This window comes from Syngnathus scovelli, chromosome 15 (genome assembly GCF_024217435.2).
Source record: "Syngnathus scovelli strain Florida chromosome 15, RoL_Ssco_1.2, whole genome shotgun sequence".
NCBI classification, from domain to species: domain Eukaryota; kingdom Metazoa; phylum Chordata; class Actinopteri; order Syngnathiformes; family Syngnathidae; genus Syngnathus; species Syngnathus scovelli.
In genome coordinates this window covers 1,562,050-1,627,120 of record NC_090861.1, presented here as the reverse complement: position 1 = coordinate 1,627,120, position 65,071 = coordinate 1,562,050, and the positions used below count along the sequence as shown (strand labels likewise).

Genomic DNA, 65,071 nt, shown 5'->3' with positions numbered 1-65,071 from the left:
AGCGGATTCTCCTTACTTGTGCACACAAAAGTCATCCCTGTGAAGTGGCTGCCAGCAACTAACCTATCCTCTGAGCTCAGAGTGGAAATGAAGCCGGGCCGCTTTATGTTGAATTTGCTCTGCTTGATGTGAAGCACGTATAATCTCCCATCCCAAAGGTAGATTTACAGCCAGTTTTGCTTTCAGCTTCAATGTTTTTTTTTTTTTTTTTCTATTGTTGCCGCTCTCGTCGGAGTCACGGCTTTATCCGAAATAAACCAAAGTCACTGATACATAGGGATGCCAAATAACAATGGTGGTCATTCGGGGTAAGAGACCTCCAGCTATGCCCTCTACCAACAGAAAATGGATGGGCAAAGTTTTTGAAAACTTCATCATGAAAGTCAAACTTCTCAATGTGCACTGAGGAAAAACAAAAAGCTTGATTTTCATTCAAGAAGGCACCACTTCCTCATCAATGCAGTAGACAGCAATCCCCGTCCGTTCTCCTCGGACAAGTATTGAGCAATGCCGACCTACACAATTACCTTAGTGCAGATAAAAGCTTTGTAGCCAAATGTTTTCATCCCAGCTACAAAAGGGGACTATCACAAGGGGCAATCTTCAAACAACATTTTACTGACGCACTGACTATCAAGCTCTTGTTGCTGTGATTGAAAGCCTTTTAAAGCACGGCACCGGGAAACAAGTCATTTAATTTATTTACCCAGCCGCCATTAGGATGCCATTCAACGTCCCTTTCAGACCACAACTGCGTCATTCTGGGTCATAAAGAAAAGAGTTTTTCAGGTGAATTGGAAGTTTTTAATGGCCAAGCAGGATGTTGTGACAGAGAAGGCCGAGCAGTAATATTTCTTTGTTGTTTTTGGAAACACATTACTGTTGTTGAACGCAATAGCGTGGTTGGTGCGCACAGAAGTCTGTGTGGAAAAAAAAAAAAATGCTGGTTGATATTTAATTTCACATTGTGACAGTGCCACATTTTTATTTCCATCACCCATAAACAAGACGGGTGCATAAACCAAATCCATCCAATGGGTAAAATCCATAACCCCAAATTCTGTATTAATTTATTGACCTGTTACAAACACCCAGTTGTTTCCTGTTGGAGTGCAACATTAACTTTTGAATTTATACAAGAAAGTGGAGCTATAAATTTTCGCCATTCTTATCACTATTTTTCAAAAGCAGACATAATGTGTGACTGAGTTACCTCTTGCTAGAAAAAAAGACATTGTGCACTTTTTGATTGGGAGTGTGTACTCAATATGTGGGCGGTGAGTCTGATTGTTTATCATTAAAACAATCTCCTTGTCAACTCGGGCTGGAAAATGGATTGCCGTGTCGATGAATTGCATGCGGTCGGCACAATGACTAAGTGCTTAGTGGCGCTGTGAAGACTCAGGGGATAAAGATGAAGACACTATGTAATGCCACTTGGATGCATGATTTGATGTAGTGCATTTTCGAGGCGTCAGCTCCTTGTGAGGTTTTTGCTTGCTAACTCTTGATGGTTTTTCTGGCCGGCGTTCAAATCTCTCATCCGCCCTGTCTTGTTCCACACCTTGGGTCTCGTCCTGCATATCTCTCTGTCCCGGTCTCGCTCCCTAACCGCGGGCTGTGAAGGTTGCCCGCAGCGGACGCTATGAAAGGGGGCTCGGGCTACGGAGGAGTCACTGGAGAGGTAGAGTGAGAAAGGGTAAAGGCAAGATAGCGCTGGGCCCCATGTGCCCCGGCGGAGTCGTATCTGATGGCCTGTCAATCACAGGCTAACCTAGCGTGGCCTTGTACTTGAGGCTCGGAGCATGCTTTGCCTTCACAAACTAGAAAAGACATGTCCTGGTGGTTCGCAGGTCTGCCACTGTTCTGGTGTTCTGGGTTCGAATCTCCGCCATTTTCTTCTCCCATATTTCAAAACAACCATGTTTGCTTTTTCTCAAACACTTTGCCTAGACTATTCTGAGTGGAACTTGACCATCCTAACGAGATTCTGTCATCAGATTTTTTTTTTCTTCTCAGGCCTCACTTATCGAATTGCTTCCAAGTAAGAGCGAGCTTTTTGCCTTCTCCACAAAACACAAACTTCAGAGTGTAGACTTTTACGAGTTTCATTTCCAGCAATAATATGGAACTGAAAGTGCAGCACATGCATTGAGAGATTAGGACACATGCAAGTATGCAAGTGACAAACATGCCAGGTAGCAGTGACGCACGAGCTCTGCTTTATCTTCGCACTGCGCATGCATATATTGAAATGAGATCAAATGCCTAATAAGTACGCTTTGCCTGTGATCATCCAAACATTGCAACACCCCCCCCTGCTGGATTGACTGCAGTGAGATGAGCCGATGAATAATAAAGCCACTGCCTCCCTAGCTCATCCTTTCATTCTCAAGAGCGTTTCCTCTGCAGCATCCCATTAATAATACTTTGAGCGTTTCAAAGCGGCCGGCCAGAAACGTATTGATCTATCGCGCCGTCTTTGCTCCATGCTGGGAAGGCTCACAGCACAAGATGACACAATCTGGATGACGACCAAATAATAACGGTAATAATAACACGGATGGGGAAATGGAAAATGAATTGCTTCGAGGGTGTGTTGCAAATGTCAACAACTGCAAATTAGACTACATCAGCATTAGCAGCGCAAATGTGGAGGTGTAACGCCAACACACACATACGCAGTAAATAAAGAGCGTGTCTTTCACTAAGTGTTATTTAAGGAAGTGGAAATACTTGGCAATGATGGATATTGAATGCATTTGTCCTCTAGTTGGCCCCCGTGTACTTGAATCACCCGAAATTTTTAAGTGAGTCATGTCAAATCAAACAGACCTTGAATAATTGTCAACAAACGCTGGCAACATTTGCTAAGAAGAGGCAGCTGGAGACGCCTCCTTGCCCAGCAATTTGTGATTTTTCAACTTCATTGCCCCCTCTAATTTGAATAAAATATGTTGGGTGCAACTAAAAGTTTGAAATATTATCAGAGACTTCAGTTCAGTGGGCAACAAAGGATTAACCCGATTTGCAAGAGGCTGATTTGCGCGTTCTCAATGGTCCGTTTCTTTTTACAATTGTCCGATCGTTTGGGAATCATAATTGCATTCGAGTTAAAATGGGATCTTTTAAAGATTTACTCCTTTTTACTTTTGTATGGATATTAAAAGTTTCAATATGAGATTGCGTTTCACTTTCGCTATTAAATACTTGTTAGTTTTATGGTTTTTACATCTTTCCATTAGGAGTCTTTAAGTTAAGTGTGCACTTAGGCAGTTGTAAATTGGAATGCAGGTTTTACGACAGAAAAACTTTGACCTATGGGACAAATTGCTTGAAAATCCAAGCAAATTAGAGCACGTTGCTTTCCGCTTTACATTTGCCGCCGTCTCGAACATCAGCAACAGACAAAAATGCTTTCTTCGCAATCTTATGTTTTTATTTTCATATTTGATTCGAAAAGAACGAGTGTGTACAAAAAGAGGCTTACGGCACAGATTTTGCCCTGTTGACTGTACGGTCGTCAATTAGTCATCAATGATTGCGCAAGACCTAGTGACAAAGATTTAAAGCCGCATATGTTAACCCGCGCCACAGTATATTTCTTTGTAAGCACGACTGCTGTTGGCTCCCCTCGGAGGAGGGGGACCCATATGTTTTCATTTGCCAACGTTCCGCTCAGGATCCATTTGCTCTCTTTGGTGTTTGCATTTGTCTGTTGATGGATGCCGTTAGCATCCCGTGCATCCCCCGGTAAACGGGTGCGAGATGCGTGTCAAGTCGCGGCCCGCGCGGTCGATCGGGCCTTGATTTACCATTTGGCGTGTGCACTTTGCGTGTTACCCGCCATTCCACGCCAAGAGCAAGATTGAGAGCCGAAGCGTGCATGCGGGGAACACAAGGTGGCTTAATGGAAGAATGGAAAAAGCATGTCCTACCCCAATCTGTTTTCTTCTTGGGTAGAAGCACCATGTCTGTCACCTCCACGTCCAATTAATGTCGCACGCCGTGCTTCAGCCTCGGCCACAAAGTTATAAGTTCTTTATTGATTGATGCTATTGTGAGCCGGTCCCATGACGATGATATTGTGTAGCTTCTGCAGCCGAGCCATTTATCAGAATTACGACTGACACGGCGTTGTGTAGTCAAGAAGTCACTTCTGCAAAGTAGAAAAATAGGGTGAATGTTGTTTTTGTTAAATCTGCTCTAAGTATTAATTGGCAAACTTGAAAAGTGAAATCACCGCCCCAACCTTCTCCCAAAATACGTTCTGCTCTTTTAATTCAATTGGATACAATTTGTGCCCTTTCACTGGCTTCTTTTTCCCTCTCAGAGCAGAAGCTTTGAACGGGGCATATCACGGTAACAGGATATGATTGAATGACAATGTGTGGCTGAGCAGAAAGGAGCTTGCTAGCCTTTTGAACCTCCGAGCTTGTTAGATCACACGCATGCCAGCGATTGGTTTCGACAAAGGACATCCGCAAGGCCTGCGAGAACTTTGGAGAAGGGGAATGAAAAAAAGGCAAAAAAAACCCATTTTATGAGCGGAAAATGAATACAAGCTTCAACTTTTAGAATCCCTGCGGGGTGAAACTATGGTCAAAGTGAACACAGAAGACCGATGACCAGGTGAAACTCGAGTAGACTATTAAATAGGACACCATAAAGCGGGACAAATTTGAGCTATTAATTTTTCAATTTCAACTATTGTTCTCCAGAAAAAACACAATTTGTTCCACATCATTTCAGTTGTACCACTACAAGAAGTGCTTTGTGTGCTACAGCACTGTCAGCAATGTTCATGTTTCGCAAATTTTTCTCGAGTAACGACAAAAAAAGTCTTTATTACAACCTAATCTACTTTACAAACAAACACCATTGAAGTTAAAAATATGTACGTGTTGTCCCGAACCCATTTGCACAATCACAGCTAGTGAAAATGGATGCATTAGACATTGGCTGAGTGCTCAAAATGCACACGACCAATAGGGTTACAAATCACTTAGGCCCTTTTTGGAAATGATCAAAAATGTCTAAAAATCCAAATAAAAGCAAGCACTATAAATGCAAAACATCCCCTGGGCACATATTTGTTAAGCTCCACTTTTGGAATTACTAAGTGTGAATCCCCACCGAGTGATTATATTGAGATGAGAATTGACAAAAACAGGAATAATGTGGCTATTGTGTGCGCGTACGCTTGTCAGATGCAAGGCAGATAATACATTGTTTCTTTGTTCTGCCGTTGTGTAGTCAACGTGCATGCACACACACTTGGACCACGACAAAGAGAAATTGGTCAAGTTGGAGAATTGAATGTGTGGTGGTGGTGGTGATGATGCCAAGATTTGGGGACACAATGGTGAGAGATTAGGAACAAAGACAAACCCACGCAAGCAGGGGAGTGCATATTAAAACTTCATACACGAATCATCATCATTGTTGTATGTTATTATAGTACTATTGCTGTATTTTCTTTCCCTGATTGGTTCATATCACGACTTAGAAATATTTAAAATATTTTTGTATTTGAGTCACTCATTTTACTGACTGTCTTGGTGAAGCCGTAGGGTTCCACTGCTTTAATAAGAATCTATTGTAAGGGTTAAAAATGTAATTTCCGAGTTTTTTTAAGTCAAACAAAAGACAAAAAAAATAACAACCCGGTCCTAGACCACACACGAAAAAAATCTGTTTATTGGGTTTGCTGCCTCAAGCAATTATCTTGTACTACTATTGCCCCTTGCTTGACTGTTTGCATTTATTTATTCATTCCCATTTAGACACAAATCACATATGCTGATGTCCCCTGAAGGAAAAATGGCAAAGGAGGAAAGAAAAAAAAAAATAGCAGAATTGAAAGAACAAGGAATAAAAAGCACAGGGGAGGATTTGAAGCCTGATGGAGAAAGCAAAAGTCAAATTATTTGGAAAATTGCTACTATTCTGTTCAAATGTATGTGCAGTGAAGCCTAAGTTGAATAAATAAAAATGACAGACCACCTCTTCACGAGGTCTGCAGGCTGTGTGACTGACACGGCGTTCTGCAAGGAACCATCTTAGAACCATTACACATTCGGCTCATGACTTTGTGATTCCAACAAATTCAATGAACTGATCCACAAGCAAGCAGGCCAGCGCTGACTCAGATTACCGAGAAGGTCCTTTGGCAGACAAGAGGACCTCCTGAGGACTTTTTATGACTCAATAGAGGCAACTACTCACCGAGAATGGTCTGCTGGGGCAATTTTTACAGAATGGGGCTGGAAGGTCAGCTGTTTTGACATCATTGCAGGAGGTGGGTGCGTATTGCAGATCCTTTCTGCTGCTGCCAGTCCTAGCAACCAACACGGCTCTCAATCGTCCGTACACAGATGATTTATTTATGTTTGGTTGTGACTCCGTTGCTTGTTAAGTGCCCATTGCTGATCCATCGTCGCCGCATGCAACGCCGCTCGCTGTTGTTACTTTGAGTTTATATTCACAGCTGATTGCACGGTATGCATGGGGATTGTTTTGTTCATGTATTATTTATTCTCAGTGCTCTGCTGATTTATTGATACATGTATGGCTTTACCTTGCTGCATATGATGCCGTTAACTATTCTGCAGCTCTTCAAATACTCTTTTGTATCGCTATTTATTATTTGTTTGCCATATGCTGCTCTGAATGTGCCCAGTGTTTTGCAGCTCCCCTGAAATTTGAAAAGAAAATGGGAGGATGGATTTTCTTTTAAGGAAAGTGAAAGATCAATAAGAATGATCTGGGTTTTGCTCCAAGTTGCTTTGGCATGACCTTGACCGTCTACTGGTGTATTTTTCTCGAGACAAATATTTGCTGCTGCTGCACGTGAGCATGGGCGTAAAAGAAACTCCAAATTATTTAGCAACAAAGTTTGCTAGTTTGAGTATTGTCAGGGAAAGTTTCTGCTCGCAAAAGACCATATGGGATTACAATACCTGCTTGTTATGAGCCCGAGTCCAAATTTGTGCTTGTGGTTTGGAGAAAAAGCGATGAAGTGGAAGCAGAAAAGAAGGAGAAGGCCGACAGAGTGAGAGAAAAATCTCCTCTGGTGCTCTTCTGCCAGTAAGAAGCAGTTTTATTACATAATGCTCTCAGAGCTCACATGCTTCTCGGCAAGGAGCGCACGTTCCTCTGCACCTGAAGTCTCACGGCGCCGCGGCTTCATGGTGGGAGAAGAAAGGGATGAGGCGCACACTTGAGAGCAGAGGCGGAGAGGGAAGAAAAGTGCGAAAAGAATAATATCCTCTCATTGCCGCGATAGGCAAATTACTGCTCTTGTGTAAATTTCAATTGCACTGAATATATATTCCAGGCGACAAATAATAATATGATGATTCTAAAATCTCATTTTGATTATATATACAAATAAAGACAGCGGTACTCAGTTGTTTCCTTTTTATTTAAAGACTAATGCAGTGAATCAGAATCTACAGGGCCATATCATAACCAAAAGAAAGAAACGAAAACATTTACAGGAGGTTCACCACTTGATCCACACCCACCCCAAACCTGTCCACAACACATCCCAGTGGAGTCTATATGTAGTGTCCTTTCTTTGTCCGTACTCTCCATATATCCACATCGTTTGTGCTTTAGAAAAAGTTTTTTTTCCCCATTGTTAGTTTTTCAGTGAAAATTAGAACACAAGAAAAAAAAAAAAACGCCAGTAGATATTTAGTAAGAACCAAAAAAAAAAACAAAAAAACAAGTGCTGATGTTCATTGGCTTCAAATTAAAGCAACCAAGCAAAGATTGTGACAAGTAACACATGTGATATATATACATGAAAGCTCTGCAAATGAGTGAAAGTCGGAAGCTCATGATTGCACTGTTTCACATTCTCTCCGTGGCGCATAACAATGGAGCGAAACTTGACCCGCCTTGAAAATATCACTAGACTTTCATTCATCTCGACTTAGTTACTTTTCAGTCCAAGGCTAGCAAAAGAATGGAGTTCCTCAACTTTTTGAATGGAAGATTTTCTTACAGATTTACTCTTTTCTTTTTCTTTTTCTTTTTTTTTTTGTCTTGCGCCTTTTATTGCACGACCCTGGAGAAAAAGTGCAATCAACAACGAAAGCCATTTTCTCTTGGAGCACTGGCAAATCCGAAGCACAAACAAAAGAGATAATCTGCGGTTTTTCTTTGATGTCACCCTGTATAGCCATGGTTTCATAAAAAAAAAAAAAAAAAAAAAAAAATCATGGGTGCACAGCTGATAAAAAAAAAAAAAAGCTAAGCTTCTTTTTCTTATATTCCACCCCGCTCTCTAATAGCTTGTAAATCTGAAACACAATGGAGACAAGGTCGATGATAGGTGGTTCAAAGCTGTCCTTGCATAGCACGAAGCCGACTACATACAAGTAATGTTATTGTTCATCTAAATGTGCAAAATGCATAACAATAGGTTGAAAATACAAACAATATTCATCGTTTTAGCTAATATCTTCAATAATATAATCAAATACTGTATGCATGTATTTTACATATGTATATATATTTATATAGACAGAGAATTTTCTTCATGATAATCAACATACATACAATAATTTATATCTGTCTTTATACAACTCTTCACCCTGAACTTCTTTTCACCCCTCAGCTTGTAAGTGGCATGTTGATGATCGTGACAATGCAAATCGTAAGAAAAGCATAATAGATTTTAACCTCATCCCCGTTTTGACAGGTTAAAACAAAAAATATAAATAACCACATTTTCCATTTGGGGTTTCAAATGAATAGAAATAATGAATAAAATTACATATTTTGAAATAGATACAGAAGCAGAGGGTGAAAAAACAAATGGAAATTACTTTTTAATTCAATTCAATTAATAATGGGTAGAAACGGTCGTAGTTTGGAGGAGGTGACAAATGCGTTTTATCTCAGTGTGGACAAAAAATAAGAAAACTTTGATCTGCAGCATACAAATAAAAATATGATTTGAAGTAAAGCTACGCTGGCAAGCATCCCCTCGCTAAGTTTCAAGTTGAGGTCCTCAGAAAAGCCCTTGCTAAGTAATATTGCTACATTAACACAATTAAAACTGGGCTGTTCCGAAACCTTGCCGTGCCACGGCTGAGAGAATGTTTGGATTAGGAAGAACAACAAAAACAAGCGCAAGCAGTGTTCAAAAAAAAAAAAAAGCTATCCTGTCACCTTTCACCGTTTTTTTTTTTCTCCAGAAGAGGGGCGAACATCATGCTACAAAAATATAATCATTTTCATAGAACGACTCAACAAGTCCTCTGTGCCGAGATTACGACATCACACCTCAAGGTCTTCTCCTGCCCCCACCCATCCTCACCCACCCACACACACAGCAGCAACAAATCTATCTAAAAGGGCATGTGATACTGAAGGCAGTGTAGCTGGTACTTTCTGAGTGTTGACAATTTTCAACTCAAAACACCAATAGAGGAACACAGAAAAAACAAAAGCAAAGCAAAAAGATTTTGGGGGTCACAGAATGTGAAAAAGATGTGCCATCAGTCAGCAAAGCCATCATCACTTAATAAATGGAAAAGGCACTTCCTTCCGCAATGTGCCTCGCCCCTCGTTGACTTTTCGCCCCAACTTGACTTTTCGTTATTTATTTTTTTGGGAAAAAATCAGCCCCGCCCCGCCACCTAATGACAACCGAATGAAATAATGAATTAAAATGTTGCTTAGGTTTGAAGACAATTCATTACATTCTTACTTTTTACACCGTTTTTACATCAGTGCGAACCAAGACAAAAAGTCAAATCAATTAGACACAAACCTGGCAAAAAAAAAAATCCCAACAGCACAAAATAGACCATGTGTGTCTTACAAAATAAAATGACTCCTCCAAGTATTCTTTAAACATACTCTTTAGTTACTCCAACATAATATTGACATCTCTAACATCTGAGAATATTTACAAAGACCGCAATAAGGAAAATACCACATGTCAACATTTTTAAGCAGAGATGATTGATTTGCTTTCTGACTCTATTTTTGGAGATAAATGAATGGCGTGTCCACTGAGACGTGTTTTATTGCTATTGCACAAACCCCAACTTATTTTCAACGATGGCAAATGGAAGTCTTTTGAATCAAGAAATGAAAGCCTGCGGTCGATGCGATGGTGATGTTCTTTTAAGGATGCCCTGCCCATGCATATACACGTGCTGTTTTTCATCTCTGTGCTTAAAAAAATCGTAAATAAGATACAAGCAGGGTTTGATTTAGTATGTTCGAACAATTGGAAGCCTCAGGACCGGAGCTTTTAAAGTAATGAAAAAATCGTGTGCCAATAGGAATGGCCATTATTAGCATCAATACACTAATAAGATAATGCATTCTTTAATAGGACGATGGATGCAAGCTGCTGACCTGACTGAGCAATGTGAAAGCCTTTTAAGCTCTTCTCACCAATCAAAAAATTGCTAAGCCCAAAATGGTTTGTAACCTGGCCACATTTTGAATTTAAGTGACGTTTTATTTCACAAATGGGACTTATTGATATTATAAGTGTACTACCAAGATTATTTTCTTTCTTTTTTATTTTTCAAAACTTCAACAACAAAAAAATCACTTTGCTTTAAAACCTGACTGACAGCTAGTTTGTAGATTATGATAAGAAAAGTAAAACCATTTTATTTCTCCACTATTGGGCATTTTGGCACAAACCACTCAAATATAATATTTTGGCAGTACTCTTCATATTATACAGACCATCTTCTCTCCAAATGGTCAGGTTGGGCAGGATACATGTGTTTGATTAGACAGCATCAACGTTTGTAACTTATTTCCTCAAATAGTGACCCTAATAGACAGATTTTTTTAAAAAAAGTCAACTGCTGAGCTTGTCGGAACTTAGTTGTGAACCAAAACAGCAGTACCTACTGCAAACATGATCTCAGATTATTTACAGTGGCGTCTTACTGAATGTTGTAAACGGGTTCCCTGCGCCGTATTTCATGATCAGCGTTTCTCCATCATAACATGAAATGTAAGATATTGATTACCATGTTGGAAAATCAACAGAACTCCCCCCGTAAGCAGTTAAATAGATGAGCCTCGGATACTATTTGTGGAAATACAGTGATACTGCAGTAATGCTCGAAGGAACATCATGAGAAATGGCCTTGACTGTTTCTAACGGACAGCACATTTTGCGTTTTGTATTTGTCACTTTGTCCTTTGCCAAGCCTCCAGTATGTTACTTAGATGAGCAGTTGTTGCAATATTGCAAATATCTTGGGCAGTTAGTTACACGTCGTTGCAACGGACGCAATAAATAGTTGCACTGTCTCCCTCATCAAAAGCACATTTGTTGTATTTATTTATCTATCCCTACCTCAAATGGTAATAACTCTCGGGACTCCCGCGGCAAAGATTAGAACTGGAGCCCTGCAAAATAAGAAAATATACAATGTACAAAGGATAAAGCCCAAGACAAGATTGGGCTCGGTGTATTTGTGGAATAGCATTCTCCTCTCGGCTAAATATTTACGCTAGCATTTTCTTAAAAGCATCATCCCACACCTGAACAACAACCCCTTTAAAAGTGTCTCTATCTCGCTTCCTTTTTTTTTTTTTTTTTCCTTTTTAGTTATTGTTTGTTCTCTAAGTTATTTTCTCCAAATCTTCAAACTGTAGTAGATAAACAGAAGCAACGCAACGACTGGGAATTCAAACCAGCATGGACATCATGTTTGTCTGAAAATAAACACGTTTGTTTTTCTTTTTTTCTTTTGAGGAATACCAAAGAAAATGAAAGTTAGATAGGTAGAATTGAAAAGGAGCCAACAAGGGATTAGTGTGAAGTCATCCCCTGCAGTTTGGGCTTCTTATTCAAGTAGGTGGCCCAGTAGACCAAGTTAAAGGTTCCAAAGAGCAGAGGGAAGGCTATTCTGGCGATCCTGTCGATCTTGCTCACGCTGTTAAAGGTTTTCTTGGCCTCTGGGGGCTTGGGCTTGGGCTCCTCCTTGGGCTCAGTTGGAGGCGGAGGGGCGCTTTTGGCAATGGTGGCCAAACCAGGGTCCCTGGCAATGTTGGGAGCGAAGGCTGTAGCAGTGGCGGCCGGGTACGCTGTTGTGTTGTTCTTTTTCAGCATGGACTCCTTCTTCTTCTTTTGCTGAGTTGGTTTGATGAGGAAAGAAAAACAAAGAGAGGGATCAGCGTATGGCCGCCATCCAATGGGCCAATATTTAATAACATCCATTCCTTAACAATGTTATCATGAAAAAAAATGCCTGGACAGTTAACGAGGGTTTTTCAATCTCCGGTCATAAAATGGCTTTTGGAATAAGACCAAATTAGAAGTCAGACAGTGTCACAGAATGGATTGTTGATTGTCTTTTCTTTTTTTAGTAGTTTGCCTCTAAACACTATAATTGGTCCTACATCCAAATTTGGCGAAAATGACACATTTCCATAATAATGTGTCATTGTTAAAATGTCAATTTGATTAAAGAGCAAATCACCAACAAAGGCTTGCATCATGCTGTAATTCTTACAAGATGAATAATGCTCAAAGCTGACATTGCGTCATCAGCAACCTAATGATTCATATAAATCAATAAGTCTGAGGAAAAAAAAAAAAAAAACAGTCCTCGGAAGCAGCGTTGCGCCGCTAAATGCTGCTCACGGACAAGTGGAGCAGAAAGCACGAGATGAACACTAAACTATTAATGTTCACGTCATGTTACACAAATTGAATTTTCTATGCGATGACAACTGAATGCTTCCCAGCCTGCTGCTGCTGCTCCTGCCGCCGCCGCCGCCGCTCCCACAGCAGTTAAGCGCTAACTGCCCCCCGTGTGCGAAAAAGTCTGAAGCGTCCTTTCTCATCTGACACCATTTTGCAAACCAATCGAAACCCGCTCCACAAATCTTGTTGAAATAGACATTAAGACTCGGGAAATGAGGACAATTTATAATGCCATTACCTCGCAGACTCTCCCCTGTGATTCAAGCAGTTTAGAAAGAAAGTAAGATCACAAATACCTTCTCTGGCACCACGCTTTTTCCATCCCAGGCGTAACCTCTCTTGGTAAAATAGTTGACGGTGGCAAACTCAATTAGGGCCGAGAAGACGAAGGCGTAGCACACGGCGATGAACCAATCCATAGCCGTGGCGTAGGCCACTTTGGGGAGCGAATTCCTGGCGCTGATACTGAGGGTAGTCATGGTCAGGACAGTCGTCACTCCTGTAGACCACAGCACAAACGCAAATGAATATGTCTCCATGGTAACCTCCATGTCGGCCTAATCAGTGACCTGTACAAACAATCAAAAAATGACCTGGAAAGCTCTGATTAACACTTCTCCATACATCTAAATAATTCATGAACAAAGATGTGGGAGTCGTAGCTTTTCTACTCGAGCGTGGACTCGCGATACATTTGTATGAATGTATCGGAGCAGCTGTGCGCCCGTGCAGCTCGTTCTTTTAATAGACTCGCAAAAGGTGGAGATGTCCCCAGATGCAGCCGCAACATGCGCTTGTCCTCAGGGATACTGCGGCTGACGAATTGGAGAACATCCCGCATAGCTGTGCAAAATGCACCAGAAGAAAAATAAGAGGAAAATGCAAAAGCTATGCAAAATAATAGCTGCCGCATGTTGTCGACACTGCCCAATCAGTCACTGACTACATTAGCAACCGTGCAGAGAATCAGAGGAAGTGGGTCGAAGGCACTTCTAGTTAGGCTTCCGTACAGAATGGAATATTGCAGATGTTTACACAGCAAACATGAGCCATCAAGCAATTTCAGGATGTGAACAGATGGCTTGTACAGGTAGAAATATGAAACATGACATAATGACAACTCCCATATGCATATTGTACACGTATGTGTGCACGCTACATACATGGCGTGCACACAAAGGGACATTCTACAATCATATCTGAACAGGGTTAAGCCGTTCAGTGTGATGCATTCCAGATAATATGGCTTTCAACAGTGCACCTTAGGTGACATTTGAAGTTAAAAAATAATATTTGACTTTGATTTGCTGTACTGGTTGGTTTCCCCTAATGTGCAGTTTATTATTATTATTATTATCATTATTATTATTATTATTATTATTATACATTGACAAAACCATGTAATTTAAAAAAAAAACATGGCCAATAATGTTTAAAGGTGAGCACAGATTATCTATAATAATTATTAATTTATTCACATTGGACCAAAAAAAAAAAAAGAAACATGGCTGTTCTCTAGTCTCATTTTGAACTTTCTGTTTTATTATACTCAAAATGGCTAATGGTTCATTTTCAGGCTATCAATTCATTCATGCATCTTTCAACTAACGCAATAGCATTAATGCTGCGCCATTTTAATTGGAACTAGATTTATTATTACTCATACGATTGCCCTAATTGTCATTTATAAATGCATATTTACAATTCATGAATTTGTTTAATATCAGCGGGGTACGGTGGGCCCATTGCGACAAAATACATCTGTCTAAATATCAGTTTGCTTTACAGTACGTTTATTTGGAAAGCATTTGGAGGATGTTTCATCTGCATCCATTCTGATGACACGAGCGGTAAAAGCATGAATCACGCGCTCCTCATCCTCCCACGCTGGTTTTCACATGCTTTTGGATTTGCTTGCGACATGAAGCATAAAGTATGATTACCATGTTCTCATTAATCAGAGCCAAATAAGTGATTAGTCACTTAACCAGAACCAAGCAGGGACCCCTCTGATGGATTTGCGACATTTGCATAGCTGGTGCACGGGTGCGTGGTCATGCATTTCTCACATTTGTTATGAATCAAAGGGATAAGTAGGTCGTCATTATTTATTTAGCTTTCTGCAGTCTCTTCTGCATGTTTGATATTTTTTTACATCCAAAACAGATTCTAAATTGATTGAAAAAGTACATTGTACTGCTCTAACCATACAATCAATATGTATCCCTTCCCTCAAGGAACTTGAACACTTTAGTGCTCTTTCCTAATGAAGGGAAGTAAAATAAAAAAGTGACATTAAAATTCCCGACTCGGCACTCATTCCCGCATTTTCTCTGCTTCCTCAGGGCCTTCAGTCATGTGAGACCGAACAATTATTTCCCTCTTTTCTTTTCTAATTACCATTGTAGGCTAACAAAGGCGACTGCCTAACAAGGACGAATGTAACTTTTGCCAATTTGTTTGTGGTAGAAGATGAGGAATGACTGAGGGAGGGGCGGGGCCTCATTGTTTCACGAAAAACCCAATATGTAATACGTGTGCAATGTGAGTAAAAGCAGCAGCTTGCTTTGTCACAATTTCTTAAGAGTCACCGTGGTGCCAGAGCTCATGTAGATAGAGTGCCAAAGCGTTTCCCGCTGGCGCGCATCCAGCGCTGAGCTCCTGTGCCAGCAATCATGTGTGCTCACGGTCGTGCCAGGTACAACACAGCGCCACCTCTCATATTGTTTCTCCACACATTAAATAGATGGATGGCTAATGTATTTAAACTTGGACATGAGTGGATTTGGAGATGAATGCATGTGCCAGGGTGGAGGTGGATAAAGGCCTGCCGTGCATGCATATTAGGAAGTGCGCATGGGAGGCGAGTGCACGCATCAGTAGGAGTCCTCGGAATGTTGTCAATCCCTCCGTTTGCAGAGTAAATCATTTAATTTTGTGGGGGAGGATGCAGGCTGAACCCTCCCTGTGTATTACGCAAGTCGTCATAAAAAAAGCCAATCATATATATTTTACTAGTTCTGTCACCATGGAAACAAACACTCCTCCATCGTCTTATTTCAGACTGACAATCGGAGAAGCATTTTTGTGGAAAATTACAAAATAAGCTAAGCCTTGCGTATTCTTTTTTGTTTTTTTAAAATAGAAATGGGTTAAGATGTTAAATATATCATGTGTGGCCCTTCTTAGACCTTGAGATTATGACGAAACGCTATATTCCTTCATTGGCACATTTAACAATCCTCATCCCACATGTAAACTCGCAGTGGAAACGCTAGTAAGGGATTTATTGTACCAAATTATTTGGCTTAGTGTCATCATTGCGAAAAGGGGTGCCATCTTTAAATTCATTTCATTTTCACAATGTAAATTGTGATTAGTTACACTAGACAATATTAGAGCTGTAGCATCATTTCAGGCTAAACGCTTTCCAAGTATTTTCAACACAGATGGGAACAAGACAAATTTGAGGTGATAAGTTCAAGCGACTATTTTACAGCTGCTGCAGGCAAGGACATGTTTGACTACAGGCAAGCAAAAATCAAATGTGGTGCAGATAGCGTGCACTCATTTAAACACTTTCTGACACAATCTTGCTAAGCTTGACAAGTTGGATTTTTTTATCTTCGTTTGTTTGTGTGAATAAATTGCAGATTAAAAATAATAATCAATCAGTCATTGTCTTTGTTCCTGTGCATTAATGGCCATTCTGGATTTCCTAATATGTACCAATAAGTTTGATTGTAGTTGAGATCTCAACTCCAATGCTATGACCTGCATTCTGTACACAAAGTGTGATGCATTGCTTTCGATGTTGCGTGTTAATTACTGATCTGACTGATATTTGCTTCCCCGCTTGGGTTCTCCCCCCTGAGCACTTGATTGCGTTACCCTTGAAATGACAACGTTCAGTTAATCCCCACTCAGCTACTGGATCGCAGCCACACAGAACAAATCTCTGTGGGTGAGAGTGGACCTTCAGAGAAAAATGGCTGTACTCGCTACTGCTCTCTGCCTCGCCGGTTCTGGCCAAATATTTGCCACTGACGGTGATTTGACTGAGTGTGTTACCAATTAAACATGACAAGCAAAATGTGGAATGAGGTCAAAAGAACAGTTAGAAGTAGGACAGGTATACTACTCACTGGCGGAACAGTCCATTTTATCTTACCAGACTGAACCTCTCTCTGAAGGAACATTTCCTGAGCTATTATAGTGGCCTAAATGAAAAATAGTTTCTCACCAAAGTGGAAAAGTTTGTTTGGAACATTTGTGCTAATCCGATGTTTATCAGCACAATGATACAGTAAATAAGGCTACCTACTGCTGTGTTTGGAAATTGCCTCAGGCTTGATTTGGTGAGACTGAGCTTTCTTGTCACATGATTTAAACAATGTTTTTTTTTTCTTTCCCTCGTTGCTGCATTTGCTCACGTTAATGAGTCTGGATGCATTCGTGTCGGACACGTCTGATCACAGAGCACAAATTAAGCTTAACAGCGGTGCATACTTTGATTTGTGGTGTAAAATAAAGGCAGGGTGTGCTTTGAATAAGAATGATGTATACCTAAGCGAGTAATGTGGAACTGCTCTTCTCTAGAATAAAAGCTTTATTTTAATTTTATTTTTTTGGGTGATCCAAAGAACTTATGTTTTAGACCCTGACTTGGCAAAAGTCATTCCGTTTTAAAAGTGAAGATGTGAAGGTAGTGGATGTTCTAAGCACCCTCATCAGTAATGGACATGAAAAGTTAATGCTTTTGAAATCTTAATCAATAGCCAAATGCATGTTAGCGCGAGTGATGCTTGCACTCAATTCATTTTTCAATCGCTTTCGTCTTTTATCAGAAAGAAGCGGGAGTCGTGCTCGACTACGCTTGTATGTCAACAAGAAGACATGACATTCAAACCGCGACTCCTCATAAGTACTTCTGTTCCTCTTCATGTTTAACACGGTTTTTCTTTTTACATTTCACATGATTAATGCAAACATCCATGCGAGTTACTCAAATGCAAATTGAATATACATTAGCAGAGCACTTATAATTAGCTTCATTCTTATTTCAACTCTCATAAAAAAATTATATCCTAAATAAGACCTTGTGCGTAACAAGGCAACATTTTAGCTAGTATCTTAGTTTATGGTTACATTTTAATAAACCAGAGTTGTCTTTTTAATGATTCATTCATTTTTCTACTGACTTCTTTGAGCGTGGCATTCATTATTCTGCCATCTCAGAATAATACATATTAATTACATGAATGACCTACCTCGTGTGCTGCGGTAAAAATGTGTGTGTGTGCGTGTGTCCATATGCTGCGTTACCCCCTTTGCTATCCCGCTGTGCAAAAAACCAGCAGTGATTGCATGCAGAAACACATACATGACCTAGATACTTTGGATGTTTAAATCCAATCTGGGCCACCCTCGCTCGCTCAACACACGAGCGGGACAGGTAGCTGCGATACACCCTGACAAATAATTTCACACCCCGGAATATTGCAGAAAATGAAAAAAAAAAATAGCTGCAAACTCAGATGCCTGTGCAAATGTTTCAGTGAAAGTGGGCCAAGGGAAACACTGACATCCATGAGAGAAAGAGGAAAAAAAGAAAGGAATGAAAGAAAAAGAGGAAAATGAGTGTCGCGTGAGGTAACTCAAGGACATTCCGCCTGCTGCTGTGCTACAGAGCATGCTGCAGACTAGCAAGCAAGAGCTTTCCTTTTGGCCACTGTTATGTAAGAACTGAATGTGACAGACAGATACACACATACTAATGACTACACACACACGCACACACACATAGGCACAAATACACACTCAGAGCTTAAACACCATTTTTGCCTGAAATTTCACCGCAGCCCCGACTGATTTAAAGCTCCTCCGCCTTCATCGGTGCAGAATGGAATAGAATAGAAATATCTTGTCGCATTGTGGCTTTAATAGGCAATTCAAAGATAAGCTTAAATATGTCACGTAGGCTCCAAGGCAATGGTTCGGGGACACGTGTGATATGCCGGGAATATGCTGATTAGCTTCGGTGCAGTGTGTCAGATGAGGAAGATCGATACAAGTGAGTTGCCAGGCAACCAGCGGAGACTCCAGGAAGTCGCCACGCACCAGCCATTTGTGAGCAACTAGTTCTTGCTAATCTCCATGCTTTGTTTTTGGAATCATTTCCAACCCATGAATGAATGAAAATAAAGAAAGAAGGTACGAGAGGACTCACCAAAGACAGTCCTGGCAGGGACGGACTCTCTGTTGAGCCAGAAGGACACCTGCGAGAGAATGACTGTCATGATGCAGGGCAGATATGTCTGAATCACAAAGTAGCCAATTTTCCTCTTCAGGTGGAAGTGGGTCGTCATCACCACGTACTCGCCTGCGGAGCAAACGGGAAAATGTCAAGGATCGTCTTTTAGTGCAACGTATATGACTTTGACTTTTAATCTGTCTTCCGAATGATACGCCTTGAGAATCGGATGGCTTGTTAACTGTCTTTGGGTGGTTCTCAGAAAGTGTGGTCCAACCAGATAGTCAAATGCTGACTCAGTCTGAAAATAATTAGAAGAACCATGTCTAAACAAGTCAGACATTTGTGTTGTCAGAGATTGATTGACCAGCCGTTGTTGTGTGACCTTTTAATGGGATTCAAAAACCAAAATCATTGTTGACAGCCTCGGAATGATCTGGCTTATTTCATTATTCGTTTTTGAAAGATGCTTGGCCCTTGCAACTTGGGTGCTTGTCACCCCCTCCAAAACTGAATGATTTGGGGTAGTCCGGTCTTAATCGCTCCATTCAGCCCATCCAAAATTGGTGACCAGATGACCCATTTTGCACACTAACTCATGTTTGCCAGTATGAGTAGACCCAAAAAAGAGGTGGTGGAAAAAGCAACTCGAATGGCCTGTAAGGGAATTCCAAATCTAGGGCATGCCCTGTCATTTCTCTAAAATGAAAAATGGATGCTTGTGACAGAGACAAAGACATCAAATTGTTTCATTTTGAGTACATCCTAAAACAGCATTTGTGCGGTCGGTGATGACAAATAAGTAAGACAAATGTTTCCGTGTCAGAATAGGGCAATGTAAAATTGGTCACTTTTATACTGATTTATACACACTATAGTTATATATAATGCATATATTTTCTTGCATAACATTTACGTTGCCAGTTTTACCATCGGACCAGAGAAAAAAGTCACACATGATCCAATACATAATTTCTGACTGCGGCATTTGACTGTGCTACTGCACCATTTTAAATTTTAACCAAAATGCGACATACCTGTGCTGGATTGCACCACTCCAGAATCCACGCTTTGTCCCATCAGATCGTACTGGTTTAACCTTGAACCGTCATCTGCCACCACCACAGACTGGTCGGCCCCTTTGGTCCACACATACACCACTTCTGCTCGAGTGTAAGCATCTAACAAGAGACGAGAAAAAATATCTATTATCTAGTATGTGTAGATGTAGCCCCGCAAAACTAGCCTCATTTTTTGGGGATTTGGTGTTATGTCACATCAAGTCGTTCTCCAACTTTATAAGGACCACAAACGCACACCATCCCAACAGCATGGCCTGACCTCAAAAGAGCCAAGTCAGTGTTTTCTTGCCTACGGCCAGCCAACCTGTCAAAACTGCAGTGTGGCTCGACCACTGCTGAGGAAAGGATGGTCTCGCTGCAGACTGCAGCAGAAGGCAAAGAGCTAAACACTGAAATATTTAGGGACTGGATTCAATTTAGAGACAAGTCGGGGGTTGGTGGGTCCACGGGTGTCGGCCGAAGAAGGGTCCTCTCGCTCGTGTTGCTCGGATGTCCGACAATTGCCAAGAGGAGCGTGCAGCCTTTTTGCTCATTGGCTATTCTTGTTTCCATCCTCCATCATTCTTGTTAGGGCGTCTTCAACCACAAGGCGTAGGTAGCTGTTAGCAGTGAGCAGCTGCTGAGCTGCTCTGGAAATTTTTCAAAGCGCGCTGCCTTGGATAAACACAAGGTCCACACGTTGCTTGCCTGCCAGCGTCTGGCAGAGACTTCCATGGCCTGGCAGGGTCAAAGAAGACCGAGGGGGGGCTTTGCGGACACTTCCTCCGGGAGAACATCTGCTCTCATGTTGTCGTTCCTTATCGCTCATGCTTCCAGATCATGATTCATCATCCATCTATCTGTTTTCTATACCAGTTATCCAACACAAGCTCAAGACATGAGCTGTAATCTGACCTTCACGGAGATTTCCAGTCAAGTTAGGTCATGGAGAAAAGCCGAAAAGTAGGAACGCGATCGTCTTCTTCTTAGATATCATCTTTAATCCAAAAGACTTCCTCCTCTGTTCTAAATTAGGGGAGGAGAGCCTCTATATTTATAGTCTCTATCAAAGGCAGTTTCCAAAGAAGCCGGTGCTTCCAAGCTGCTTAAAACACCCGATATTTATCAGTATGTGCCTTTCACACAAAATCGTGTGAAGTTGGATCTTGGAGTGACTGTGTGCATTCTGAAATGGGACGAGTGACGTCAAAATGGAATGAATCACTTTTTGTTTCTCCTAAAACGTATGTAGATGTTGTGTGGTCTCCAGAGAGTACTTACAGCTGCCAAACTTGAGTGGGCAGGCATGGGCGTCCATTGGGAAGTCTTCAAGGTGCATGGGGCATTCAGCTCTCACAGTCAGCCTAAAGCACGAGAAGATGATTAGACATGCAAACAGGAACATGTGGTGTACTGTTTTTGTTTGCTTCCAGTTTATCGGAGGCTGTCAAACTGCGTCTCTTCCTCTGAACTGCAGAAAGGTTCTTTTTTTTTTTCCCCCTCTGAGCTTCTCTTTTGTGACAGCTTGCAGAAAAACAGCATGTCAGGCCAGTCGTGACACACTAATCTTTCATCCATCCCCTCATCTCCCTCATCTGTGACAGCACCCCCCCCCCCTCCCCCCCTCCAGTAAACATGCTAAATGTCCTGCAATCCTTGCTTAGTGCATCATACTGTGTGTTGTGGACATTTTCACCGTTTTCCGAAACGGACATGTATCATGGCAACGTACCTCATAGTGTAGAGCAGAGTTCCTTCTTCTGTGATGCGCAGCAATTTGTTGGGCATGGTCATGTTGTGGGCCACAGACTTTTTGCCGTTATGAAAAAACGTGTCGGGCGTCCAGATTTTACTGGCCATCAGGTTGTTGAGACGCAGCACGGCCATGGGACCTTTGAACTTTAACCTCTCATCCTTCCAGCTCTGTCTGAAGAATACATCAATGGTGTACTCCTGCGATGGGATAAAAGGACAGACGCAGTGTTGACACCAGTCCCTGTAAATTTAAACCTAGAGTAGTTTTTTTTTTTTTTTTTTTACCCCCACGTCTTTACCCTTTGACAAGCTCTCAGTTTGACTCTGACTTTCATACGCTGGCCTCGGCCTACTTTCCCTGCTGGTAGCTGTCTCTTCATGTTAACGGCTTTAGCCACGGATTTTGTATGTGGAGGTGCTCCGCCTTGTAGGAACGAAATACAATGCCTTCCTAGTTCAAGCGTATAATCACTGACTCTTTACAAAAAAAACCCAAAAACATTCTTTAGTTTTTCTTCATAGGCGCGATGTGTCCAATTGCATATGGTGGCTTGACAAATTAAGCATTATTCCGTTTCCGGTCATTGGGTACATTGGTAGGTTAGCAAATTGTCACGAGAGATGATTTTCCAAGCAAGCCAAATTGGAATGGTACCAAAAAGAAAGTGCCTGAGCAGATTTTGAAGCACGCTCGTGACTCGAGTTGAGAAACAATCTGAATGGTTCTACAAAGCTACTCAGCACAGTAAAGTGAGCCTGTTAAAATTATAGGGCAGCCACTAAGCCTCAGTGAGATAATTACTAAGAATTGAAAAAGAGAAGGTAATGGTGGAAGGAAATTGTGTGGAATTGTCCCTCAGATGTTTCATCTGGCCTGCATGTCAATTGATGCCAAAGATGATGCCAAAAGTAATGCATGCATGCTCTTAGCAGATGAGTAGTGGTTGGTTAAGGTTAATTGGTTATAAGCAGGTGAGGGCTCACTGAAAAATATTTTTTTTCTGTTATCAAATCTTGCCTTTGATTACATTTACATTTTTGCAGACAAAAATAGAGCCTGCCATGTTTGTGTTACTGGGATTTGCGCATGGCTTGTTTGGCAAGCTCACATAGCTCGTAAATCCTCCAGTTCAATTGGAATATAGTATCATGTATGATTTTTCAACAAAATTCTCAAGAGACTGTGTTAAGCTGATGTGGAGTTTGGTCTAAAGTCACTTGAATGTAATATTGGGACTCCTGCAAGCTAACAAATCACACAGTGAACATTAGTGGTCACGATCATCGCATGCAGAGGGGGCGGCGCTGGCATTTATGCCGGCTAGGATTAGTTACTGTAGGCAAGCAAATACATATCACATGAGACAGTTTTATTAATACAGCACCAGTTAGTGAAATGAATCATGGCATGAAGACATCTCTCTTAAGGCTAGGAGGAGACCACTCCCGGGTCCCCAAATAGCAATGAAGAGGATAGAGTGGAGGAAGGGAAACTGGTGACATTTAAACAGGCAAGAGGGGAAAAAAAAAAAAAAAAGAAGCTTACCATGTCATGGTCCGAAACTGGCCCGATACTAGTCACGAAAATGTCAGTCTTGACTTCAGTTACACGCTCTGTTGAAGCAGGAAATTGGCAGGGTGAGTGGCATTCATTAGCCCCCTAGACTACCTGTTAATGCAAGACCACCTGGCTTGGGCCCCGGATCCATTCAACACACGCAAACAGCATCATAAAAATGGCCCATTTTGGATGTCAATAAGCATTTTTGCTAGTATTGGCTTCAGTGTCAGCTCCATTATGTGCACTGTTCAATCTCCTCATAAATTTGCACAGTGCTGCAAATAAAGCCACTGTGCTCGCATAACATTTGATGGGCTTTACTTTGCGAATATCCCTCAACCCCACATCCCTTCTGATTTCAAAGTCATCTTTGAACGGTATGAACTTCATACCCATCATTTGAATGTCTGCTGTAGAGCATCAACACAAACCTCTGTCCTTCGCGCAACACTTCACACTTAATAGTTCCCTAGTTTCAGGGCAATAAAGTGTACAATAAAATGGCTTCTTTTGGGATTGCAAGCACTGGCGGAGCTAGGTTTCTTTTTACTTGGAGGTGAGGGACCCCCTTGCCCCCTCTAAATTCTTAAAAAAAAAAAAACATTGATAGAGATTCTTTATATGTTGTCTACGGTGGACAAATTGGAAAAAAGGACCCAAAAAGATTTTTCTGTCACTTAGGGCTATTTTCATATCAGTCACAAGAAGCCAACATTGCGTATGGTGCATTGTTTTGGTTACTGACCTCCTAGTCCCGGCCTCAGGCGGTTGTCATAGCCATCCAGAAGGCTGTCTAGGATCTTGGTGAACACTGTAGTGTTGTGCTCGCTGTCCTGCCCAGTGCTGCCAAAAGCGGGAAAGAGCATGTCAAGTCATGGCCAGAAAGAGCGCAACCAAAAAAAAAGCTCAAAAGATGACTCATGTTTGACAACAATGAGAAGGATTTCTGTAGTCACGGAGGCCGTTATGATCGAAGAAGTGCACAATAGATGATGACGCACGTTAAGAAGACTCAACAATGGTGAAAGATGAGTATGAAAGCCATCGGTCCAATTGCTATTCGGTGCTGTGTTTATATTTCCAAAGTGCAAGGGCATTTGACATTCATCAAGGACTGCAAGACTCGTTAAGGGTTTTCTATCCAAAAATAAAATTTAAGGTCACAGCAAGGCGAGCTTTCTGAAGGTAAAACTGAAAGACTGCTATTAAAAAAAAAATAATAACTTAGACCTTGGATACTTTCTAGGGAAAAATATTTTCGTTATAACAACGAATGTTTAGTCCACTACTTCCTTTACCTCAATGAGTTCTTCCATCTTACCCCTGTGCGGTATAATAGACGCTTTTGCAGGCATTAAAGCCATTTTTATGTCGAGTGTATAAAGCGGAATGCACAGTCCATGCCCACGTAGGCACAATCATGGAGAAATTGCAATCCATTATTAATACCTTAATATGGTCTTTCAGACCACCGAGGCCCTGTGCAGGACTTGAACATAAAACAAAATGCTTCAAGCCAAAACACTCACCGGTGACAATGGGGTATGAATATTTCAGATATTTACTCGTCGCGGCCGGAAGCACCTGGAATGTTTGTGTGCCTGCATTTGCATATCTATGGATATACCATACCTGAATCAATCCATATGTGCATATGTTTGCACTGATAACCAGGAGCACATCTCCCGCAATGCAGCCGAGCAATCATAAGCTCCCCATTTTTTTTTTTTTTCCCCTTCATTCTCACGCCAATGGCAAAAGGCTGGCTCCCCCGCTAAATAAACAGCCAGTGTTTGGAAACAAGCTCTTCTCGCCCAACAGCTCCAAGGAGAGGGAGAGGTCATTGAGATGAGTTAGCGGGCGGACCCGACGCAACAGAAGGGAAGTGGGAAAGCATGGTGGCTGTGGGCGGGAAAAGTGGCAAGCAGAGGGGCATATGAGGATGAAAAAAATAAATAAATAAAGAAACCTTTCATAGAGGACAAAACATAAATGAAGGCAAGAGATGAGGCGGGAAAGGGTCACGGAAAGGTGAGCGAGACAGAGGGGAGAAACGACATGAGGCTCACCGTCAAAGCGAGGGGATTGAGGCTGATTGAGTGCGAGCTGCGGGACATTTTGTTTTCTAAATACAGATACTGCCGCCCTGTCACACATGGATTTTTGTAACAGGGTTAAAGCACTGCGTGGCAGCCATCAATTCCCCATCATTTGTCATCATTCTCTTCTAGAATAACAAAACAATGATGATAATAACGGCGATATTTTATATAAGGTGAAATTAGGTGCTGGCTACAATACACCTCAAGCCCTCACCTCTATTTAATATTCCTGAAATGACGCCAGCATGATCCCATAACGCCGACAGCCTGAATAGTTCTACTGGGGCTTTTCCATTCTATTTCCATTAAGACATTTTACATGAGACACTCAATAGAATGCTAAGAAATTCGACTAGACACAATTTCTAACTTGCCGTTCACCTTCATGGTGTTTTGATTACTGCGATTTAATATATGAGTGTTAATGTCAGCATTGGTCGAAATGTTATGACGGATTATGTTGGTATTCGTGATTACGTTCTCACATCTTTTCGTGTACACAAACATTCCAATGTTGCATTTATAATGTTGGCTAGGAAAAGATGAACTTACATTTCCGCTATTTATATTTGTTCATTTGTATGACATACTTTCGTGTAAAAGTGGAAATTTAATATATGCGGTCATCTATATAGATATTGTAGCGTAGTCAGCTGCATGATGCATGGTGGAATTATTTGTTGCCCGTCTTCCACCATGCTAGTTGGGGTACATCATATTTCATTTGACAGAATAAGATGCATATATTCTTATAAATTATAGTCATTAGCAGCCGGTATGTAGAGGACTCCTCTATAAATTACTTAGACAGCCATCCCACTATCAGATGCAGATTTACACGCTTTGCAATGCAGCTCTTGCGTTTACGTGCCAAAGTCATGGTGATGAAAATAAATAAAGCAGGCGGAAAAAGGCGCTCAGGGAGGACTACATGTTTAGCAGCCAGGGGGGGCTTTCTTCTTCATAAAACATTGTGCACCATCCCCATCTACAGGTCAGCAACAGTGCCGCTCAACATTGATGTCTCGCTCGCTCCCCTTTTCTCCAAGCTACTGTACATCCCATCTAGATTGTTCTAATTAATGATATTTTTTTTCCAGGGAACTCAAAATTTTGTACGAGACATCAAAAAAGCAGATTGGATTACGCTGCCAGTCAATAATTATGCTGCAGTGGAAGGCTTTATATTAGATGTCCTCTAATGTAGAAACAAAGGGAATTGGACTTGTGACGTCAATGCCTGGCAATCATTCACATCAACATGTTTTTTTTTTTTTTTTTTAATTTGGCGCTGATGTAAATTGTTCAGCCAGGCCTCAGCTTCTCCACATGAATCGACGTTGGAGTCGACTGTGACACTTTTGGTGAATAATTCACGGCGAGCCCTGATTGATCCTCAACAAGGCGCGCATCTCCTGCAGTTCAAGCAGCTGAAGAATTCCAACTGTAGCTTTGCCTAACTGGCAAATGTCTCATTGAGCCACTGTTGGTGTTTCATGGCACAATTACGCATAATAATCCAAGCAGTTGAGTCAGATTAAGATATAATCTCACACAAATGTGTCTTGTTATTATCGCATCCAAATATGAGCACAACTACGTCACACTGTACCCGATAAAGTCACCTGTGAGATTCAGCATGATTTTTTAAAATGTAACACCATTATGACACGCCTCGTGGCTATTTTAGCTCCTTATCTCACCGTCTCGGAATAACAAGCATGGAGGTGTCTTGTGGGAATGCCCCACTTTACAACCCCAGCAGCTCTGCTCCAAGCCATCAAGAAATAAGAGCACAAAATATTTGACTGCGCACTTTGCCATACAACAACCAATACAGCCATTCATGCGTATTTTTTTTTTTTAAAGAAAAGAGCATTATATTCATGATTACCTTTTGGCTCCCAGGACGATGTGAGCTATGAGCAAGCAAGCCCCCAGGCACAGCGAGGCCACGCTGCCCCGTTCACACATTGTTGAATATGAGGACCTTTCACTGCTGGAGGTCAGAGCAGAAAGACACGCACAATCAGAGTGAGGTTAGGAATCATTACCACGCACACACACGTACAATTAGTCACAATCCGACAATCTTAAGCAATTAGGTTGCGGTGGTAGCACTTGTGCACCGCCTCTTTCCTTTTTCCCCAACCTGCAATGTGAACGAGCGCCGTACCGCAATATCAAACCCTCAATACCACCCCCCCCCCCCCTCTCTCTTTTCCTCCCGTCTCTAAATAAAATAAGAGCATTTGCTTCCTCCTCAGTCAATAAGACGGGATGTTGCTCCTCATGATGCAAGCATGCACACGCACACACAAAAACACAACATTTCATGGATGTGCTCTCATGAGTGTGCCTGAATTACTTACAAATCAGATCCAATGGAAACCACAAAATTATTTGTTATAAAAAATGAAGTAAATCCTCTGACTGACAAGGATTTACAGACTGATGCAGATTATATAAAAGGGAGAAAATCCCCCCCCACCCTAAAATAAAAAAGACAGAGAGCACACTTTCTAAGTTATCCCATGCACAATATAACACCCCCTCCTCTGGAAACGCCACAATGTTATGTGGCATGAATCTAAGTAGGTGCCGGGCTTGAAGATTTAGCATGCAACTGGCATCACTACAAGGCTGCTCCGTGCATGCTGATCCGGTTTGTGCGTAATGAAGCGACGCGCGCTGTTCCGGGCGCTGGCCGTGGTGCTGAATTCTCTCCAGCCACCTCTCGCTTCTATCTTTCCATCTATCTCGACGCCTTACCTCCGAAGTCCTCATTTTCCTCCAGAATGAGAACATCTCCTTCCACCACAACCCCCCCAGCCCCAAAAGCCTCAACTCACATCGTCTAGCATCCAAAACGGAGGTAATAAATGAGACACTTACAGCAGATGGGCTCGGAATAGACGCTTGTATCCCCCTTCTCAAACTTTGAATATCTTCCTTAAGCCAGACTGGTAATTAAAAAAAATGATAAGGGGGGTGGGGGGTAGAAAGTAAATCCTGTGTGATCTCACATCTGACGAATTCTAGCTGGAGGCTGCTGGAGACGATATGTATGCAGGTCTCTCTCTCTTCTCCCTCCCTCTCTCTCTCTCCCTCTCTTTCTCTCTCGCTCTTGCTGTCTCGCTCGCGCTCTTCCTCTCTTTCAGTCAACTCTCATCACAAAAATAAAGGAATAATAATTTCCCCCACTCCAAACTATAAATGCGCTCCACCTTGCAAGGGGTGCGCGCTCAACACGTCCATAGGAGGGTGAATGTTAGGATTTTATGTCAGATTACGCGAGACCGCCCCTTTCATACTGTATGCAGCACTATTTAACTTCCGCTGCTGTAATCTCTTTGCAAGTGTAGCTAAATATAACGCAAATGAATCGGATTCATTATTTTTTTGGACTGCATTATACTGCCCACCCTCGCGCCCTCAAGGAGGTGACATGCATGCACGCGCCTCTAAAAAGACACGGTGACACCCCTCCTAAGAACACCCAGTGCAATTTAAATAAGAGTGTCGAAAGAGACAGCGGCTCACCAGCTTGCGCCGACGTGACGTGCCTCCGCTGTTTTCTTTCTTCTCGCAATCAAAATTAAATCCTGCACGAATCTCTCTGCGTGGCGTTAAAAAAAAATGTAAATGGAGAGAGTGAATAGGCGTGAAAATAGAAGTGTGTGAGAGGGGATGGAGTGAATGTGCCGCTGCAGTCGCGCCACTCCACACTGAGCGCGCCGAGCTGCGTGCATCTGCAAGGGAGGGAGAGGGAAAAAACGGGCTCGTCGACCAACCAGCCAGCCTATAATTTTTGTAGTCGTCAAGTTAAACTACAAATCAGAAGACATTTTCATTCCCCCAACGCACACCCCTCCACTACCCCCGCTGCATCCCACCACCGCGATCATCAGCCTCCTCCCTTAATGCGCGCCACATGAGCATAAAAACAACGACATTATGGTTAATATTATGATCGTGTGTGCGCGCGTGTGAGTGTTTATTTATTTATTTATTTATTTATTTGCAACAGGGGGTTTAATCATAAGCGTCCCGGCTTCAGTGACTCACGCGTTGCCTTCCGTTTATTTGCATCCCAGCAGGGGACGCGTGCTGCACGTCAGTCGTGCATGCATCGTCTCCACTGCATCGCCCCCCCCCCCCCCTTTCCCTCCCACCCTGCTTTCACGCGTGGTTGAAGTGGAATGTGAATGATTAGTTATGAAGCGACACGGCGGCCGCGCTCCATCCAACCCCACGCCGCCCCCTCAGCCATTCTTCATAAAAATAATAATAGAATATAAATAATGATAATCAGCCACCAAATCTGCGCTTGTCTTCTTAAGGCGCCCCCTTCCCTCCACCAAAACCCTTCGTCTTCTCTATCTGATCTGCATGTGACGCGATTCGCCGCTGAGCGCGTGCACGTGCGTGGAGCGTGTATAACACGTGCCCGAGTCTTGCTAGGGCGCGTGCATGTGTCGTCAACGTGCAACAGTGAGGAAACCAAATATTTTCATTTAATCAGATTTCAGATATATATGCATTTTTTATTTATTATTATTTTTTTAGGTCGTGTCACATGGTGGCTTACTGTATGTCAGTCCAGCGACCTTGGCTGAATGAAACAATTTAGGAATGACATAGACAGCTCTCCTGGATTGAGAGTCAGGAAGCTTCCAAAAACAGCACTCTAAATATTATGAGACATGTTTATTCACCCATCCATCCAGTTTCTATATACAGCAGGTCTTCATTTGTGTCCTGAGTGAACTGGAGCTTAACCCGACTGAGAGCCGGGGATACAAATTCTGTAGACAAATAAGCACATTCATGCCTATGAACAATTTGATTAAATTCAATAAACCCAACATGCATGTTTTTTTTATGTTGGTTGGAAGCCAAATTAGCCGCTAGCATGGGGAGAACATGCAAACTCCTCTCAACTGTGAGTCAGAACCTCTAGTCCAGCATGCATCATGTAAATAAGTTGCGACTGAAATGCAATATTAGAAAGTGCCAACACAAATCATGTGCGACGTATTGTTTAACGGAGCCTGAAATTATTTAACTAGCTATCAAGCAGGCACAGAAGAGTTCATCACATATTTGTACGAGCCTGTTTTGAAGCAGCACATTGGGTTCTGAGTGCAACAGAGTTCAGAGTTTGAATCTCCGCTTTGGCCTTCTTCTTCTGTATTAAATATAAATATAGGCAAGCGCCATCTATTGGGGCACTTCCTTCCATCTTCTACACAGTGAGGCTTCGGGAACAAGACAATCCCGCCCAACTTAGGCCAGGTGATGAAGAAGTGAAGAGAGAGGGACTAAACAGAGCAAGATTGATGGCTGTAATTTGCCTGAGAGATGTGCACGTTATGAGCAAATAATCACTTGCGGTGAACAGGCGTTTTGATTTTTTCTTTTTTTTTTTTTTGCCCGAATAAGTGCAAGGGGATGAGGGGCACCCTCTCTCCTGTGCGTTGCTCATCCATCACGCCGCGCTGTATACGTGCGGATAATGTGTTTGGTGTCACACAATCTTACAGTAGGCTACACACTAAATTGACATTCCTCAGCTGTATGTGGCAGCCAGCCTTGTGTCATTTATATGAAGTGGGGAGGGAGATGGAGAGGAAAAAAAAAGTGGCCTGCAGCCATATAAGTGCTGAGCAGAGATGTGTGCTTTTTCCCGGTGTGCTCAGTGGTTTGTGTCAAGTATTGTATGTGTGAGTCACATGCATGGTTAGCTTTATTAAATAACACAATTGTGCACAATGTTAGTTTACTTTGCTGTACCACAGTCTGAAACATATCGATCCATCCATTTGTTGGCCGGACTGGAATTCAGAGTCTATCACAGCTGACTGGAGTGGTCACCTGTCAATCACAGACTGGAACCCATTGTGGGAAATTTTGCAGATGAGTGCAGGGCTGCGCCGAAGTGGGAGTGGTCACTGATGACTTTGAGCTTGACAGAAGCCTTGAAGTGGACGCTTAAATGAATGTTTTTGAGTCAAACATTTGACTGATATGGTATGTTGTGGTTTGAGCAGGTGGAAGGATTAATGTACCGGCAAACCTTTCACTCGGCAAGACACTCCACTTATTTGTCTTATCAAGTTGGTGGCTATGGTTGGAATGTCAGTTTCTTAACAGGATGGCATCTGCACCTTCTTGCTCAACCTTGACGCCAGGTATCTTTTCATCTTTTATCGATTCAGTCTGGGAAGGAGGCTGTCTTTGTGAGGGTGGTTGAATTTCAGCGAGTGCTTATCTGCATTGCTTGGAGTCAATTAAATAATACTTGCAAGTTGTTTGGCTACCTCGGTATGCATTCTGCCTGTTGAGGTCCCACAACATAAGCCTCCATCCAGCAGATGGCATTGTGCTTAAAAAAAAAAAGATATATTTGGATATTTTCCGTGTAATCTCATGAATCATATTTTGTTTACTTTCCAAGTCCCCATCTTCTATTTTATCGGGCAGCCCAAATTGTCATAGAAGTTAATATTAATCAATTATCACGATTTCAACATTGATCACGACTTCCTTCATTCAGCCAGTAGATGAACTAAAAGCTCAAAGTGGAAGAGAAAATACAGAACGGCACTTTGCAATGATCATACAACGTCTCGTAATGTGCAAGGCCAAGCACGCACTTAAGCGCAAACAAATATCTGTCGCAATTGTCTTCAAGTCCTTGCAGCTTGCTTAAAAGAGATCTCACAATCATTTAGTACATACTTGAAATAGCTAGACAGTCTCACTTCAATGTCTAAGTTGTTCGTGATGTCCTATTGAATATTATTCTTTCAAGATAAATATTGTCCTCGCTTTTGTTCTTCTGGTTAACTCATTTGTGAAATCTCACCGTACGTGACGGGCCCAAACGTCAGAGCAGACGGAGGCGGGCTTCTCCTCACTCTCACTTGTCAGTTTACATAACAAGTGGTTATAAGCTTGCAATTCAGCCAACCAACACGCGTAACCATTTAGGTTGTCCCGAGCATTCAAATCCTTGCTGACCATCTGTTCCGTCGCTCAGTCGCTCCACTTCAAATACTTCCTCTATTCAGTACAACTTGTTTATTCATATCGTCTATAATTGCTCCCATTGCGAACTTGACGCTTTATCACACAAATGTAACACAAGCCTCGAACCCGAATGGAGCGAGAGGCGTTCCGAGATTGTTGTCGGAAGTTAATGAAACACCAGGGCAAGGTGACATTATCAACATGTGGGTTGACAAAAAAAAAAAAAAAATTGCAAAGACTGTTGCTACCTCTATTTCTGGAAGTGTGGGAGTGTTTGTGTGCTTTTTTGTCAGCAAGTGTGAAAAAGAGACAGGCACTGAATAAAAATTGCTGTAAAAATCGATAATAACGTTCCTGAATCTGTGATAATGTATGATGCTTTTATTTCAATCCGTCCATTAGTCCTCATTGGAGACGAAGAGGATTTTCTTGCTGACTTTGAGCAAAAGCCCAGATACTCAATTGCAGTATCGACAAATGACAACTATCGACAACTTAGAGTATGAATTGTGTTTTTTTTGGAATGTCCAGAGAAGCAGGAGTATTGATCGAAACCACACCCAAATAATTAGGAACTCTTGAGGCAGACATGCAAACCCCACAGCTTGCTTTTTATTGGTTTTGGATAAAACACCATCATAAAATTGAAGTCATATAACACAATGTCAAATGTTGCCATGCTGCTTGTGTTCTTCAAGCAACTGTAGGTTATTGTGGAATGTTCTCGTGCCGCGGGAAGTGCGAGAAAAACGCTTACAGCAATCAATAACGCACTTACCCTCTTTTCACCTCATAGTCAGAGACACTAAATGATTGTATGAATTAGTTTGTTGGCAAGTCAGTAAGAGAGACAATCATGACCTCAATCCAATCCCATTACATCGAAATCAGCTCTATTATCATAAATAGAAGGAATTAGGTAACGTGTAGCAGAAAAGTTACATCATTCATGACACTTTTTAATTTATGAACACGTGTGAATCGAATTATATTCAAATCGTTCTTGGAATAATAATAGTTTGATTGTTTTCTTTTCAACTATTTGTACTCTTTAAACAAGCTGACCAGCATCCCTGCTTTTGTGTAACCTTTGGAGGTTTCACTGTAGTGCTTTACTATATAAAAAGGATTACCTTCATATACTCTACTTAGAAGCACCCTTTAAGGAATATTCTTAATTATTGTTCCCAAGTCCCCAGACAGTGTAGGGAGATGATATGTTGAGCTGGCAAAGCTGTTGCTGACCTGCTGGCGACCCCCCGGGAGACGCTTAGAATCCGTATATATACCATAAACATGAACACACACACACGCAGTGTAAGTCTTTACTTCTGTGTTGCATTGCTGCAGATTCGGAAAGCCTACTAACACACATTCCAAGTGCACGATGGATCTCTAGATTGGCGCTATCTCATATCATCTATGCTTCAACGGACACATCCAAGGTTAAGTGCCTAATGAAGATGGATGCCGGTGCGATGTTGTGTATGACTTTGTGTAGCCATGCAGGCTCCAGAACTGCTCAAAGACTGCGTAGAACATATCTTAAGTAAACCTTTACCCAGCTGGGATCGCCTCTCAACATTGTGTTGGTATACCATAGAGGCCGAAAACATTTTTTAGGCTACATTAGCTCGTCATAAATCGGTGGCGTAGCTTCGCATTGGGGCTCCACAGCTGCTTGAGCATGATTGATGGAAGCCACTCGAGCTTACCGATGAGTGAGATGTGCTCACTGGAGCATACAGGGGTAATAAGGTGTGATGGCGGCTGAGGTGGCCGTGCTGAATGTACTGTAATTGTGCCGCAAACAATAGATGTAGCTTCGTGTTCTGTAAAGTGTCAGTCCCCCTTGTGAATTCCCCGACCTGGACTAGTGTCGTCTATCGGACCTAATGTGTGCTGAGGGCTTCATCGCTGGTGGCTAAGTGTAAAAACTGGTTAGTACTGATGACAAGTTAATATTGGGAATAGGCATCGCCATAGCAATAATGTGCTCCTTATTGTACCACAGATTGGGATTTTTTTTTTTTGTGGGGGATCCTAATTGACTCCGGGCAAAAGGCAATCGGCCAATCAATTACAGGGCACAAAGAGACAAACAACTGTGAACACTCACATTCACACCTATCGACAATTTAGACACGTCAATTAACCCAACACCATCGCACCGTCACTCGGTGGGAATTGAACCCATGCATTTCTGATTTAAAAAATATATATATATATAATAATAAGACCAACACTGGTATAATTTCCATTGGAAAAAATATGGTCACTTGATGGGGGGGAAAAAAAAATTGGACTCAGAGGGTGATTGATTCGTCATTTATCACAGTGAACCCGAGGCCAAGAACATTGTCGTGTCCAACAGTTCTGTCCCCTCGTGTGCTTTCATCGCACTTCCTCCACCTGTGGCATTTCTCCGACTGTGATTGGGACTGGTCATATTAATGGCTTGAGTGACCTGCGGGGTCCGTGCCCATCAAAACTAGGCGGAAGAAGGAAGATTTGTGTTGGACACCTCAGGCCCTTTCGCCTTGTTATGCTGCCCAATTTAAGATGCTCCACGTTAAAGGAATGATTTTTTTTGTGTGTGTAATAATTTGTCACGGGATATTTTGGCCTGTAAATGCCCCAAAAGCTTCTTTTGTTAGCATGCAAATGATGCTCTCAGCCCGAGCTCTTTAAGATTTTCAGGTAATGCTTCAGTGTCTACCTCAATGACACGTACAACACATCAACTGCTGAGACGGCAGATTGGACTCCTTTTTAACAATGCGCCGACCGTCCAAACTGTTCCGGGTGTTAAAAGCATCACTAGGCCCAAGCCAAATAATTAAAGTTTTCTATGCATGTCTTGATTTTTAATTACATTTTAATTGTGGAAGAAAATGAGTCCGCATACATTCGCCAGACCACAGCATTAGCTACAAAAAATATTAAGATTCACTTTTTTTGTGACATTCCATGTTTAATATTGCGTTTGGGGGGGATAGAATTGCACTAAATGACTATTCTGTTCATGCAGATATGATAATTCAAGAATTGACTTTCCTATGTTTTGACTTTGCAAGACACACACAAAGTCGTTTCCATATACAGTAAGTTTTTTCTGTGATCGATATATCCAGATGAAAAGTAAAATTGCCTCGTCATGCCAAAAATGTCAAATGTGATGCTGTTTATTTTCTATGATTTGCTTAGTTTAAATTGCCTGGAAATCATTTCCACGGGGGCCTATTTTTACGACCAACGGATTTGCGAGATGAGCGCTTCCTGCACTTTGCATGGCAAAAAGAAATGCTTTGTTTGGGTTGAGTGTCAGGCCTACAATGATCTATGCTGATGTGAAATATGTCAAGTCAACACTGGCGTGAAAGTTCCCCTCGGAGCGAGTATTCACCCTAGCACCGTCAGCACATTGGCGGAAATTGGTTGATGCGGAATACGGCTGCACGGGGTCCTCGCATGCATTCCTGTGGTAATTCCTAATGTGCAAAGCATGATGGGTAGAAAGAGTAGATTTGCTTTTATGAAGAACAGCGCTGTGGCTGTTTCTGATTGCATATGAAAGCGCACGGTGGTGTTTTCAAGAAAGATAATTCGATTGCAGAACAGTATGAGGTCACCAGTGACCAGTTCAATATTGATGTCCTCTTGACAAACTAGGGGCTCACGCCACATTGACCCTGAGCCGACATGAACTAAATCATGATTCAGCTTTAAATGTAAAAAACTATCTGCTTGACCTTGACGAATGCAAAGCCACCATCTTATGCTAGTCTTTGCTTTTAACAAATGCAGACTCACATATCATTCACTTTCTTCGCTTAGCCACTCTCACTTATCTTGTTGGCACAATGACCTTGTAGCCATTCTTTCCCTGTAATTCACATTCCCTGACTGATGCATCCATCAGCCCATCCGTCCATCCATCTATCAGTCCGTCCGTCCGAGCCTTCCCTCGTCATCACCGCTTCACACGTGCTTATGAAAAATTATAACATTTGCTAATTGGATTTGTGTCTCAATGGATTTAAGAACAACTGATATGGCTCCCGAGGCTTGTCTGCAGGATTCTCTTTACCCCAAAAGGATTGTTCGGGAACTTTATTTTTCTCAACTTTCCAATATCACTCCCACATTTGGCTCTCATTCACAGTTTGTCTTTCAGTATTTAACATATTGTATAAGCATGTAGAAGCCAGCAGTGTCACATTTATTTTTCTATAAATGACGATAAAGTAGTTAGTGCACGTCCTTATGGAAATGAGCGGAAGAAAAAAAATTGTTCTGCCTGTATTTCATGCCACATTTTGCTCCCTCTTGTGTTTCACCGGAGAAAGGGATTATGATAGTCAGTATGTCACCATGAAAAATGCTGTTTAATTAATATCGGGGGTGGGGGGGTGGGGGGGGGGGGGGGGTTCAATCCTCATCGTACTGTGAGCACAAAAGGGATTATTAAGATGTTGCTTTCAATTTGGTCATGCAAATCCACCCACTGCTGCACTTTTGTTGTATACACAAAGTCCACCCTGTGACCTCCAGCAACAAAAATGTCCGATTGAGTTCTCTTTAAACGCGTTCACTGTTGTCTTCCTTAGTCATCTTAAACTCACTGAGTGTTAAATTACAAATTGGTTTTCATATTTGATAAAGGAGACATTTTAGGATACGGTTGCTAGGGAAATCAAGGAATTCACTTTCTAATTTGGTATTTTCATCACGGTTTCAGAACCAAGCAATTACGTTCTGAATTTAAAAAAGGATTGGGTTTTATTGTAATATAAAACCTTATGATGAGGTTTTATTTTTGTCTTAGTTCCTCCATCAAGAAGCTTTTTTTGTTGTTGTTTTGAAGATGCCACTAAAACAGAACAACGTGACCCTTTAGCACTTGAAATTAGTTTTAGTTCTGAGCAAATGCTAATGCACTTATGAATCCTGGATCGGATATTAATATTTTTAATTTCACAATAATGAAAGATGAAATATTTTCATGGATGCATAATCCTGTATTTTTATTTGATATATTTTTATATTTATATTTTTGTTGAGTAAGAATGTTCTCCAAAGCTTTTCTGGGGTTCAGACTATGCATTTTCCAATTACGTCAATAAACGCCTTATTATAAAGGATTAATGGAATGTATATGTGGGAGGGCTATTATCGATGGGGGTGTTCAATTTATATTAACCTGCCTTTAGCCAAGGTTTGCGCATTACTGAATGTCATTACAGTTTTGGGTATTGTATGAGATTACTCATTCATACGCATTCACTATCTCATTTAATTAAAGTGTGGGACTGGGGAAAAAAAAAAAGACTAATTCATTTCAACTTTGCGTAAATCCTTTAAGAACTACCTAAGAGCATCATTTTCGGTTGTCTTTGTGTCAATGGCTGGCTGTTGACTGCAGCAGGATGAGGTGTCACGAGGACACGAGGGACTCCGATTAATCGTCAAAGTCGTCAGCTTCAACATGGATAGCAACATGTATCGTCACGCCTAAGCGACTCACTGCTGAGCCCTCAGCTGGAAAAGCAACACATTTACTTGAAGTGTAGCCGGAATTACGGCTCTCCGCTGGGAGTTTCCGCGAGGGTGGGCCCTCTGACTGGGATTTAAATAACACATCTGCGTTGTGTTGGCTAACGCTCCATTAAGAAAAATAATTAAGTATTGATATTTGGTGTGTGACCGATGACGTAATCTGTGATGCGGTAGGGACATTTTTTTTTCCCTTTCTAACAGGATATAGTGACGCAAAAGTACCACAACCAATTAAATTTACAAAATGAATAGCCTCAGGTCATTTTTGTAAATGATTTCCAAACAGGTTATGAAGTCGTTTAACATAATATAATATCTTATAATAATATTTTTTCCCTCCGTCATATTAGTCATTTTTATTTCAGTTTTAAATGGAGGCAAAGTGACTCATCACCCTTTTATAAGGTTTTCACTCATATCCACATCAATCATTTTGAAAACTATTGTCGTTGTTATTTTAGTTTTGCCATATCTGATCTAAAAGTGTTTGAGTCATCCAAGACTTCAGGAAGGCATCAATCCACTCAGCCAAATAGCCACTTTTAGCCAACCATCTGTTATTGTTCCTTCTACTTTTTGCTAATTCAGTTCTTTCTCTCCATGAGATGAAGAACGTGCTCCACTGAACACTGAGCTTTACCCGCTTTTAACCAGACTAATGATGTCATTAAATACCTTTTTGTACAAGGCATTTTTTTCAGTCACATTATTACACAGCATAAAATTAATCGTTAAGTAATCAAATGACTTGTCTCATTTGAATGATGTTTTTATGGGATGTTTTATTGTGTGAGCTTTTAATATATTTTTGATAACTTTCAAAGCAATTCTCAGATGGTTTGAGGAGGATCTCAACTCAAAGTTGGCGAAGGAACAGATGGAACGGCTAAACTCTTCGGCTAGGTTACCATGGAGATTTAGAGTTCACCATCTTCAGGTCGAATATTTATGCCACCCTCCCACCCCCAGTTTAAATTCCAACGGAACCATGTTTACTACCGACTCATCACGCATGTAGTTTGTCAACGAACCCCAGTGAGTTCTTCATTAACGTATATTATAGTCACTCAATAAACCATTAAGCATATCATTAATCTTCTTAGCAGTGTTGAATGGAAATTTAAAGGCGCATTTTTATTAGGTTAAGTGTAGACTCTAAATTTACATAGGTCGTCGTCCTATATGTGCTTTGACATTGGATGACATAACTTATCCAGCCAAGCGCTTTAGAGGGCTTCTTCCCTGACTGCTTTACAATATTCCGAAATACCAAGATTTAATTGGAAAAGCATTGACTTGTCACCACCATAAAGGCAGCAGGCAGCATCTCCTGGCCATAAAATGCTCTTCCCCTTGACTGCCTGCTGCCAAACAGCCTAGCTGGAGACGTTTAATTCAAAAATCATGGTGGCCACGTACGGTCGCCACTGGCGATAAATGGCTTGAAATCATTTGATGGCAAGTCAGTGACCAGGTTAGGTGATGAGCGTGGTAGCTGTGCCTGCCCCCTGGTCCTCTCATTAAATAGCATATATATCATCGTTAGCGTGTTTCTTCCGTCCATGGATTAATGTGCAAGCACATCTGCACAACGCTACTCTGTATCTGCACTTTAATCTCCATGTCGAGGTCACAGCAAGCTGCTTAATAGCCACGACTCCTCTCTAGGTACAGATTGGCTTTCCCTGTCATTCCTTCTCTCCCACCCCGTGACACTCCCCCCCCCCTACTGCGCTAATCCTCGCTATGAATGTTTTTTTTTTTTTTTTTTTCCCCTCTCTCTCTCTCTCTCTCTTGCTTCTTTCATGCTTTTACCGCAATGTCAGGAGTTTGCGGACAATCATAGCTCAAGTGTACACAATGCATGTCCGCCTGTTTGGAATGAATTGGCTTGATGTTTACATACACCTAATGTTAGTTTCGATGGTCACAGTCATTGCAAATGAAAAAAATAAATACAATTTTTAACCTGCATAGTTTTTTGAAGATGGAAAAAAAAAAGAGACTTAATCCAAGCTTTTCATCTTCTATTAAACACACTCACTTTTGGCATTCTGTGTGTGCCGAGCGAGCGCCAGCGTGTGTGGAAGGAGGTCATTTGTCACAGATTCCATGTGGTTATTTTTAAACAGCCCCTCAGTGTAGGTCTAATCGGAACAGGAAGTTCCTCATCAAATTAAGCAGGAATGACCTTTCACTCCACTTAGAACTGAGGTTACTATTACACACAAAAGGGCTACCCACAGATACTATAGGTAGATAATATTTGGTTCAGTAAGCTAATTCGTCATTTCCAAAACCGAATGTGACATTGTTAATAACAATTAACACTTTCTGGGCCCGTGCGCCAACCAGAAAAAGATTTTTTGCGGATCACCGCTCTTCTTATTCTATACAGCTGAAATGTGATGAGTCGCGATTCTTCACAGCAATTGAAAGCTCTTCACCATTGTCTCACGCACCGAGCTGTCACCAGCAAATGGAAGTGGAGATGTGAGCACCACACCGTGATACATCCTTCACTAGGAGAAGGAGATGGAAACAAATTAAATGACTGACAGTCGTTGCATTCCGGGCCAAATAAAACACCACTGCTTGTGTTCGAGAGTCACTTTTGGAGAGGCGAGGGTAGTATTCCTTTTGGTTCTGTTTTCTGCACATCTCACTTCAAGCAGTTTTCCTCATTTGTTTCCTCCACTCTTGGTTAACCAATCAGAAGCAAAAGATGACAATTTAATGATGGTTACTATAACGTCCTCTCTTCATGGCGACACGTTGGTGCTGTATTGTTCTTTTTGGCATTCTTCCAAAGTGGAGGAGCATAACAGCAGCTGTTGAGTAGGCGTCTTGGTTCAGTATTATCCTCCTGGGGCAAGGGTCAAAGGTCTTGGGAGAAAGACACTTTTCTTATTTTCTTCCCGCAGCCTACACAAGTATCACCTGTGCTGTAAAAGTTGATTCTCACCGCCACCGCCAAGCTGGAGGGGTGAATTAAAAGTGATGTTCAGTTATCACAGGCCCCGTAGGAAGTAATAGTTTCTCACTTAGCGGTCGCTCACTGAGGTTGGGTGGAAAGTCTGCCTTGGAGGCTTTTATACGTCTGCACATACTGTGCAAAATTAAATGTAAAACTTTTCGTGAGGCATAAAGGGACCGGCACACTCTAAAATGTTCTTAAAGTAAAAATAATGAACAGTTTATTGGAGGAATGCATAGCTTGTTGTTGTGTTCCAATTAAATATGAATTAACATATTGGGAATAGTGAAAAATCATAGCATGGTGGCATCACGTATATAATCAGATTTTTTTTTTTCCCACGTAGATCCTTTTCATACTCCTCCTCCTGTATGTCAGTTTGCGTGCATAAATGTTTGTGTGGGTCTTCTCTATGCCCTCCAAAAAAAGAACATATGGTGAGTCAGTGTGTAGGAGTTGTCGAGTGCCACCATGCATCATTGTGGGACGGGATGCGGATGAAGAGAAGGCTGTTCGAGAGGTGGCTGTGCACCACCAATAGGTGGCACTCTACACTTTTGTGACCCAGACTGAGAGAGGCCAGTAAATGCATGCATCCATGTTCATAACAAACATGACATTTGAGTCAAATTGGATTGAAGCACAATAGGTTGAGTGAATTAAACCGATGAACTTCTTAGTTTGCTCTAAAGCATGTGTGCGTGTGGATGCATGCATATAGATTTATGCATACAGTATTGTGTTAAGCTAATCTGTTTATTACGTAAGAGCAGTCACAAGGCTCTAGTGGTCTTTCAGTGCCACAATTTGTTCTCAAGTTTTGCAAGTGTATTAATCATGAGTCATTCATTTTTATTGACGGCAGTTATTGATACTTGATGGATGCACCGTATACATCTCTGTCTGTCTTTATTCAGAAACTAAAAAGAGAAAAATATATAGTATTTGTGGTCGGAGGGTGGGAGCCTTCCCTGCCTGCTCACTTGCATAAAATTAATATTCATGGTTGGCATAAAACTGCTGAACTAAAAAAACAACAAATTTCTCAGAAAAATTAACTCACTCAAGATTTTAATTTTGTTGTGCTATGTTTGTCCTCCATAATGTTCCAAATTCACCCCAAAAATATTAGTTCTGCCAATGTTGTATTGGACAGTATAAAAGCCGATGTAAGCACAACTAAGATATCTGCCACCTAGTGGTAATTGGTGAAATTACAACTTAAAATTACATTCGACTCCTACATTCTTGTTGAATCTTACTTGGTTTGATTGACTTTTTTTTGTCTTTAACTTTTGGCAATGACTAAACTCCCCATTGGAAAGAAACACTTTGCAACAGTTTTCTCTGTCATTCTTGTAGTTTTTGTACAAAGTGGGACAGCAAAAATAATGTTGACTTTATTGAGCATTCTTGTGGGGAAAACGTTCACTCAACAGGGACCACAAATTGTTTTTCCAATGCTGCAGGGGGAAAAAAATGGAGCTGCCTGGAGTACAAAGGCTTGTGGTGACTCAAAAACATTTACAAGTGCAGCTTATTATCAAGCAGGGTTTCACTTTGCATTCAAATATTGCCTTTACCGAGACACACGTTAATGCAAAATGTCATTAGGGTCCTTGATTTTGTGGAAAATGAAAGCGACAAAATCAATATCAATATATAATTGTGACAAAGTGTTGTTTTAAAAAAACGACAGAATATAATTTCTGGGGTTAATTCTCTGTATTCAATGGAGTTTGTAACTTTGTATGTGCAAGTGTGCTTTTCCTGGAGGTGCAGTCATAGGTACATCCAATAATCAGAAATAAAAACAAACACACATATATATATGTACTATTCATCCATTTCTTCCTTATGATTGGTTTTCTAATGTTTTATTTTGCTGGAAGGTCACAAAGGATGCATTAAGAGGACAACCAATGATCTCTTTAGCCACCCCCCCATCAACAAAAAAGAGCAGAGCAAAGAGGTGATGTGGAGAAAAATACCTTTTGTGGAGGAGTAAATTGCCTTAAGCCACGTCAATGTATACTTTTTGTTGGCTCTTTTAAAATGTCAGCCCTATTAGACATAATAAGAGGCTATTGGCAAAGACATGAAGGTTGTTGCACGGTATAATTCAGAAAGGTGTTTGTTGAGTTCAAATGATTTGTTTCTATCATGGTACAATCTCTATGTAGGGCCAAATTAGTGTAAAATAAATTAGAAAAATATAAAAGAAATGTAAAATAAAAAGTGCATGCAGTACAGTGTGAGTGAAAAACAAATAGTGTAAAATTAAAATCCAAATAATTACAATGACAACAAATGGGTGATTAATCATGTTAATACAAATTGAACAGTATTTACAAGTGATAAATAAAAATAAATAGTTAATTTTAATGATTTTCTGCAATAAATCAAATTGTTGAACAACTGCTACAGACACTAATAGAAATAGTGATGAAATTGACTCCCTAATTTAATCTAATTAACCACACTTTTACATTTTTAATGATTACAATTATGATTACATGCCTTTATCGTCATTGTGTAACGCGTGACATTATTGTGCATCTCAAGACCAAACTAATCAAATAAAAGAACTAAGAATACATATATGTATTTTGATCACACCTACTCTGATCTACACAGTAGACATCATACATTTATCATACATTCATCATGCCAACATAGAGGAATTAAAAAAAAAAAACTGTGAATAGGATAGTAATAGTTATTAATATTATTGTTGTTAGTACTAGCACTGAGTACAACGTCATATTTTATTTCATCAATAAGTTATATGCGTATGGGATTTCTAGAAAGTTATTAATATCCAGTCGTAGTGTTTGTGCATATCTTTTGGGACATTGTGTTGAGAGTTGTCATTTGAAAAGGTGCCTGTGTTAAAAGAAGAGACTTTAATGAGGAAATAAAAAAAGTTTCAGGATGATGAATGTGATGAAGCAGCGCACATTTACACAGCACAACATGCTACCACTTAATTGTAAACTAGGCATAATCCACACAAGTGGATTACGAAAGGACATGTTTTGACATTCTGGATAATTGATGATTCTGGGTTGAGGTTTCTATTTTTTGCTCCTTGTTAAATGAGAACAAGAAGCCAGAAGCTGTCTTCTTAATTAAGAACTGGCGAACACGTTTTATAGAAAAAAAAAAAAGCGTGATAATTGGATACATTTTTCAAGAGGAATGACAATCAACATTTTCTCAAGTGTGCATACGCCGTTGCTTAGATACAGAGAAGCTTGAGTGTATGAACAGTACTGTGCGCTCTGTTGTTAAGTTTTTTTTTTTTTCTTTTAAGGTATTTTATAGAACTCTTTATAATCAGACTTCCAGCCCCCCCCCAAATGACTGCATGCATTTACCGTGGCTTGGTTTTGTTTCACCGTTTATTAGCAGGGTTACAGTTAGGGTTGGGGTTAGACAGCGCATAGACGCACATGCCCACACTTTCCCAATTGGACTTACATGCATGCATCGTCAGGTAGAAATCAATATACAGATAGGAAAACCTATTCATTCACTCTACTCAGGTAATACTATTTTTTTTTTACCATAACCGTGTATATATAACAATCTTGCGACTATATTCGTGTGTGTGCATATGTGTGTGTTGATTTTTATGTATTTTTTATACATATATAAATCAGCGCTCATTTGCATTAGTCGGTGTTAAACACCCTGCCCTGCAGTATTTGCCCAACGCATGCCTGTTTAATGAGTTAAATCCAGGTTCTGCCTTTTCCATTTTGCAAATGAAAAGCCCAAATGTTCAACATTTGTGCAAAGTAGCCGCGAAAGCGCGCCACTTGAAAATGTTTTGTTTTAAAGATGTTCCCTCCTGTCCTCTTTGCTGCCAGCCACCGGGGGAAATGATGTGATTGAGTTTGAAGTGATAATTGGAGAGGATAAGTCAGCCCATTACGTGGAGTACACTCATTCCATCGAAAAATTAAATGACTAAATAAATAAAGGACAAGGGAAAATGAATATGCGATGATGAACGTGTGCAGAATTTCATGAACTGAGTGTGGACATGCATGACAAAAGTTAAGCAGAGCCTGCTGCTCCTCCGCCTTGCTATCATTCAACATCATCAATAGTCCCATCTCAGGCTTAAGTTGGCATTGACTATAAAGACACTTTTTGTTTTTGTTGTGGTTTGAAAGTAAACTTAAAAAGGGACGTACAATGCATTAGAAGAGACTTTCTCGCCATGCCATCACTCACGCACACACAATGAATGGTGAGGTCACACTCTTGTATGCATGTATGTGTGTCTATGGAGTTGCATCTGTGTGATGTCGCCCTTCCCCGCATTCAGACGGTGTCCCTGGAAAACAAATAGAGCAAAAGCACAATGTTAAACTATTATGTCATCCTCTGTGTAATTAAAAAAAAAAACAATCCAGGTTGAAATTGTCATGATAAAACATTCACTTTCTGACAGAACCAGTTCAAAGTTTGAATACATTTTCTCATGCTTTTGAATGAGAAAGTGTGTCCAACATTTTAAAGTGCCGCTGTATGTCTATGAAAAGTTTTCAACGTTAATAATTCACCGAGTTGGCCCAGTCCGATAGGCAACACCTCCCTCCTCGGTTGCCATCAGTAGCAGAGTGATGTAACAGCCCTAGCTCATTACAGGCCAAATTCAGAAATTTCAAATTTTGTCAGTTCCACCTCCACCAGCATTGCCTGCTGGAAACTTTGTCTGAAAACTTCTGCTGCCGAGCTCAAACCTCCTCCTCCTTCCTCCTCTTTCTCTTTTTGATATGTCAGAGCAGGGGGAAGCTGACATTGGCGAGAGACATTTTTCACTCGCCGATCTCGCACGGCTGCCGGCAAAGCCCTCCCCTTCTCACCCCTTTTTGTGCTTTTTTAGTTGTTGTTTAGCGAACGAAGTTTGGTCAAACTCAGCCACATATAAACATTTCACTTATTTTTCCAGCAAAATGGGCTGCTGCGGTTTAGGGTGGCTGGCACCAATTTAAAAAGAGAAAAACATGTTTTAGTGAATGACTGCGTTCCTGTGACTGCTTTCGATTTGTTTGAACAAAAACCCAACGGAGCAAGTCAAACTCGGATTAAAAATGATGGTGGTCTTTCTTCAGTCATCCCAAAGCATTAAATAAAAAATGTGTACAAAAGTAAAAAAAAAAAAACAGTGTTTAGGTTTTATTTTATGTTAATTTATTTAAATGAACCAAGGAGTGGAATGAATCTTTTTTTCTGAAGCTATTTATTATACTCTATTTATTTTGCTGCTAAAAATTGCATGCATCATACATGATTGAGTTAATTATGAAGATGCTTGGAATGTGCAGTAAATATAAATCAATGTTAATATAGGATATAAAAATAAACATTATTCCACATGTAATGCTGCTTGTATGCGGATGAATGGCCTCAAATGAAGTTTTGTATACTTTCCCCCCAAAAAATCCAAATGATATGACTTCTTGAGGGACTACTGTAAATCCATTCCTTTTCATTAAAGGACTCAATTGTGACTGATTAATCCCAATTCAATGTGTGGCGACTTCAAAGGAGGGACTAATTCTTGAACTTTTGACCTCTGGGCTAAGCAATCTGTTCTCTTTAGTGGAGGCGAGGACGACTGTACATCATTCAAATGACCAGATGGCACTGCCCACTCTATATTGTCCTACAAATCGACACACTACTTGACTCGCCGATTAAGGAGATCAACCGAGGAATGGCAGCGCGGGTGAAAGTCAGAAAAACAGGAAGTGACTTGAGTGCGCTTTCCTCTTTGAAAGAATAAAAGTCGGCCGGTCTCCGCTTAAGCGTGAACTGAGAAATGCAACCGTGCGTGACAAACACACGCAAGCACGCAGCCACGTGCAGACAGAACAAGTGACACCCGGGAGGATGGAACCATTCCCCGGGGTCCCACGTGGCCTAGGGAGAATGATAGATCGCCGAGCGCTACTTGCTGGCCTGTAATGGAATGATCATTAAAAAGCCACAACTTGAAAAAAAAAAGACTTGGAAGGCGCATTTAGTGATTTGGATTTACCAGCAATGACAGGGAAGTGTTTCTTTCTCCTCAAGCTTGGCACTGATGGGCAATTAAGATGGCAGACAAACACATGCGCGCGCACACAGCATCCCGCCACCAGTGCATCCACCAGCTGCGGCCCCTCATGGAAGGAAGTGTTTTCAGCAAATTTGTTTCCTCCACGTCATCCTCTGAATGGCGCTATTCATGAAAGTAGCCTCCAGTCAGTCTGCGCTACTGCTGCTGCCACGGCACATTTACACACTTGTTCGCTTTTCTCGCACAAGGCGCATACACGGATCCACCTGCACACACTCTCACATAAACAGACGGGACTCTTCTGGTCCAGCTTATCCCCGCGGGAGGGCCTGTGCTAATAGGGGCAAACATACAAAAAGATGGCAAAAAAAAAGGGGGGGGGGCATGCTTTTAGTCTGTTTGTGCTTAATGGAAGAGTTTAACATGGATGTTAGGGTCAGAGACTCAACAGTGTGGGCGGCGCTGTCCATGTGAATGGATCTTAAATGACAACAGTGAAATATCCAACTATACACTTTCTGGTCTCGTTAGACTTGCTGGCGAGCGAGAGCAGATCGCAGCCAAGGTCGGGCTACTGGTGGTCAGCAACTGGCTGGACAAACAAGCATTTGGCATCCCCATTTAAACCCAAGGGCAATTTAGAGTCTTTAATTATCCGAAGGCGCGTGTTGTTTTGGGATGTGGGAGGAAGCCGGAGTACCCGCAAGCCCACGCGAGTAAACTGTAAAGTCCACAGAGATGTTTTAACACAAAGCCACATCTCTTGCATAGACATGTTAAAGACTAGCCCGCTGTACAAATTAGAACCACAAAGATATATTGTTCATCGTTAGCTTAATAGCGTAATTGCCTGAGCCATTTGGAAGTTGCTGTCACATTAGGGAAAAATAAAATCCCAATGTGCTGGCTAAAAAAGAAACTCGTCATGTGTGTAGAGATTCTCAGTCATCCATATTATGATCATCCCAAAAATGTTCAATCAAAATAACTCTTTTTGTTTTGTGCGGGTGTTCCTAATGATATTGCCAAACAAGATGGAACCCAAACTAAATGATGACTTTGTCATGAAATAATTTTGACATCCCCTGCAATATTTGATTTCTGCATTTAACCCATCCATGTGATTAGCACGACGCTAATTAGCATGGATAATTTACCTATAGCGTTGATTGCAAATGAGATAAACACTACGTGCTTCCTTCCCGTGATTTAATCCATGCTTTTAATTTATTATTAGTCATGATTAATACTACAGCGCATTACGTATTTAAATGCGCGCACATACACTGTCTTCGGTGTGCAGCCAGTCTGCAAGTTGAAAATAAGCTCCATCCAAAGAAAAAGAAAATGCATTTGATATTTATTTCATGTTAAACACCCTGACGTTTGCTGTGAAGATAATTCAAGTGCAATCGATCACAATGTCAAGCAAGCGTGCAGTGCTGCTTTGGAGTGGCTGGTCCGCTTAGCGCCTGGAGCACCTCTGGGGACTTGAAGCTATCACCTCTAGGCCGCCGGGTCTTTTATCACCTTGGTTATCCTTTCAACACTCTCTTTGCATGTTTTCAATGCGCCTGTATTGATTGAATGTAGCTTCACACACAAGCATACACTAGTCAGACTTGGAAAAAACTCTGCTCTTGTTGCCTTTATATCTATCTAGCTCCACTATCTTGCTCACTATATACATATGGCATCCTTGATTGAAAGTAAACGAGTTGATGAACTTTCATCTCCACCTACGCAGGGGCGTCGCGATTGAGTTGTGCATGCGCATCTCAGAACGGTACGGAAACACCAAATTTGTCGTCGATTATATGAATTTTGAGATCGTCTGGAGCCAAAATGGCGATTATGATTAAAATTCGATTAATTGAGCAGGCCATTCTTGATGCCACTGCCAAAAATGTGTCTCATATGATGTCTGAGTTTCTCTATTTTTAACCATAGATCCCATAAGGGGGCCGGACCCAGATACCCCCCCACCCCTACAGAATATGATGCAGATATGCCCACATGAATGTGTGCATCACATATTGTAGGTGGGAGAAATACGCAAGCCTGCCTACACGCGAGCATCATAAACAGTTTTTCTCCTTTGAACAGCTAAGTGTCAAACCACACATTGAGCTGATGTTGCAACAGCCTCATTTAATCTGCAAAGGGGGGGGGGGGGGGGGGGCATACACATTGCTTTTGCCATAATGACACCATAAAAGCTGCAATCGTTATAAACCTTGTCGTGTCTGTGGTGGATGTCACGTCTCGCTTTCTTATGTGAAAGCAAATGTGTTTTTTAAGACACAGTCTGTAGGGGGGAGCATTTTTGTACATTAGATTTGGATGAAAGTCTTTACTTTTTTTTATGTTTTCGTATGCATTTGTAGACAGTTGAACAATCCGCTGAGATCGTTTCAAAAGCGGTTTCTGATATACTGACCCTTTCATGTAGCGAAATAAAACATCAGCGCCACTTCCCACACAATTAGAAATGTATGTATGTAAAAAATGTTCCCATCATTTTATGTCATAATTCGTAAACTGAGAAATGTACAGACACTTTTCATTGGTTTTATTTTGTTGTCATTTCAGTCATAATAAACCCAAATCCCTAAACTCTGAATATAAAATGGGACGGCCCCTTTGTCTGACATTATCCTCCATCACGCAGGGCTGGCAGCAGAATTATTTTTATCAACAGTAATATGGCACCATTCTCTTTTGGAAAGGTTTAATTAAATTGAATTGGATTGAATTAAATTCCCGCTGACGTTTCTGGTGATCGAGGATCTAAATACCTGAACTTGATGCGTTCAGGACCACGGACAGTTCCAACGGCACTCTATTGCTGCGCTGCTTTATTGCACGACAGAAAGCGGGTGGTGATCAAGGATCTAAATACCTGAGCTTGATGCCTTCAGGACCACGGACAGTTCCAACGGCACTCTATCGCTAAAGTGCTTATCTTAGCGTAGCTTAATGTTGCTTTCGTACATGTAGTGTGTTATGTGACCCTGTTTTATATCAAGTAGTTCACTGTACATGTAAAAGCAAATTCACCTCCAGGCTGCAAGTGCTAGCAAAACACTGAATAACAAATATAGAGCCATTTTTTTCCTATATAGAAACGCGCACACGTTACATTGTGTAGCTGAAGCTGCTGTTCGAAAAAGCCATATGGTGACTAATTAGCGATGAAAGCGTAGGAGTATTGTGCGGCTGCTGAATAATAAATTCAAGTCCCAGGTGAAGACAATGCATGCTTGAAAGAAAAAGAAATGCTTATCGGAGAAGGAGACACTTCACTTGCATGCATACGCACACAAAACAAAGTCGTGAGTGCTTTCATCGCAGTTCCGTAAAGTAGTCCCAGCAGCGTTTTGAAAGTAGCAAGCATGCCATGTGTTCACCTGGTCATCTCCATGGTGTCCTTGGTGAGGTACACGATCCAGTAGACCAAGTTGAAGGCGCCGAAGGAAAGTGGGAAGAGAATGCGAGAGTATTTGTCGATGATACTCGTGCCGGTCAGGACGTTGTTAGCCGGCACGGCGGAGCCTTGCTGCAGGAAGGCCTGAGCGCTGACGGGCGGGTTGGGGAAGGTTTTGGCCGGCCGTTCGAAAAGGGGCGCCGAATTCATCCTCTTCTTCAACACGTTGCTGGCGTCCGCCTTGGAGAGAAGACAGAAATTTGCATGACGTGACATGAGGGCATTCAAAACAATGCTGGGTTTGGGTTCTTGCATCTAATCACAATACGCCGAGGCAGGAATAAGACATCAAATGTCTTTAATCACTACAATATTAATAGTAAAGAGATTAAAAAGAGCACTGCAAGTCAAAACATGCTCTTGATGACGTTAATGCCTTATTCAGGCAACTGTTGGGTTTAGTCCCTGCATGTGCGGATGTAAAAACTTTGTTTCAAATATTAATAAAGAGTCGTCAAGAAGCTCGACAAAGGGAATAAATGATGTTTGTTTGTTTCTAAGGGACATTCCGACATTTTTTCAACACATTCCTGCATATTTATTGACACGTGGTTATCAGCGAGCCTCATCAAGTTTGAGTCAAGCAATCCCGGAGAGAGAAACCAAAGTACTTCTGGGAATTGGGTCAAAAAATACCATGTTGCCAGTAGATAGAGTCAGCGTGAGAGCGAGACTGCCAGCCAGCCAGCCAGCGCAATAATCCAAAGAAAACAGCACAGAATCTTTACCTGCACTAGCACAGGAATAGAACAAATTTGGAGCTACCAGATTATCCCAGTAGCAGCAGAATGAAAATCTATATCAGATCTGTATTATTATTATTATTATTATTATTATTATTATTATTATTATTATTATTCCATTGGTCTGAATTGGTCCCTATTTTAGGATGGAGATTTATTTTTGTGTTTGATACCACGAGATGGTTTTATAAATTCCATCACCAGTCTGTTGATCAATTCCACTGTGTGTGCATGTGTGTGTACTATACATAGTAACGGATCCCAAAGAGAATCTTTTTCTAATGATGACACACTAGCTTGGTTGGCTTCTTGCTGGTCAAATCCAAGTGGGATGCGCTCCTCTTTATCCTCTGCTCTATATTTGTTCACACACACGCTGGCATAGCACAGATGGTCCCTTACTATTGGACAAGTGAATATATTGTTTGGGTATGTGTACTGTGTGTGCGGGGGTAGTTGCAATCGATATGTAAATGTTCTGTGTGCCTGTATGTGTAGGTTGTGCAAAATAAGGTTATTGCAAATGTGTGTAGTCTGGGAGGTCATTTGAGTGGGTGGTGAGTGGGCGTCAACACGCTTGTGGAAAGTTAGTTATGTGCATGTAAATACTGAGAATGCACTGACAGTATTTATCTGTTTTTGGGGAAAGAATTTGCCTCATTTGCAGCATTTTAGTCATTGTGGGATTATTGTGTAGTCTTCTCTTTCGTTAGTCAAGAACTGAAATGATTTCCCCACCCCCCCTGTGTGGTGTTCCAATTAAAGCCTCCACCCAATTTTTCCTTGAACATCAATTACATCAGAATAAAAGTCGTTCCAATTTTGAAGGCTCCTTCAAATGCATCCACATAATGTGGCCTGCGCGTTGTTACCATCCATCAAAGCCGCCCATATCCCAAGACTGTCAACTTAGCCCTACAAATATTTTGATACAGCATCTTACATGAGAGCGTTGTTACACTTCATCATATTGTAACATCTAACGCGTTGACACCAACAAGATTTTTCAACATTACTTCCTGACAGATATTGCCTTAAGACGCTTTTAGATTGCCACATTTCTGTCATGCGGAATTGATTGTTGGGTTGCTTAAAGCTATTGAAGCCACATTGCACTGCTTGCCTTCAACCAGTAGAGGCACTGTTGTCCAAAGAAGTCAAGCCACCTACCATCACTTAAATCCAAAGCTATAAATCTGACTTTCCCTGTCCAAGAATACATCACGATAGTAAATCCCCAACTCACACACCACCCAAAAACTTTTAACAACATATTTCCCTTAATGATATCACATGACCTGTCAAAAAATCATCACTGCTTTCCACTGTGGCTCTCCCTTGCAGCCATAACAAGTCGTCATGTTAAAAATCGTGACTGGATGACGGCTACTTCTACCCGCGGTCGCTTGCTATTTTTCCTCGCGTTCCTTTCATTGCCCTCCTACATATTTTGGTGAAAGCAGTCATTTTCTATGAAGCCTCCCTCCCACTCAGCTCTTTTCACTGCAACTCTTACGCACACAACAAACCCCACTGCATGTATCTATGCGTCTTTGGCCCAGGCCGGCCTCCTCTTCCGGTGTGTTGGGTGCCCTCCCTTCGCAGATATTCCCTTAATCTATGGCTCTTACATAATCCTCAGCAGCGCCATTCACAGGGACGACTACTGGCTGTCTCTTCATGTCACTCTCGGTAGTGATCACACAGTAACTGGGCGGCCGGAGAGAAGAGGAGGATGGATATACTCAGGCTAGATGAATAGATAAATCACTTTAGAAATGGATGAGTGTGTTGTATGGATGTGGGATGCATAATACTCCAGATTAAGTCAGGGAGTGCATATAGAAGCAAGCGTGTATATGTATGTGTTTGAGGCTGTGCAGCAGATTATACAGGGATGCTCGCTCCTGAATGGAAATGGATAAAGTGGAGATGGATAAAGTGCATGCATGGCCAGTGTGTGAAGGCAAAATAAATAGCCAGCGGTAGCAGCAGAGCAGCCAACCAGTAAAGAAAAAAAGTTCAACTCAGCTTGTGAGTCGGTGCAAACTTCCGTGTGCTTTGAGAGACTCTAGCAAGGTTGTCATGAATTTCTTATGAATGAGGTGGGAGTGTGTGTGTGTTTGTAAATTCAATGGCCTCGACATTAGGTACGCCGACGCAATTTAATATGATTCAGTACATATAACGCTGCCTTTACAAAGACGAGCAAGATCCTTTGGATACTGAAAACATGGCGTAAGATTATTTGTGGGAAAAAAAATCATTCCGAATTTCTCAGAGCGGTAAAATTAAATTGTCATGTTCCAAGCATAGAAGCGTCATCAACCTGACAGCTAAAATGTTACATCATCATCGAGCTAACAAGCAATTAAGTTAACCACCTACTGTAACTCTATTGAGAATAGAAACCATCCTCTGCATATTTTCACTTCACAGTTCCAGATCTGCTTTTCTTCCACAAACGACACTTTTCCACAAAGCTTTGTGGAAATCAGTTCAATAATTGTCACGTTTACCAACCAGACTAAACCTCACTTTACATTTCTAGTGCCCAATACGCTCAAAGCCAACCCCCACAACAAAAAAGATATTCTGGGATACTGCTTGTAAGTTTTAGATTGGACACAGATCATTTGTAGGGTGATTTTGACACTTACTGAGGAGACCTCTCCATCATTTCCCGTGCTGGCAGCCGGGGTGGCAGCCGCAGCTGCGGCCTCTTGAGCCGCCGCCTTCATGGCCGCCGCCTTGCGTAGCTCCCGATTAGCTTGCAGCGTGGAAAAGTAGTTGACGGCCGCGAACTCGATGAGGGCGGAGAAGACGAAGGCGAAACAAACGGCGATGAACCAATCCATGGCTGTGGCGTAGGACACTTTGGGGAGGGAGTGGCGAGCGCTGATGCTGAGCGTGGTCATGGTCAGCACGGTGGTGATACCTGCGTACGGAACCATTGATTGGTGGAGAGCATTTAGGCTGCCGTGCTTATCTATCCATGACATATTTTAGCCCATTGAATCGAATATCCTCATGAGGACAAATCAAAATTGCTGACATCCCTTTAAGAGGACTCTTAACAAATTAGATATCTAATTGACTTTCATTGTGGAAGTAAAAATGGGAAGGGGGGTGGGTGGGGGGTAATTGAAGACTACTGCCCAGGCTTTTACCAAATTTGGGATTTCATTAGCAGCCCAGGAAATTAAAGTGCCTAATGTGACTTAATAATGCCTCTCTTGTGAGGCATCACTTCAGCAAGTGGACAGAAACCTCCTTAAAACCCGTACATCTTCCTCAAGCAATGCTGACGCTCTCTATTTTAAATATGGCCAAGGCAATTGAAGAAAGCATGTCAGGCCGACAGCGAGAGGCAAGGAGGAAGCAAAATAGAGTATGAGGGGGCGAAGGACAAGGTTGATGATATAAAGACGGGACAGAAATGAAATGCTTGGGGCGTTTAAGGGCTTTTGTAGTGGGGGGGAAAAAAAGCACGGTACAAATTAGAATGCACTCAATTAAGTTCGGGAGACTTCTGCTTGAGGGACTTAAAGCTTTTAGAGCGGATGTTGACGATGCAGTCCACAATATACTGTAGCCTTAATGTACTCTGCGTGTGCTTTATAGCTTCTCTGCATCTCCATTTTGAAGCTCTCTTAGCCATTAAAAGTACCTTGCAAAATGTACAAACAATCACAAATGGATGACTTTCCCTAATCAACAATGTCAACTTTTTAGACCAACTTTGGCATCTGGGGTTGCTTTGTAACCTTCCACAAGACCCATTTGGACTGTTAAGGCTTTTATGATGACAAGAAAACTTCTCCTTGCCAAAACTGAAGTATCGGGCCGAATTTCCAGCCAATGCCAAGCAAGGAAAACAACTCTATTGATTATGAATTATTAAACCGTCATGTTCTAAAATCACTTAATGTGAAAACGTAATACTCCAGCTCACCCTTTGTATGCTTTTGTATTGTGAATGCAAGAGTACAAATGACTTGGCAGAGAATTGCGCACTAAAAAAAAACCCTACTTTGCCTTTTTCCTTTTGTCGACTTTCACACATTTCTCCAGTCATTTGCTCTTTGCTTTGTCTAGAAGGTTTTTTATTTCTCCATCGCCGTTCGCTTTCTCTATCTCTCCCTGTTTGGGTGTTTCTTGCGCGCTGTGCTCCTGAGGCTAGAGCTCGGTGGCAACTGTAGCGTAATGTAATGTGAGCGAGCGGAACCTGTGAGTGCTCAGAAGCGGGCCAAGTATAAACATCCTCCCCCTCTCAGCCCTTTGCATGAGCAATTTCAAAAAGGACATTTATTCCCAATTAATTCAGCTCAACCACTGTGGAGGAGGAATAGAGATAATGAAGAAAGGTTAAAAAATATCATGCTCTGACTTTGTTTGCATGAGCTAGCAAGGTTTTTATTTTAAGAACCAATCAGTGTTCAGGAGGAGTGTGCTGGTAACTGTGCTGCTTAAAGTTTACAGAAGGAGAAATGTGGTGAGGTTGAACTGTGGGCGTTGAGTTGATACGATCAGATTTTTTTTTTTTTTTTCCATTTGACTTCTAGATACTTTAAGAAACACTTCTGGGAGCTGGGATGAAAATTGAAAACTACTTGGCTTAGCCTTTTTTGAACACCTCAAAAAGAAGCCTTTTCGTCTTTGACATCACACCTGAGTTTGAAGTCAAGTTAAAAGAATTCTTACCAAACACAGTCCGAGCTGGAACTGACTCCTTGTTAATCCAGAAGGAGACTTGAGCCAGGATGACGGTCATGATGCAGGGAATGTACGTCTGGATCAAGAAAAAGCCCATTTTTCTCTGCAGGTGGAAGTGGACGGTCATGATGACGTATTCCCCTGAGACAGAAAGAGAGAAGTGAAGCCAAAGATCTGCTTACTTCCATTCTGGACTGGACATGTGACTTGTCTTGAAATAGAAAAAATATACTGAGAGTTGTCTCTTGTGGTTAGCCAATTGATTCCATTCCAAGTTGTTTATTTTTGAATGAGGAATCTGACAAGAAGAGGGACCCGGAATGATCAAAGTCCTCATGAGGAAGATATTCAACGGCAAAGTTTTCCTGATGCTGTGTCCTCATTTCTCAACTTTTGGACTGTAAGGCTGCAATTGATCAAAGATACATTTTATGTATCTTCAAAGATACAACTGCACACCCGACCGTACCTTTTGTTCAGTCAACTCGAGGTTGGCCTTTTGAAGTCAATTGAACAAATGAGGGGGAAAAAAAATCAACTCCAAAATGTATTTCTCTACAACCTTCACCGAAGATCTTGACTCACCTGTATTGGACTTGAGCCTCTCACTTGACACTCTCTGACCGATGAGGTCATACTGCAAGAGACTGGATGACTCCTGCGGCACCTCGACGGAAGACAGAGGACCTTTCTTCCACGTGTACATGATCTCACTGACAGGGTAAGCATCTGTAGAGAAGACATCACGAGAGTTTTTAATCATTTTGGCACGAAACAGTCATGTTTTTGTGCAAACAAAACATACTAGGAAAAAAAAATCAAAACAATGAATCCCAACTGTTTTCCTTTGCTAATTACTAGCTTGCAAAAAAGTGACACACGATGACAGACTCAAAGCTGCTCAAATGAGCCACGCGTTTCAAATTGACATCTATGAAGGGTGTCTTGTCAATTAGTCAGTGACACACAGAGTGGCACCAGCTGTCACAGAGACAAAACAAGAATGAAAAAAAAAACTCACAACTCCCAAACTTGAGTGGGCATGCGTGTCCGTCCATTGGGAAGTTCATCAAGCGCATGGGGCACTCTGCATTTATAGTTAATCTGTCGGAATAGAGAAGAATTTAGTTCTTATTTGATGTAATGACTTTTAAAAGTAACTGTTGAGAGAATGCAAACGATAAGAGAATGACTCCCTCACATTTGAAACTTTTAAGATTTTATAAATCTCAGTCCCGTCTCAAACTATGTCGTGTAAATCCAGCCGATGTGCTGTTTTTTTGACAACTCCACTTCAAAAGATGATGCAGAAGGCAGCACATCATTAATTTGGAATTTGACAAAAGCACATTATGCGTTCGGATGTTCCAATTATTTGGGGGGAAATATGAGCTGCTGCCCTTCATCGCATCTTCCAGGTTATCTCTCTCTTTCTTTGAATTGTCATCCAAAGGCTGCTTTAACCATCAGATGGCACATATTTTGTTTTGGAATGGCTTTACGCGAGTCTGTGCATCCTTTTTTTTCGGGAATGCTTTTTTGTTTGAATTGTTATCCAGGGCTCCATCCGCCACTCTATTCTGGTCTTGGCCACGCCGCCGTTACCTCATGGTGTAGAGGATGGTTCCGTTCTGCATGATGCGGAACAGCTTGTTGGGGGTGGTCATGTTGTGAGAGATGGACCTCTTGCCGTTACGGAAAAACGTGTCTGGCGTCCAGATCTTGCTGACCATGAGGTTATTGAGTCTTAGGATCTCGATGGGGCCCTCGAATTTCAAGCGCTCGTCAATCCACGTTTGCCGGAAGAACACGTCCATGGTGTATTCCTGTTGAGGACGAGTAGAATTTTTACAATTTGTTTACTATGACTTGGATGATGCCGCTACCTTTGTAACCTGCAGAGACAGGCAGATGGGGAGTGAGCCATGGTTTCTTTGGAACCTGCTGAGCAGCGTGCTGGCAATGTGTCTGATTTATGTATTGAAATTTGCCACATTTGGATGGACTTCAACTTTTCAGTCCTCCGTATATAATTATTGCACATTTAAAACAAATGTTGGGCTGTTGAATGTTTTCTTAAGAGCACTCGTTTTTATTTTTATTTGACTAGAATGTTTTATCCAATTATACTACTTCAAATACCGTTATTTATTACCATCACAACTATTACCAAATTGTATCTTTAAGCTAGTGAGTCTTTAAAAAAAGTCAATCCTGGATGTTTTGAGGTCAAATTGGTAACCTCACTGAACTGCCCCCCCTCCCCCTTTGCCTCTGTACAGTAAATAGATCTTTCGCCATCATCATCATCATCATTATCATCAAGGCTTTAAAGTCTCCAAGAAAAGCTCTAAACAGCAGCATCATGTTCAATAGACATATAGCGTTGGCTCGGCCTATCTCATGTCAAGAGTAGCCAGCAGCCTATCCCCGTCCATCCCAACATCAGCTACATCTCTCTCCCTCTCTCTAACGGAGGGATTGTCAGACAGATTAAAGTCTGACTAAGCTGCACTAATGACATCTGCCCAAATGCTGCAATAATGAAGGCTAGGACTTGAGTTACAAGGGACAGGGGAAAAAAAAAGAAAAAATAGTGCACATTTGCTGTTGTGTATCCACAATGACTGATTGAGACAACACGCATGTGCATGACAAGCAGCAAATGAAAGAACTTCTTGTTTACATACCATCTCCACATCTGAAACTGGGCCAAAGCTGGTGACAAAGATGTCCGTTTTGACTTCTGTCACTGGACCTACAGCAAAGGCAGTCAGGCATTTATAATTTCCATGATAAAAATAATGTGAGAAGCTGTTATATTTGTATATAGTATTTATATTGTTTTTAAAGATAGGCTATAGGGGGAAAAAATATTGTGATTTTGCAGTCTTGGTACTTCCAGTAGTGTGTGCTGTAATCTTAATATGGATTTTGTAGTTTTGCTGCATGCAACTTCACTGTAGCACTGATTAAAAAACATTATGGCTTCATTTTCACGCTCAAACAAATGGCTACATATGCACACGTCATATTCACAACCAGCCTGGAGGCGCAAACTTGGCCTAACTTTTATCCAGTAACAACAACAACCTAATGGTGATTTATGATTTCAAGTGTATTTAAGCATACCTCCAAATCCAGGTCGCAGCCTGTTGTCATAGCCGTCCAGTAGTCTATCCAATATACGCGTGATGTTATCCAAATAGATGCTGGTGTCAGTGTGCTGCGCTCCCCAAGCGCCGCATAAGCTGTAACTAAAGCACGTGTGGAAAAGCAAAAGCAAAAATACCTCTTAAAAATAAGAAAGGAGTTTAGCAAGTGGTGCGAAAAACAGCGCGCTCGTCGTGCGTAAAAGTCCGAGAGTTTGTCACTCACCAAGACAGAAAGAAGCACGTCAAAGGAAAAGCCATGCCTTGTAGTCTTTCAAAATACAACTTTAGAGATCCGAGGTCAGCTATGCAGACGAGAACATGCCATCATCATGCGTGGACATGATTTTATTCTCCAAAAACGTTAGCAGCTCTTGTTTGAGTTGCGAGGATTTGGCGCGTCAGTCCGGTCCAGCACGACTTGACTTGCTCTCCAGTGCGCACGCCTCACAGCCTCAACCGCTCGGTTGAGAGCGAAATAAATAAAGAAATAATACAACACTGAGGAGTTTGGAGAGTGGAGAGCGTGGATGGACACGTTGGTAGGGGAGGGGGGAATTTTGCAAGAAGGAAAAAAAAATGCCTAGATTGATGGCGATAAATATTACCTGATAAGAGGAAGGGGAGTCAAACAGCACCAGAATGGACGACTAAAATAATCACTAAAATGCATGTATTTACATTAACCGGCCACAACATTAGGTACACATGCAATTCCTAATAAGAATGTTTGACAGACATGAATTGAAGTCTGCTATTTTTTATTTTACTTGATGTGTGAGAGCTGTTCCTAATATTCTGGATGGTTTTTTGGTTATATGAGACTTTTTTTTTTTACAATGAAAGATAATGCAAAGAAACTGTTTTTACAAAATTGCATTTATGCATAGTAGTATTAAATAAGGGGGCGTGGCCTGGTGAGTGACAGGAGTTGAAATAGCTCTTTGCGAGTTTTATAGTTGAGTGTTTGACTGTTGGTCTGTTTGATAAACAGTAAAGTGCATCTATAGCTGTCCTTGCCCAATTCCGAGGGCATTACAGTTCCCAACTTCATCATGGAGTGTTGGCGTATTTGAAGTTCACTCAATTAGTGAAGCTATTTTAATATGAGGCCGGATCTGGCCTTGCTAAAAAATTTTATGGATGACTCTGTGATATTGGAAATGAGCATTAAGATGTTTTGTATATGTATTTGTGTGCGTATTAAACTCAAACAATAAAGTGCACAAGAAGAAAAAAAATCCTCATTGATCAAGTGAAAGATTATCTCGGCACAGCATTACTTTTTCATTATGACTACAGTAGTATCACAGTCATTTGTTATCAAAAATTCATACGAGGAGGCAGAGAGGGAGAAATATAGGGTGGTCTTCAGACGCTGGCTGATTACGCAATGTCACATTTTAACTCTGGCTCTCTTTGTGCTCCAAACACTTCACGTAATGAAAATGTGCTTTAGATAATGAGCAATCACGAGTGAATCACCAAAGATCAAGAGCACAACACATTCATTATGAAGAACCTAATTGCTGCATTGCCTTTGATAAATGACAAATATTGTTTTGAAAAGTTTGTCCTGAATTTAATTGTAAAAATAGCAAGTCCTGAAGCATATGGCATTTTAAAAATCAAAACAATTTTTTAAGTGAACAAATACAAATAATAGGAGGTCACAGTTTTCACAGAATGTAATCTCTACAAACTTCCATTAAACTTTAAGGTGTACGTGGAGATGAGAGGCAAAATGATAATGATGGATAGCACGAAGACACAAGTCCCCTTCCATGGGAACAATGGAATGAGAAGCAATTCAATTATGTCCATTTGGGAAGTACAATTACTTTGGCGAGATAAGGGGACATGCTTCGGAATCAAAACGATTTTAATTAGTTCATCATTCAAATAAACGGAGTTTTAATTAAACATGCCATGATATGCGCTCGGCATTTTGATGCAACGCCAGCAGATTGGTTGAAAAATAAAATCACTGACAGCACGATTCTCATCGCACAACTGGATGTCATTTTTCCTTATTTGTGTGTGTGCGCTCAGAGCCATAAATAAAAAATGCTGGAAGCTAGCAAAGTGTAAGAAACACACATTGTCTGCTTTCCTCATGCCCCCCTCACACACACACATTTCGCACATATTTACAGTGCAAATTCATTTTAGTAACTCACAAGTACAGACACACACACATACACAGTGCAACACGTATGTGCGTGCTCGTGTATCATTTCTCATTCCTGACCACGGCACAGTGCTTCTATTAATACATGCCAGCTCCCACGCGAAATGGACCCACTGTACTTCATAAGCTTCGCCGTGCGGTTGCCATGGTAACACTTACAGTAGGAGAAACTTAGAAAATGTGTGTGCGTGTTTCTCTAAACTTTCAAGCGCTTTATATGGTTTTGGTCATCAAACAGGCGCAGAGCTTTTTGCTATTGTTTTCAAAAGTGCTTTAAAGAAGGACTCGGGGAAAAGGTTACATGCTGCCACAATGACTGGAGGAAAGTTGTCATGTGGTATTTCAGTGCGTTGGAATCTGAACACGGAAGGACGACGCTGGCCTATATGCGTGACCATCGACTGACTTTCTGCAATAACATCAGGCAAGTAAACTTGAAAAACTTTTTCTCCACCCTATTATTGTTTTTAGACTGTCTTTAGCGCTGGTACCACATCTACATCATGAGGAATGGCAGCAGCAGTTGCCATGGAGACAGAACCATATCATAGCAAGTTAAAGGGAATGTTGAATTTCTTTTTGAGGTGGAAGGTTAGTATATGAGGGCATTATCTCGGATGATCCTCTGCTTAAATAAAAGTTAAAAAAAAACTTTTATAAAATAACACCTTTTATCAGTCGTTGTTATGCCTTCTTTTTCAAATGGCAGCAGACTGGTGAGCACATCTGCCTCCGGGTTTGAATCTGTTTCTACTAAATATATTGTGAAATAAATACCCCAATTTTGTTACATCTCTTGTAGCGAATGTCCAGCTTTGAGTGTCCAGCGTGTGCAATTGTTGGGTGCAGACGCAAATACACAAGCGTCATGTAGCTTATTAAAAATGTATCCAGTGTCCAGGATATTTGCATAGGCAGGAAAACGCTCGCGGATAAAAACTCATTACAGAAGAGCCCGGAGAGGTAGCGTTGCCCTTTCCATGCCAGCCAATCAATGTTTTCCCCATCATACTTTTTGGAGAAAACTTTTCTCATATCAACTTAAGTGACCTATAAATTTCAGAAAGTCGAATATTTATATGACTGCACTACATTGACTATTTTTTTCAATCTTATGTCATTTTGAGCAATTATTGTACTGAAGGAAATGAATTAGCACATGATGCCAAAAGCCCCATTTGTATAAATCAACAACATATTCATGACTTGAACTACTGTCACTGCTGAGAGTCCATAAGGAGATGAAAGGTGAGAAGTCATGTAAGTGCATGATAAGCGCGGGTGAGATGTGGAGGTGTATGCCACAGTCTCCATAGTTACTGCTAATGGTAAAGTAGGGTGTCAATGTCAAATTAAAGTCGGCGGCGCCGCGGTGGTGCTAGTCATGATGCTGTGCCGAACCAATTAAAAAAATGAAAGCAGTCAAGGTGACACCTGGTTGCCAGATTTATTTTCCTGAAATGAATGGAACAAAAGTAACACAAAATAAACAATGATTCACTGCTTTTTTAGGTGTTTTCGGGGGGTTTACTCTTTTTGTTCTTGGCGACTTGACTTGCTCGATTCCCAGCTGTAAGTTTGGACTTGCTTTAAACTTTAATGTTGTGACTTTCTTGTGACTCACTCCACCACCTCTGCCTATTGCGCAACTCCAGGTTTTCACAAAGAGGTTATTTTTCAGTCCAATCAGCTTTTAAGTAGGTTTGGCAGAATTTTTTTTTTTTTTTGCCATTTGACCTTTACAACAGAAATGCTTAATGTGTTTGAGGTGGGATTTTATCCTTTTGGTATTTTGACAAATTCCGTTCTAGACAAGACACACAAGAATGCATAATATTACTCCTTTCAGCTTTGTTGTCTGCAGGGAGGAATAATGTCGAAAGAAGTCAATAACCTCATGTCGCCATCTAAATCATCACATCAGAGCCCAGCCAAGTCTCCTGAAGAGAAGCTTTTTTGGCAGACGCTCTCAAATCATCGCCTTGGTCTTCCCAACTGTGTCAACCCTGTCAGCACTTGTGGCTGAGAAGACCACGACGGCGGTAGAGCTCGGTGAGTACCAACAATCTGCTGCCTGAAGGACATGACAACCTTGAAGCGGAAGCAGGTGGCGCCCCCTCTGGAGAAGATAAGGAGATAAAGCACAAATGTTGTCTGACAGGCTCGCTTTATCCCGTTTATCCTCGCCTCAGTGCTCCAAACCTGATATTATTCCTAGGACAGGTGTAGACTCTGAACAACCACAGGGAGTTTAAAAAAAAAAAAAAAATCACACATCAAGGGCTCTTTTGAAGCTAAATGTAGCGTATGTGCTAATTTCTCTTCTCAGGTGAACAATAATGGGAAGGGATCAGCCGGTGAGCATAGCACACTGTATTATGGATCACCGATGAAAAATTCATGAGCGTAATTGCGGATGAAAGTATCCTGATCATCACTTCAGTGAATGCAGGAAAAAGGCCTGCCGTGCGTATATTGATCTTGGAGCGGAAGAGTAATGGATGTAAGCCTGGTTTAACAACAGTAGCTTGACATTTGCATATGCTAGTCAAAGTGGATGTAAGGTCACAGCATGAAGCAGCCAAATGGAACAAATTGTTTCGTTTGGAATCTGAATTTCATTTGGATTTAATATGCCAGAAAAAATGAGAAAAATAAAAAGGTGCTCTTTAATGTGCTTTTTAATGATGATGATTTTAACCTCAACTAAATTGTAATGGTAATTTTGTTGAGGATATTTCTAAAATTAAATGCCTCCGCCCCGCCGCAAAAATAGTTATGCACCACATTTTACAGACAGACGGCATTGTTTGCTGCAGTAAGACATGCGCACAGATTTTGTGCATTTTTAGATTCCAAGTAGCATTATGTAGGCTCAGCCTTATTTAAAAAAAAAAAAAGAGGAAAGTCTCAAACAGATGAACTTTTCTGAATTAAATTGGCTGGATGGACGGACGTGTCATAATTCAATTCACTCAAATTTGATTCAAATGTTATTTGAGTGTCATTTGAAAGTCAAAGTCAGGAAGGTGTGCGAGGATAATGTGGTGCTTGGCCGTGCATGTGCTTTGGCCTGCGTCCCCACTTGGATGGCAAACAGACACTGGGCCCATGGCAGGTGGAAGCAGACCAGGTGGAAACTCCACAGTGAAGACCAGGCGTCACCTAGTATTTGCCTGTATAATGCAATGGAAATATTAGAAGCAGCTGTCGGTATTTTGTAGTGCAAAAATAAATATTGTCAAATTAAGTGTCCTCTAATAACATCAATTTATACTGAATGCAAACATCACACAATTTATTGGATTATGGCAGGTATGAGATGGGTCATCTACAATCTTGTTGATTCCAGTATGCCAGAATAAAATACCTACCGATTGCACACCTTTGTGCCATAACATGAAAGCCACCATTATTATGAATTCTAAAACTGGCAACGATTGAATAGAAAAATCTAGTGTGGGTGGATAATTTGTGTGATTTACGTCGGCTGACAAGTTAAGAGATCATTTTTCCATTTTAACTTGAAGGCTAAATTACAGCTTCCAGACTAATCTCCCTGTAATTTATCATTGCACCCATTTCTGTAAGGGCATTGAAAATAATAATGTGATAAAATCATATCATTGAATCATATAATAAAATAATAATCATATTAAAATTGACTACGTTGACTGAAATTTAAATACAG

At 41.2% G+C, this 65,071-nt stretch overlaps 3 protein-coding genes across 5 annotated transcripts in view; 1 reads left to right on the top strand and 2 right to left on the bottom strand.

Moving 5' to 3' along the window:
- Positions 1 to 8,733: 8,733 nt before the first annotated feature.
- Positions 8,734 to 29,199, bottom strand: gabra1 (gamma-aminobutyric acid type A receptor subunit alpha1). 3 transcript variants are annotated; one of them, XM_049743797.2, is made up of 10 exons: positions 28,985 to 29,199; positions 27,336 to 27,440; positions 24,085 to 24,182; positions 23,325 to 23,392; positions 21,756 to 21,976; positions 21,305 to 21,387; positions 20,000 to 20,143; positions 18,939 to 19,091; positions 13,006 to 13,208; positions 8,734 to 12,133 (listed from the first exon to the last, which is right to left on the bottom strand). In XM_049743797.2, exons 2-10 carry the CDS (start codon positions 27,413 to 27,415, stop codon positions 11,813 to 11,815), a joined length of 1,371 nt encoding a protein of 456 aa, XP_049599754.1. In that variant the 5' UTR covers positions 27,416 to 27,440; positions 28,985 to 29,199; the 3' UTR covers positions 8,734 to 11,812. The 3 variants fall into 3 exon arrangements, with proteins under 3 accessions (XP_049599754.1, XP_049599756.1, XP_049599755.1); XM_049743799.2 differs by lacking the exon at positions 28,985 to 29,199 and adding an exon at positions 28,337 to 28,874 and having other exon boundaries at positions 27,336 to 27,437; XM_049743798.2 differs by lacking the exon at positions 28,985 to 29,199 and adding an exon at positions 28,337 to 28,873.
- A 13,191-nt stretch (positions 29,200 to 42,390) lies between these two features.
- Positions 42,391 to 59,673, bottom strand: gabra6b (gamma-aminobutyric acid type A receptor subunit alpha6b). The gene is made up of 10 exons (XM_049743796.2): positions 59,416 to 59,673; positions 59,170 to 59,294; positions 58,728 to 58,795; positions 57,643 to 57,863; positions 57,059 to 57,141; positions 56,623 to 56,766; positions 56,026 to 56,178; positions 53,982 to 54,259; positions 50,502 to 50,758; positions 42,391 to 45,360 (listed from the first exon to the last, which is right to left on the bottom strand). The coding sequence occupies exons 1-10, from the start codon at positions 59,448 to 59,450 to the stop codon at positions 45,348 to 45,350; spliced, it is 1,377 nt and encodes a 458-aa protein (XP_049599753.1). The 5' UTR covers positions 59,451 to 59,673; the 3' UTR covers positions 42,391 to 45,347.
- A 3,387-nt stretch (positions 59,674 to 63,060) lies between these two features.
- Positions 63,061 to 65,071, top strand: part of LOC125982780 (gamma-aminobutyric acid receptor subunit beta-2) — a 40,327-nt gene continuing 38,316 nt past the window's right edge. Inside the window, exon 1 of the mRNA XM_049743790.2 lies at positions 63,061 to 63,432. The gene's annotated coding sequence lies outside the window, so the exon portion shown is untranslated. The remainder of the gene's footprint in view (positions 63,433 to 65,071) is intronic.

Bases quoted from the DNA above. Each gene is read 5' to 3' on its own strand.
- gabra6b (XM_049743796.2), bottom strand. From the start codon at position 59,450: ATGGCTTTTCCTTTGACGTGCTTCTTTCTGTCTTG. The intron at 57,142-57,642 runs GTAACGGCGGCG...CTATTCCGACAG, and splicing joins ACCATCCTCTACACCATGAG to ATTAACTATAAATGCAGAGT. The intron at 56,179-56,622 runs GTGAGTCAAGAT...TTTCTGTCTCAG, and splicing joins GAGGCTCAAGTCCAATACAG to GGGAATACGTCATCATGACC.
- gabra1 (XM_049743797.2), bottom strand. From the start codon at position 27,415: ATGTGTGAACGGGGCAGCGTGGCCTCGCTGTGCCTGGGGGCTTGCTTG. The intron at 24,183-27,335 runs GTAATCATGAAT...CGCTTTTGGCAG, and splicing joins ATCGTCCTGGGAGCCAAAAG to CACTGGGCAGGACAGCGAGC. The intron at 21,977-23,324 runs GTAAGCTTCTTT...ATCCCATCGCAG, and splicing joins CAGTTTCGGACCATGACATG to GAGTACACCATTGATGTATT.